The 72089-nt window shown below is 38.6% G+C and overlaps 2 protein-coding genes across 2 annotated transcripts; both read right to left on the bottom strand.

Annotated features, from left to right (window-relative positions):
- Nucleotides 1-47927: 47927 nt before the first annotated feature.
- Nucleotides 47928-49210, bottom strand: LOC147618548 (protein LOW PHOTOSYNTHETIC EFFICIENCY 1, chloroplastic-like). Its single transcript, XM_086775266.1, has one exon. It carries the CDS (start codon nucleotides 49208-49210, stop codon nucleotides 47954-47956), a length of 1257 nt encoding a protein of 418 aa, XP_086631392.1. The 3' UTR covers nucleotides 47928-47953.
- Nucleotides 49211-54495: 5285 nt separating this feature from the next.
- LOC147618547 (uncharacterized) lies at nucleotides 54496-56607 on the bottom strand. Its single transcript, XM_086775004.1, has 2 exons — nucleotides 55452-56607; nucleotides 54496-55248 (listed from the first exon to the last, which is right to left on the bottom strand). The coding sequence occupies exon 1, from the start codon at nucleotides 56600-56602 to the stop codon at nucleotides 55856-55858; it is 747 nt and encodes a 248-aa protein (XP_086631130.1). The 5' UTR covers nucleotides 56603-56607; the 3' UTR covers nucleotides 54496-55248; nucleotides 55452-55855.
- Between the last annotated feature and the right edge of the window lie 15482 nt (nucleotides 56608-72089).

Here is a 72089-nt window from a genome sequence, read left to right as displayed (position 1 = left end):
AAAATCCCCTTTATTTTTTGACTTTTAACTGACCTATGGTTGAAACAAGGTGTAGAAATGTTGTTTCTAGGTTTCCCAAAAAATTCCAAAGTTTTGGTGAGAAATCGGACCCTAAAGTGTCCTCAGGACACTTTAGTGTCCAATTACAGAATATGAATGAATTTTTTTTTGGTAATGACTGTATATTCTTCTTCTAGAAGGGACCTTTATCCCAGGATCCTGTGGGGGACTAACCAAACTATAAAGAACCCCATAATCAGTTGGATCTAAAGTCGGATTTGAATTATGAATAAAGTGGTCTTTTCACTTGAGCGTCTTGGGGTTAATTTGAAAAAAAAGGGACTTAACAAGAATTTTCATATTGATAGGACCATGGATTGAGGTCGTTGTGGTGGGAATGTTAACCCCCAGATGGATGAGAAAGAGCTCGACCCGGATGTTCGTAAAACTCTTCATAGATCATAACCTGGACATTGCAAGGGTGAAGTGGAAAACTTCGGTGAATCTGTGGAGAAGTGGATCGAAGCAATGGAAGAATACTTCGATGTCATCGGGTATAACAAGAAAAGTAAAATGGCTCTTGCAAGGCTGAAGATAGTAGAAACAGCCAGAGTGGCATGGAGAAACCACTGCGAGACAAACCGTCTAGATCGCAATACCCAGACATGGAATGATCTCCAGATTTACCTAAGGAAGAGATTCTGTCCTCCAGGCTTTTTGGAAACCAAGATGAATAAATTCTTAGAGTTAACCCAGGGGATCATAACTATTGAAGTGTATCACCAAGCGTTCGCTCTTCTCCTCAAGTACTCGTCGCCACCACTCGATGAAGAACAGCTGATGGCCAAGTTCATTCGAGGACTGAACAAACCCTTGAATATCCCAGTGAAGAATGCCAAGCCAGTTTCCATGGCCGAAGCAGTGCGGATGGCGAAGGATTTCACTAAGGCCTTTGATGTAAAGATCCTGTCATCGAAGCCAGCACCATCATCTTTCAAAAGATTTCTAGCTCCAGAAGGTGATTACAACTTTCCACCACCTAAGAGACAATAAGGTTAAATTCAAGATATGGGAAGTTCCAGAATGGAAGAAATATCATTAGGGAAAAACGGAGCTCATTTTGGGGCCTTGTAAGAAATTCACTATTTTTCGATTTATTTCTCTCCTAAAAGATCTCAAAAATAATAAAATATGAAAACGTGGCTCAGAACTGTCAGTAAGGACCACTGAACTGTCAGTTCAGAAAAGAATAAGATAATCTTTTGTCTAACTAACACGATTTTGCATTAAATATCTCCTTAATTTTTTTTGTTTCTCGAAGATTTCGCATCTCTTTTGACGACGTGTGCAGGCCTCTCACTGAACTTAATGATTGTATGGATACCGCCACACTTCCACAATTCATGTTACAAAAAGACTATGAGATTGACAAGCCAACTTTGCAACCTCAGAAGCACAAAAATGGCCGATACTAGTGAGTTACAATCTCAGAAGAAGCGATTATACCATCTTCACATCAACTTAGAAGAACAATATGCTCGAGCACAAAAAAGACGAAAGGATACGGTGCTAAATGCTCAACAACGGGAAAATATGAGAAGAGAAGGGCTCCAACATATTGACTTATGGTGTGATGGAAGTATATATCCAAAATGTCTAGTAAAAAACTCTACACCTCCATTTGTCAATCCAACCACACTACTGAGGTTTGCGGGCGATGGACAAAATGGACTTCTTGGTTATATTTCAGCACAGTCTGCATTTGCAGAAACATATAAAACAATGTACCTATAAGAAAAGGGAGCCAGGATTCAAGAGAAAGCTATTCATGCAAAATTGGAGCAGCAGTTTGCAGAATGAAATTGAGGAGCATTCAAAGAGTAAAAAAGAGTTAACAAGATCAAGAAGGAAGAGAACCATGATTGGAGACAGACAACGAAGCAGAAAGATTAAAAACATTGCAAATTTGAAGGCTGGGACTGGTGGATGCAAGCGAAGAATTCAGGAAGCAAGGTTAGTTTGTAATTTTTTATTTTTTAAACTCAAAAATGCTCTCAAATGACTATACCTATTTTGTCCATTAATGCAAAACAGGATTGGAAGTGTTGAATAATATAGGCATATTGTGTTGTTACTATATTGTTACTATAGGAAATTATTGGAGCCTGCAAAAGAAAATATGGATCCCAACCTTCTTCCAGTTAAACAAATGAAAGGATTGCTTTCTTGTGGTGTAGCAAAAGGTTTGATTGAAGAAAAAAAATACAAAACAATCAAACGCAATGTTGTAGAGGACTTTATATCCAATAATCAAGTTGATGGTACTACAATCCAAGAGGCTCTTAATGTTAGTGGAGTTAGCAGGAAGGGATATAGTTCGATTTTCCATGCGATATCCTCAACTTTGAGAGATCGAAGGATTAAACGAGTTTTACTGCCAAATCCAGCAACAGTGTGGAAGATAAGAGGTCATTTGAATGAAAGTATAGATGAGTTTATTGGACCATATATCCATATTGAAGAAATATTTCATGGTGCTAAAGGAACCACTGTGTATGACCCTTGGAACAATATATTTGTAGATCTACAACAACTTCAAAGAAGAATGGTCGAGTTTTATGGAATAACATTTGAAGAGTGCAAAGGCATTTTGAAATTTGTTATCAAACTGGATGAGTGTGAGGTTATAAAGGAAAAGAAAATGGAAAGGATTACTATCACATTGATGAATGGAGCACTTGATACATCATTGAATGAAGCGAGTTCGAAGTATTTTAATGTGCAGTCGGAGAAACACATATAGTGGTTGGGCTCATTCTAGGTATGATCATTTTTTATTTCATACTTGATTTTAGTCAATGTTTTCAAATCTTTTATAGTAAGACTTTTGCTTTGTATAATCACAGGTAAAGACAGAAGACCATGAAACACTAGATTGGGTGTTTCACCACACGGAAATACCAAGAATAATTAAAAGACAAGTGCAAGGAGAGAATCTCCATGTTGCAGGAAAAGGTGATTTTCAAGTAGAGTGGCATATGGCGGGGGATCTTAAAACACTTAAGTGCATGTATAACGTTAGTAAAGGAGGTAACTCAAAGTCTCCTTGTCTTTACTGCAAAGAATCAGCTCAAGTAATGGATTCCAAATGGTGGAAGAGAGCACCTAATAGAGATAAAGTTGACCCTGACTTCAAGGCCATTCTTGACATTCCACTATGTAATGTTCACATATACACATTGCATGCTCTATGTCGAATTATTGAGAAATTGGTATTTTTGTATATTGGATTTGCTTGGAAACTCCGCCCCGAAAGAAATAGAAAGGATGCTCTTCATGCATTGGAAAAAGTGTTATCCGATATAGGTCTGCATGGAGGTGATGTTCATATCACAAAGGATTTTAAAAAGTCTACCAATGGCAAGGAGGTACCAATCAAGCCCTCTATTGGTGGTGTTAAGGCAAGAAGATTCTTGTCTCGACCCAAACACAATAGTAAGCAAGTAAGGCAAGGTAGAACAGTTTCAAGGATTAGTTATGGATTGTGGAAGCAAGTCCATAATGCCGTGAAAGATCATGAGGCAGATGGGGAAGCATGAAATGTGAAGGCAGAGGTGTGGAGGTCTCTTGATCAACTCTTCATGTTCTGTGACAATGTAACATGGACAAAGAGTGATTACAAGAACTTTGAAGAGGCAATTAAACATTTTGGGAAGTCAATAAAAGATGCATGGACAGCCTGCAATATAACTCACTACATGGTAAAGTGATGTCTTCTTCTTTTACTTAAGTGTGATCCTCTTTTCTTTTATAACTTACTATGCATTCTTATGTCTTGGTGAAAACAGCATATCATCTACAACCACCTTCCCTATTTTGTCAAAAAGTATGGATGCCCAGCAATTTGGTCTACCCAAGGCATGGAGAAGTCTCACTACATGGCACGTAATGCATTTTTCAGACACACACAACACTATGGAGGGAGTCAAAAGGCAAATAGTCTGAAGGAAGTCTTCCAATGGTTTTACCGAGGCATTCTACAAAGGCTGCATGCTAAAAGAAAAGTTGCTAGTTCCAAAGTCAAGCTTGCTTTTATTCTAGCCCAAAAGCAAAGACGAAGACAAACTTTGGACAATTCAATGGTAGCAGAGAGACATAGACAGTGGAGGGATTCAAAGATATCTAGAAACCATAAATGGACAAGTAAACATGAATAGCAGTTTGTAACTTATTGGTGTTATGTCCACATGTTTTCAAACTCAATCAATAGATTTTTATTTTGTGGAACAAGTGACTCTTGGTGTTATGCCTATATGTTTTGAGACTCCATCAAAAGTATTTCTTTTGTGAAACATGTGATCTATATTAACAAGCATCAATACATCCATATATTAACACACAAAAAATTCAATCAATACTACGTAATTATGCTAGACATACTGTTGATCCTTACCAATAAAGTACTAAGTGTCAAACGCTCTTAGAAGCTTTTGAGTGTGGAAAGAGTACTGAAGTGTCATACGGTGATGGGACAAATGCAAAAGGGTACTGATCGTCCGTACGGACAAGGAACTGATGAGGATCAAAGACTTTGTACAAATCAGTTCAACTTCAACATAATGTTTGTGCTATATTTGATGACTAAATCCTATTACTCCCAAGGCTTGCGAGTTGGAACTCTCTTTTTGAACTTGATTGGACTCTTTTTCTTCCTTATTGGCTTGATATTGACTTTCTGTTTATCAATGCTTGCCTCTGTTGCTTGTCTGAGAGGGGTATCCTTGTCTTCAGCTATCTCCACGTGTTCTTCTTCTTGGATTGTGTGGCCTGATGCAATCATGGGTGGCTCTCGAAACCTTATGAGCTTGTGTTTTCCATAGCCCTCTAGACATTTGGGCTCCTTAACACCACATGCTAATGCATAAGAAGTGTAAGACAAAAAGTAAGACACCCTAGAGGCCTACTTATTCACATAATCCCCAAATATATCTATGGCAGACAACCTCTCTATTAAAATGATCTTTTCCTTTTGCCATGGAAGATCATGTCCACCTAAAACCCTAGACAAACATTTAAAGAAGTAAACAATGGCTTCTCCATTGTTGCTCAACTGCCTATGGTAAATCAAGATCTTGGCACTGCCTAGATCATGAATATAATGAGCTAGGCTTGACATTTTGCCAAACCCAGCCGGCCTGCTTCCACTTGATCTCTGGAGGAATGTGTCATCCTCAATTTGTAGCTGCCATGTATCAAAAGATTGTAGTGAGACAATGATACATAACTACAAAACATTTAAACACAAGATAAAGTATTTGATTTGAAGTAATAATATCATACCCTCTCATTTTCATCAGCAACAAGAAGTTCATCTTTCCAAAGATTTATTCCTCTCCCTTCCAGTCCAGCCTCTTCTTTAAGTTTTTCCTTATGAAGTGCTGAGAGATTCATAGCTTCCTGGGTGAGCTGGAAGGCAGCTTCATCTGGCTCTTGGAAATTTTCAGCCTCTTTGAAACAAATAGTAAGGGCCTCTGCAGGATCAAAAGTTGTTTCCAAAGCTAGCAGTGAATGGTCATCCTCTATGCCAACCTCCTTGTCAAGCCTTGAAGCCTGGGCAATAAGGGAAATGGCATAGTCCTCCCTCAAATTGAACATACACTCTATATCATGGAGGAAAACATAATCTTTACCACCAATCAAGACACCTGGAAGCATGGGCACAGCATAGTTGCTGCTCTGAACATCAAAATCTTCAACTGGCTGTGCTGCCCTAAGAGTTTCAGTCCTCAGTTGAACAAGGTCAAGAGCAGCCACTTGCAGCCCCTCATCCTTGAGGTTGATATCTTCTTCCTGCTCTGCCAAATCTGTTGCCATAGGAATATCCTCTTTTACCTCCGCTACTACAGATATATCTTCTTCTTCAGTCTCCTGCCCTTGCTCTTCTAGAGATTGCTATTGAAAGACAATGTACATAAGGAATGCCATGTTTTCCTCAAGCACTCTACACTTTCTGGTGTGCAAGTTACAGCTGAATTTATATTCCTCAGGCAGGCTGTCAAACCTTCTATTCACATGGTACCTCAGCCTGTCAATGGAGACAATATGATTTAAATGCACAAAAACCTTTTCACCTTCCACAATCCTTCCTACCTCTGTCAGTTGTTTGAAGGTATCCCAATGGTCTGAAAGGAAATCTCTGTGATGGTCCAAAAGAGAGCTCATAGTGAACTCCCTGTTGAAAATACTGTGGTATATGTGGAAGTTCCTCTGAGCCTTGCACTTGTGAAGAAAGTCAAATAGGAGCAAATCTGGAGATTTGTCCTCTTCTGGTTCCCTTTGTTTTGAAAGGGAAGACTCACCTTTCTGCTCTAGTCTCTTGCTTTTGCTTGAACCAAAATTTATATAACATGAATTCTATATGCTCACATATGCAATCAGATAATGTATAGGATATCACCAAACAACTCTCTTCATAAGCACACATGAATCACCTGGTGATTGCTGTGGTCTGAGTATAGTAGCAGAAAAGTCCAGCTTCCTCTTGAAAGGAGGGGCCTGAGAATCAACTGTTCCAAAGCAAAAACCTTTCTCATCATCAAGAAAGACATCCCCATGGACATAGAAAGCAGAACAATGAGGAAACAGTAAAAACCAAAACAGACACAAGAATTTGCAACAAAACGCGATGCAGATCCATTTGAAAAATGTCAAGTGCTCTCCTCGCATTTTGTTGCAAATTCTAAATTTCTATTGGCATCCATCTCCAATCAAATGCTAGGGATATCTCACAATGTTCAGGACAGTAAATGATACCAGGAGGAATTCCCCAGGGCAAAAGAGAGCAAAAGAAAGAGGAAAAAATAAAAACTAAAACAAATAGCAGAATTTGCAAGAAAACGCGATTTGGAGCATTTGGAAAATGTAAAGCACTATAATCGCATTTTGTTGCAAATTTCTAAATCCTATTCATATCCATCTCTAATCAAATCCTAGGGTGATCTACTAGATTTCTAGGCACTGAGATTCAAGAATTCTACAGATGGAAGAAATATATATCAGAAAACATTGGAAAGGGTATAGATCTCTGACCTTTCTTTTCCTCTTCCATACTGTTGGAGTAGCCCTGGAGATTCTCCTGCTCTCTTCCAAACTTGAGCTGTAGCACTGGTAACCTGGAGATCTGGTAATGGTAGTAGTCTTCAGACAGGTTGCAGAGTGGATGGAGTGTGTTGGGTAGGAAGTGATCAGAGTGGGAAAGAAAAGGATGATGGGAGGGTGCTGGCAGGGATGGAAGACGGGGAGGGAAAAGTGTTAATGGATCTAATTATGAAATCATGATTGGCACAATTTCCAAGGCAAAAAGTGACCCACAAATTTCAAATTCCAAAAGATCTGGGTGGGACCCACATGTGTTAAAAAACGACTATATTTCACACGTGTGGTATTTAATAACTCCTTTATTTGTATTTTGCAATAATCTACTCTCCTAACTCAGTTCTCTTGCATCTCTACCTCCCTACTCTACACCATCAGCATCCAGACCAGCAGCAGAGGTTCATCCCCAGCACAGGATACTCATCATCAGCACAGCACACTTGCAGATAGCTTCCAGGTTAGTAAGACAATCTATTTCCTTCTCTTCTTGTTTAATAGTATATTAGGGTAAGGAACTGATTGATGTGATGTAGGTTAGATATTATGATAAATATTATATGCATTTTTTAGATTTTCTCCACTGCATGTAGAAGCAGGAAGACTTTTTATTTGGGCCTGTTGAGTGAGAGCTTGATCACTTCTTGATGTCTATAGGCTTAATCCATGTTGCACCAAGCTGCATACACAGTGAAATGACTAAAGGCATGTTGAAGTATGCTGTCTCTAGAATTTGCAGCAAAACGCGAGGAGAGGGCTTTAGAAATCTCAAACAGTCCAAATCGCATTTTGTTGCAAATTTGAAAATGCTTCTTCATCCACCCATTTCATTGTGATTTTGTAACTTTCTAGGCTATTCAAGGCTGCATAGTTCTTGCATAAACTCAATACATATTGTTTATAGTTGAAAAGATAGAGAATTCATTGTAGGGATGCAATAGCATGTTGTTTCAAGTATTTGCAGAAAAACGCGATTGTGAGCTGTTAGAAATTTCAAATCATCATAATCGCGTTTTGTTACAAATTGTTCAATTTTGCTTTATCCAATTTGTCATCACCTTCTTTTATCATTCCATGTTCTCCATGGTTGTAATCTTTTTCTATTGCTTTGTATGGACCTTTTCAGAGTGATGGCAAGAACCAAGGCAACTGCAAGGAGGTCTGGCAAGGGGCCAGGGCTTGCAGCACAGCAGCAGCTGGGGCTGATGTCAAGGAATCTAGTGTGCCTCCAAAAGGAAGAGTTGCACATGGCAGGAAGGGGAAGCCAATGAGCATGCTGCAGCAAAAGTCCAAGAGGTTAAAACATTCTGCAGGTGTGCTAAAGGAGATCATGAAACAACAAAAAGCTATAGGCTTTGCAATCCCCAAGGCACCTTTTCAGAGGCTAGTGAGAGAAATTTGTGATAGCTGGCACCTTGGTTTCAGGTGGAACAGGACTGCCATTCTTTCCTTACAGGAAATGGCAGAGGATTACTTGGAGAAGTACTTTGAAGATGCAATGCTTGTAGCAGCCCATGCTCACAGGGTAACTCTGATGGCCAAGGACTTCAACACATTGTCCAGAGTGAGGTGGAGGTATGACAAGCTGGTCCATCCTGTGGAATGGCAGGACATAAAAATGAGAGACATATTATTAATTCCACCTACAAGGAAATTGAAGGCAGACAAGGTGAAGGTTGTTGAAGTGACCCACTCAATGAGCACCAGCAGAGGGAAAGCTGCTTATGAGGAGTCACTGAAGCAGCAAATAGAAGAATCCAAATCTGCTATAGATGTGGAGACTGTACAGATGGAGCTACAGATACAGAGAAGGTTGCAGGAGCTGGGCCCTAACATAGTTGTCCATATTGAAGATGATTTTTCAGAGAATAATTTTGACTTGACAAAAGCATGCTTGGCAGCATTGGCTCATAAGAATGAGTATTGCTCAGATACTATCATTCTTGCAATGCTCTAGTAAGTGTCTTTTATTTTACATTTGTTTGCAAAACAATCCTTATTGTACCTCCTCCCTTACACCTTACCTTAATTATTGTTTTGTCCAATGTAGCATGATGAGAAGCTGGCTGAACCATGCTGTACAGCATACAGTTTATATTATTGATCCTGTAATTTCCTTCAAGTTAAGAGATCCAAAGGAAACTCCCATGGATATTTCCAATTGGTTCAGACACTGTGATTTTGATCATGTTGATATTTTGCTACTTCCATACCATAACAAGTATGTGTGTGGCTGCTTCTTTTGGGATTTTCCTTCAAGATTGAGTACTCTTGTAGCCTTTGATTTCTTAATGCTTTTTTCCTTATGCAGTGACCACTGGAGCTTTGCTTATATTGACATCCAGCAGAAGCAATGCTTTTTATTCAACTCTCTTAGAAACACACACAGAGAGGTGAAATTGTAAGTGGTTTGTGTGCTATTTTTAACTTTAAACTTCATTATTTGGATTTAATGCACACTAACTGAATTATATGTATTGCAGTTGTATTAGAAGACTTCTAGATGCATTGGATCAGTGTCCTCCTAATGTCAATCTTTTGGATTCAATAGAGCCAATAGATTTAGAGGTAGAAAGTTGTTCCCTCTACTGATGTCTATTTCATGCTATGCCTTTGAACTTATTGAATAATTTTATTTTGTTCAGACATTAACAGTTTCTAACATATCTTTCCAACTATCCAGACACCACAACAAGATGATTCAAGTAGCTGTGGGCTGGAGAGTGCTGATTAGTCCCAAATATATACTTTCAAGCTATTTTGAGATAGGACAGCCAGAGCTTGTAAGAAAAAATAATTTTCATTTAGCTTCAAAAAATTTGATATTGGTACAAAGTGTTCTAAATCATCATATCTCATTGCAGATGAGAGAAGATAGCTTCAACTCGAGCTATGTGTATAGTTTCAGAGCTGATATAATTTGGAAGTTTTTGAAGTATGCCTTCCCCAAACCTATTGTACCAGCTACTGTCGAGTTGGGTGAGAGCTCTAAAGTCCGAGAAGGTGTCATACACCTTGATGACACAGATGATGCAGATGTGGTGCCACAAGAACAAGGACCTAGTGCTGATGAGGAGAAGCCACAAGAACAAGGACCTGCTGCTGCTGCTGATGTTATTGAGGAAATGATGGAGCAGCAGCAAACAGATGCTCCAGGGGCAGTAGAGGAGACAATGGAGCAGCACCAAGAGACTGTACACGACAGGATGGAGCAGCAGAAAGTAGATTCTCCAAATAAAGATGATACAGTGAGCTTGGACCATGTAGAGCAGCCTCTAGATCAGCCTGTAGATAAATAGAAAATTATTGTCAAGAATATATTCTACATATATAATTAAACACTTCTGTACAGAATTTTACATTTCTGAATATAATACCTTTGTTTATGGAGTCTGTGTTATCTCAATTTTCAAATTTTCAATGTCTTTGCATTTTATTGATCTCTCTCTTCTTTTGAGCACCTGCAAAAAAGCAATATGAAACAATAGGGTAAAGTAAACTAATAGCAGTGCTTAATGAGACTAGGATAAGTCACATGGTATACCTTCTTATTGTTGTAGATAAATAAAAAGTCCTTTGAAATAGAACCTTCTGTCTCAAATAGAATGTCATTGCGCAATTGAGCTAGGGAGCAACATTGTCTTAATGTGATATTGACTAGCACATCACCATTCTCAACAACATCAATATTAAGAAGTTTATTTTCTGCACCAAAAGAATCTTCATCTTGATCCATTGGGACTAGTTTTGTACCTAACATTCGACTGCGCTTATAATAAAAAGAAAAAATAAAATTTTGTGATGCAACCATGTACTTCAGTTGCATAGAAGGTTGGACAACCTCACAAAACAGTGAACTACATGTCTTCTTATCCCAACCTTTATCCAAAAATTGTGGCATGCATGCCAGACTTGTTGCTTTAATTGTGAACATTGTTTTTGAAACCTTCACTAGAAAGGTATTAAACAAGTCTACAAAAACTGTGAGAGGCATGCATAAAGAAATTTTTATTATCCTTGTGGCAATATTGGGCCTCAGAGATTTCTGTACTTCTTTGAAAAGCTTGGCTCTATATGCCTCTGTAACACTAAAATGTGGGAGAGGCCAATCCACTGAATTCCATGCTGGAAGGTCTTGTTTTCTTAACACACCATGTGTGTTTGCATTATCCAGCAACTGATAAAAATGATCAGTAAAAAATATACCAGATTGAGCTAGCTCTGTTGCACATCGACCTTGGTATTGTTGTTCTCCTATCGATCCATGCAAAACATCTATAAATCCCAGAATACAATCGATGTTTTGCCATGTCTCATACGATGAAGGGTATAAATCTGAAATAAAATAACACAAGAATATCAATAAGCAAAGAAAGAAAGCTTTGTCTTAAAAATCCATGCACCTCATAAAGAACAAAACCACAATAGAAAAATATACAATTAGGCCTGTGTTGCGGAAGATCATTTGGATAGTCTCGCAAGACAAGTTCTTTATGCATGTACACATGCTGAATCAAAACTTCTTTCACCGATATCTTTCCTCTGGTGATTTTAAAATCTCGTACTCTTCCCTTCCATGATGCCAAGAAAATGTTTTTTGTCTGGGGTCTCTTTCTTTTACTAGGTTGCATGAGCACCCATGCTCCTTTCGAAACAGTAAACCTTTCCCAAGTTCCTTCTGTTTTGACTGTACTTGAATTCTCTATCGAAGAAATAGAAGAAGCAGGTCGACGGGGTAAGGATGTGTGGTATAATTCTGCCTTCATAGCATTATCATCCACAAATCGTCTTCCACAAGAACGACCATAGTTTTTATTCACCATGGATACCTTGTGAATCTGTAACCACAGCAAAGTAATGTAAACAAGATAACAAAGTGAAGTTTCAAGAAAGAGAAAGTGGGCAGACAGATAGTTGACAAGAAACATCTTACTCTAAGCCAAACAGGATCAAGGGAGCAGTTTTGGAAAAGAAGAGGTTGCTGCACAATGAGGCAGTGGTGTAGAATGGTAGACCTTTCGAAGGAAAGGCAGCACAACAATTCAAAGTTCAAAGGGAGGTGGAAGCGGGAAGGCCCTTGTCAGAGAAAATGTCAGACTAGATTCTATCTTCATGTCCAAAGATCTTGTGAGAATAAAAAACCAATCTCCACATTAATGTAGCACGCTTGTACCTACATAAAATATTGTTTCTTTTATCTATTTTCTTTTATTTTTGTGAATTTCCAACGTTACGTTGGCCCTCTGTTCATTGGTTGAGAGCTTATTTTTCCAAACCGTAAAAGGTCCCAAAATGAGCTCCCTTTTTCCCTAATGCTTTTTCCCGAAACACAATCCCCTAGAATTCAACTTCAGAAGTTCCACCCTTGAACAAAGAAATGCCATAACTGTCAAGGATTTGGACATCGCAGTATGGATTGCCCAACTCCTTTTGGATCAAGCTTTTTGGAGTAGGGAAGTCAGGGGCCAAGATTCCAGACTCCAGCTCTTTCCTTCCAGAGTAAGCAGATTCCTTTCCGTCACAAAATCAGGGAAATCTTAGAGGTAGAACCTCTAACCAACCCTCTGTTTCAATCCAAAGTAATGCAATACCTCCACCTCTCAGAATAGGGGAAGTCAAAGAGAGATGTTCCCAAATCCGCCATCTACTTCCAAGGCAGCGATGCTGGAAGTAATAGAAGAAGAAAGAGAACTAAGAGATTATCCTCCAGCTGCGACCTCCAGCTGCGAGATGAGACATCTCGCATTTTTTAAAGTGGGGTAGGATGTAAGATTCCTCCCTCCAACTTTTGAGGTGTAAAAAGGGTAGAAACCTCCCCTTATGTTCTTGTAATTATTCCCCTCTCGAAAATAGAAGAAAGATCGTATTTTACCCTATTTTGGCCTAGAGAGAGAAAATGTCTAGAGAGAGGTAATATAAAATTGAGATATCTTTGGATATAAAAAATCTCATGGTGTCTAAAATGGATTCCCCTGAATCAGAAGTTCAAAATGAACTTTCCAATGTACATTAGGAATTAATTGAAAATGGTATAAGGGACCTTAGCTTAAGAGGGTCTACATTTTCAGAAATTTTTGGATTATGGTACAATTAAGATTTCAATGGGCCAATTGGATTAATCCAAGTGTTGGGATGAGATAAATCCAAAGAATAAAAGAAAATACCCAAAAATGAGTAAATGCTCACATAAGATGAAGAGTTGACTAAGGACAAGGTTTATTAGTTAAAAATTAAGAGATATTACTAAAAAAATGAGATATTTTGAAGAAATGATGCATTTTTGACACCTTGGTAAGGAGAGGGGGACCTTTGAGGTAGGAGCCTTTTTCACATGTGTGGAAGGGTTTTTAAATTCAAAAACATTGTGACATTTTAATCTCTCCTCTCTCCTGGATCAAACCAAATAAAAAAGGGAGCCAAACTGGTCCAAATCTTTTCCGAATTGAGTCAAACTAAACCTAGAAAATTCTAGAACCTAGTTGGACTTGGTTAGTGGTCTCCTTCACCTAGAAATAGACCCTCATTTCTTTGTATTTTCATATTGGAGCTATAGCATGCCAGTGTTATATTAAAATAATTATATTTTCTATTATCCCTTAAATTTTTCTCTCTCTTGGGAGCTTGGCACTTCTCTCTCTCTACAACAACTCTTGGAGTTGCTCTTCTCCTCTTGGTGGACCAATTGATTGGTCAAGGGCTTCACTCTTCTAATAGAGAATCAAGCTAAACTTGGAGGTATGCATTCTCTACGTGCACTGTCTCATTCAAAAAACTCAGAGTCAGCAGATCTCCTCTCTCTTCCTCTCCCCAACTAATAGCTGCCTGGGAAAATGTTTGCATCTTTGGTGATGTGGCTAACTCGAAGGACAGCGGCAAAGATACAAAGGGGACCCTTCTCTCTCTCTCTCTCTCTCTCTCTCTCTCTCTCTCTCTCTCTCTCAAATCTCTCCTTAACCTGCTAATCGAGCTCCATAGATTTTGGTGGTCTTGAGCTCAATATATGAGAGACAAGGAGAGTGTGTTTTCTTGTCTTACCAATGTTTTCTACATGCCAAAAGTGGGCACCTACCAAGTTTCACCACCCAAAGATAGAGACAGAGCCATTGAAAGAATTTTGTAGGACTTTAGAGGATTTTTCTAGTGTATGGTCTCAATCTTTAGGGGGAGGATGTAAGGCATCACACTCCCAATGAGGTGCCACCAAAGCATTGGCTAAGAGTGTTTTCAAACCTCCCCGAGAAAGACAAGAAGGTGATGTTGCGAATGACAAAGCATGAGCACTACTTACCCTTGTATACATTATATAAACAGCTTTACCAAACTACACCCTCAAACTATTCTGTGGGCCTTCAATTTTCCCAAGGCTACGTCTATTAGGTTTGCTCCAGTCTTGTGAAGTGGTCCATATTTGCTGAGCAGGTTGTTAAGAAGACAAGTGTTTATGGTAATTGCACAAAAAAAAGAGCTCAGTGGATGTGGGCAGGTGTATAGTCAATGTCGCCTATGAGCTGTGGTGTAACACTATCTTAGGAGGCATGAATTTCATTGGCACAAGGTAGCCTATATGAGGTAGAGATGAAGGTCTCGGGTCAGGTGCAGACATTAATAGTGGATGATATTCTACTGAATATAGAGTGCATCAAAGGAGCTGCATTGCTAGCTCTTTGTACATCAAGAAACGAAGGTAGAGGAGGCAAAGTGCATCTTGCATCACATTGAAGGTGCAATTCAATACCACACAATGATGTGTCCACCATCAAATAACATTCCTCTTGATGCACAAGAACAAGCAGAGTGACAGATTCAAGATAAACTTTGCATCACTAGAGAAGCTCTTGAAAAAGAAAAGATATGTATATGTGTTTTCTACATATGAAGAAACTCCATGCCATGTTCATTGCCTCTTTGTCTATGTTTGTAGGCTGACTTAGACCATATTAATGAGGCTATGGAGAAAGCAAGTGCTAGTAGAGCTTTCATGATGGGCATGAAGTTAGAGAACTCTCTAGCACGATGATCATTCCACAACCACCAAACATTCATCTACATGAGGATAGTATGTTGATTGTGACGGAAAGTTTCCTAGGGTGTGGCCTTGGATTTGAAGCTGACCAATCTGTTGTTGGTCTGTTTATATTACCTTGCAAGCATGTGTACCATGTATTTTGCTACTCTTATCTATGTGTCAAAGGCAAGTTGGTTGTAGGCCATACCCACAAAAGCAAACAAAAGTTGGTTGTAGGCCATACCCACAGAAGCAAAGAAAATGGTGGTAAGGAAACCACTTGGTCATGACGTGCTTTGTTGAGATGTCAAGCTCAACATGAGCTGACATTAACAAAGCGCCTGTGTAACCGTTCGACATTTACATCACTGGTGGGTTTGGTAGCTCTAGCACCGACATATCTTCGCCAGAGATTCTACAGCTAGTCTACACTATCTAGTCCACACCTGCCCACTCCACTTAGCGTGTTCACATTATGGACCACATGTATATAGTTTATTAGAATCCTTTTTGTTGTGAAGAAGAAGAAGAAGAATTTTCAGCCTCTCATCTTGTGTGTTCTCTTCTAGGGTTTCTGAGAGTGTGTGTGTGCTTGCAAGAGCTCAAGCTTCCTTCTCCCCTACATCTTTTCAGGGTATCAGATCCTGGTTCATGCTAAGGAGCTGAGTAGCAAGCAAGAGAAGCATAGGGAGCAGTACGAGGGTAAGAGATTCGGCTACTACACCCTTGTCAGGAGCTCTTCGGGAGGCACTAGCAAACGAACTTCAATTGAGGAGCTATCTTTGCAGGATCTGAGCTGCACGGCAACTATAATGTCCTTTGGACAAATTAATTTTGTGTCGAAAATGCATTTCGGGCACGTCTTGACCTCCATTTTTGAGTTCGTAGGCATTCACATGCATTGCACGGGTAAGTTTCAATTCTTTGTAGATTTCTATTTTTGGAACTATAGGAAGGGAAATTGGTTGTTTAGACAATGTGTGTATTGCAAAGAGGTCTTAAAGTTACCATTGGGTGTATGTATGCAAATTTGAGTCACTGGTTGTGATAGTTTGGGTGCAGTATAGTACCACTGTACAGAATACAACAGTTTGTGCAAGTCAAACAAGAGAGTTGTTTTTCGTGAGTTTGTGTTGTAGGCAAGATTTTAAATTATGGAATTAACCAGATTGTTGTAGAGAAGCTTGACAAGAACAACTTCCATAATTGGAGGTTTAGATTGACAAATTTTCTGATGGGAATAAAAGGCTATTAGTACTACATTGAAGGTGAACATGAGGAGGCACTAGAGATACCAGAGATTAATCCAACTACTGCAGATGTAAAAGAATACAAGGATTAGAATCAAGGAGCAAGGAAATTCATGTATTGGCTTTCTATTAGCATACATGATACCATGATTAGGCATTCAAGATGCCAAGTCACCCAAGGAGGCATGTGACACCTTGGTAAAGCTATATGAAACTAACACCAAGGTATGAAAGATTCAGTTAAAGAATGAGCTTCATATTGTGGAGAAGGAAAACATGTGAGTGAATGATTATGCCTTGAAGATCAAGGGTATGGTGGAATCCCTTGCATCTATTAGTGTTTTTGTTGATGATGATGATAAGGTGAAAGTATGTCTACGTGGTCTCGGGCCCCAATACAAGGCATTCAAGATGTCTATTTAGACTTGGGAGAACTTTACAGATTTAGTGTGAATGTTGATCATTGAGGAAAAGGGTTTGGGTGAAGACTAGTCTTCACAAAAAAAAAGCCAGTTTGGAGCAATAGGCCTTCTACGACACAAGTGTAGGTAGAGGACGAGGTAGAGGTTGAGGCCGTAACCAAGGTGGTGGGCTGAACATGTAATAACAATTATGTAGGCAGTAACAGTTGTAGGATTCACAACAATAACACACCAGTGGAAGAGGCGAATTTAGAGGTAGGGGGAGTCAAAGAGGTCGTGGTAATTAGCAAAGGCAGCATAATGATATATGAGGCTGTTTTTATCATGGTAAGCCTAGATATGTGCAGGAAGATTTCTATAAGAAGCAGAATGACATGTGAAATGGAAAAGTGCAGCAAAATAACTATGCATCCTCTAGCAAAAATAATGAGGATAATGAGAGGTTGTTTGTTATGCAACATGTAGTTTTAATGCTACATCTGGAAATGATAAAGCAACATGTAAGCAGGATGATGTATGGTATGTGGATTTAGGTGCTTTGAACCACATGACAAGTCATGGTGAGTGGTTCAAGGAAATGAAGAGTGTTGACCAGGTTTTGTTGAAACAGGGGATGACACTACTGATTCAATTACCCATGTTGGAGATGTGTCATTGTCTATGGAGGATGGTAACGTGAAGTACCTTCTTGCAGATGTACTTTATGTTCCAAACATTACAAAGAATTTGCTTTGTGTTGGGTAGATTATTGAGTAGGATTTGTAGGTGTGGTTTAACCCTGATGGTTGTTACGTAGAATACTTTACGGATAAATGTAGGTTGGTTGCAACAAAGGTAACAAAGTGGGCAGAATGTTTACAATGAATGTAAATATGCCTAAAGTGAGTGCTGCAATGTTTGCAAATAAATCAAGAACTATGGTTGTGGATATAGACATTCTGCATACGAGAATTGGGCATGTAAATGTGCAAAGAACGAATTCTATGCAAACTACAGAAATTGTGGCAGGGCTGCCTAAGTTTTAAGGTTGATGGTGTGCATAAAGTATGTGAAGCATGTGAATTTGAAAAGCAAACAAAGCATGTATTTCCACATGATAGAAATGTGAGCAGGAATGAACTAGATGTTGTGCATTCAGATGTATGGGGTCCTACAAAAACTATGTCCATGGGTGGTTGTAGGTATTATGTATCATTCATTGATGGATAACACGAGGAAAGTGTGGGTGTATTTCATGAAGGAGAAGAGTGAAATTTTTACTCATTTTCAAGATTTCATAGTGATGGCTGGAAAGCAAACAAGGAAGTATGTGAAGTTCCTAAGGTCAGATGGATTGGGAGAGTACTTCTCCAATGAGTTCTTTGATTTCTTCAAACGAATGGCATTCAGAGATAGTTTACATGTAGATACACTCCGTAGCAAAATGGATTTGTTGAGTGGAAAAAAAGGCACATTGCAGAGATAACACGAGTATTGATGAGAGAGAAGAATATGCCACATAGCTATTGGGATGAAGTTGTTTCTATAGCAATTTATATCATGAAAAGGACTCCTACTACAACCATACATGATGTAATGCGAGAGGAGAAGTTTATTGGCAAGCAGCTTGATTGTCTCGTTTGAAAGTTTTTTGATGTATTGCATATGTGCATGTGCCAAATGAGTTACGTACTAAGATGGATCCAAAGGTAGAAAAATGTGTGTTTATTGGGTATTATCTTGAGGAAAAGAAATATAGCTGCTATAACCCTACTACAGGTGAGTTGAGGGTAACTAGAGCTGTTGTGTTTGATGAAATGAGTAGCTGGTATGCTGTTGAAAAAGATGATATTGGGGTTGATGTAATCGGAAATGTGATTTCACAGAATGCAAGTCAGCAATCACAGTCATTGAGTGGACCTGAAGAGTCCTCTTGTGTTTGGTCTATTGATAGACCATGGAGTGGATGGCTGTGTCAATATACCAGTCCCTAAAAATGCAATTGGTACATCACAGAAAGGCAAAGAGAAGGTTGGTGAGCCTCTTGGTATGCCCGACATTTCTGCAGGGCATTCTTATCTTGATGGAGATTTTAGTGGATCGGAGCGTAGCCTTCATGATGAGCTTGGGATTCCAGCTATTAGAACACCTGGTGTAAGAAAGGCAAGAGAAGCTACAAAAATGCCAAGTACTGATCATGGACAATGCAAATCTGGGAGATTCAAAAAACCTGTTGATAGGTTGACATATGATGGTTATGTTTCTCATCATTATGCATATATGGATAAAGTTGTACAAGATGTTGAACCCACATATTTAAAGAAGCCGTTGGGAATTTAGATTGGGAGAAAGCCATGGATGAAGAAATAGCTACATTGTATGGAAATGAGACTTGGGATTTGGTGCCATTGCTTGAAGGCAAGAAAGCTATTGGATGTAAGTGGGTGTATAAGGTGAAACATAATAGTGATGGTAGCATAAGCAAGTACAAGGCTAGATTGATAGCCAAAGGATATGTGTAGACACATGGGATTGATTATGAGAAGACGTTTATCCGAATTGTAAAGATGGCAACTGTGAGAGCTATGATTGCAGTGGCTACAACTAAAGGTTGGTTTTACATCAGATGGATGTAAAAAATGTATTCTTGCATGGTGAATTGCAAGAAGAAGTGTATATGGATCAGCCACCTAGTTTTGAGGATACAAGTCACCCAAAGTATGTATGTAAGCTTTATAAGGCCTTGCATGGGCTCAAGCAAGCTCCACAAGCATGGCATGACAAGATTATTGAGTATCTTGTCACTATTGGTTTTCATATAGCAGACTCTTTGTATGTGCGCGAGAGTGATAAGCGTATTGTGATCATCAACATATATGTAGATAATCTTATTGTTGGGGGTGACAACTTTGAAGAGATTGAGCATGTGAAAAGTCTTCTCAAAAGGAAGTTTGACATGAAGGATTTAGGAGATCTGTGCTACTTTTTGTCCATTGAGTTCATTCGCACACTTGATGGTATATTTGGTTGTCACAAAGACAGTATGTATTAGACATGTTGTCCAAGTATGGGATCGCTGTTTTTAAGCAAATCTCAGTGCCATTAGATCAAAATGGCAAGCTCAGTGCCGATGCAAGGTTATGTGTTGGAAGCCCCACTATTGTTATGTGCATGTCATATTATTTGCATATACTAGGAGGCTAATCCACCCTAGGCATGTGAGCATAGGATCATGGGAACATGCTCTAGTAGGACAAGGGTTAGACCTAACAAGGGTTGGGGTTAGGGTCAGGCAACCAAGGGTCACACATGAAAATGGAGGATCAAGAGTCACTTGAGAGATATCCTATATAATAGGAGCATGGGGCACTCTCAAGGGATGTTCTTTTGTGTAGATCATAGTATCTACTCTCTTGCCATTTCATACTAGAGCTATGTGCTTCTGAATTGAAGACATACCTCTTGGTGATATGGGACACCAAGGATAGGTATGTGGTTCTTCATTACTATGATGTGTGCACCCCTCGGGGGGGGGGGGGGGGGGGGGGGGGGTCACTCCTCATAAATATGTAAGCGTAGCACGTGGAATCAACAGAAGGGGTTTTCTAAATCCCTTTTTTACACATTTGTTACATACAAAAGGGTACTTTTTAGAGGGGGTATTTATAGATTGAATAGAAAAAGGATGTGTTTTAATCATGAAAAATTTACAGATAAGGGGTTTTTAAATTAGGCCTTGAATGCATGTGATATAGAGAGTTTACTAATAGTGAACCCCCCCGAGGTGCACCCTTGGGCTTGGAGGTGGTTGGGTAGATGAGTGTACGCATGGATTATGTGTGTTTATGCATAGTGATTAGCTAGAGAGATCTTTGAGGTTTTAATAGTGGTATCAGAGCGGTCTCTAGTTAATTTTTGGTGTTTTTTCTCCTCATAATTCTCTCATTATTCCAAAATTTTAGCATTTTTTAGTAAATTTTAATGTTTACTAAGTAAAAAATGTAAATATTTTAGTTTGTTTTGGTGTCTTATGCATTGGAAGGTCAACATGGCAATTGGAACGCGGTGCTTCTCGACTTGGATGAATGTATCGACAATGCGGGGGAATTCCGTGAGTGAAAATGCTATTTTTCTCTATTTTATGGTTAAAATAAGCATTTTATGAGGTTTTTTACCAAAATACCGCACATGTTATTGCAGGTATTTTTTGGTAGAAAGGATTCCCTACATCTCTATAATTTTTAGGAATTTTTCGTAATTATTTAGGACTTTTTTAGAGCATTTATATGGTAAAATAGAAAATTTTATCGGGTTCCCTCGCGTGTTGCAGTGGTACTCCTTTTTGCTTTTGTTTCACAATTTAGGGGGTGGAAAATTAATCCATGATTAAGAAAATTAATCATTCTTTTGTTTACATGGTGGTGAGACGGAGATGAGGAAGAAGAAGAAGGAGAAGAAGCTGGTGGAGGGGAGTTGGAGGAGAAGAAGCTGGTGGTGGGGAGTTGGAGGAGAGGCTTGGGTCCTCCCAAAGCTCCTCATCGATCGTGCGCAAGAGGGGGGGATTTTGCAAGCGCGCAGGAAAAATGAGCCTCCCCTATGTTGATTTGATTTTTAAAAAATAGCTTTATTTAATACAAAAGCTTTAAATCACTTCATTTAAAAAGATGGCTGTTTGGATTCAGAAATTTATGTCTGTTTGTATTTTTGTGCATTCAGAGTACAATTAAATTTTAAAAAATTCCCAAAAATTCATGAAAAATTTAGACAAAGTATTTTTTCAATTTTTGGAATATCTGGGTTTGTCATCTAGCATGCGGAGTGTCGTTCAAGTGCCCGTGACCATTCATTTTCTTGTAAAAATCTATTTTTAATCAAAAAATTTAGAAATTCCATTAAAATTAGAGATTTTATTTGGATTTGAGGATTTTGGGGGGGGGTTTTTAGAAAAAATCTTGATTGATGGGATTTTCAGGGTAAATTTTTCATAATTACAGACTTAGGAAAGTTTCTAAAAATTGGTATTTTTTGTATGCCAATTGTATTTTGGCAAATTTTATCGCTACAATTTTCTGGGAAAAAATTAGGGGAAAATCATATTAATTCTTTTTTCTTGAGAATTTAATATTTTCAGAGGTTATTTAGTATTGAAGTATGTTTTCATGTGCTAACATTTGATAGATACGAGTAATTTGTATATAATTAATGTGTGTGTGCCTCGTATTAGTAGTTATTTCCGTTTGGATTAATTCTAGATGGTGTTTTCATGTTTTTTTACTGTTGTTTAGCCACCAAATGCTAATTAAAGCATTTTTTCTTATGTGTAGTCAATTCTAGTGAATTAATTCACTAGATCATTTTAGTCAAGGGTGGTCAAGTGAAGCTGGCTCCCAGTGATTTGTGATTTTCGGAGAACCTGATTACCATGGCTCACATTGACTTCTCGATCAATGATAATGTCGACGAGATGTGTGATCATCCCGACTTAGGAAGGGAAGAGATTAAATTCCAAGTTGTTGAAGAAGAGGAGGATGTTGGAAAGAGTGAATTTATGGAAGTGACAGAGCATTTGAAAGCAACTATTGCCAAATGCCATGACGAGAAGGAGTCACTGAAGGTGCAAATCTTGACTCTGCAAAGGCTCTTTTGGTGGCGCCTCTTGCTTCTATCAAAGTAATTGCTCCATTATTTGCACCAAAGGTGTACGGCGATGAGAAAAGGAGAAGAGTCAAGAATGTGTAGATGCTTGGCTCAATAGGTGGACTATACACTTTGCCTTTCATCAATTTATCGATGTGCAAACGCCGCAGATGGTGTAGGGATTATTGAAAGGGAAGGCATTGACTTGGTGTGGAAGGATCTCAAAGAAGATTTCATTCCTACCACTTGGCAAAATTTTGAAGAAGCTTTCAAAAAAGAGTTCATCCAACCAGAGGATGAATTCAAGATAATTGCCAAGCTTGTTAAAAATAGCATGGGGAATTAGTCATTTCACAATTATGTGCAAAAGGTTAGACAATTTCCAAAATCTGATGATCATACCCTATCTGGGATTTTCATCAATGATCTAGCTCGTGACTATTAGTATGAGGTTAAAAAATGCAAAGTCAAAACGACTAAGGATGCTATTCAGATAGCTCAAGTTTTTCATAAGATAATGGTCGGCACTAACACTTTAAAACCATCATCTAATGAAAATAAATCCACGTTCAAGAGTGGACAAAAAAGGAAGATGGTTTTTACACCAAAACCAAAAAATTATGACAATGCCAGCAAGAAGCCAAAATTTGTGAGTAGGGATAATCTCACATGTTTCAAATGTAAAGAAAAGGGACACACGAAGAAATTTTTTCCTTTGAATGGAGCTACAACACCTTTGGTGCCTGGGCAAAAGGTGGGACCGAAGAAGTTTATACCAAAGAAATCTATGCATATTAAAGAACTTCAAGGTAAATTTTTTGAAGTCAATATTATGCATCTTGAAGGAAGCCAATGTCTAGATTGTCCATTCAGTAAGGACATTTTTGGCCTAAATTAATTATTTCGCATTTATGGAGCAATAAATGGACATCAGGTTCATATATTGTTTGATCCCGGTAGTACTCACAATTTTATTGACAACAATATGGTACAAAGGATGAAGCTGGAAACCACTCAGAATCATCATATGTACAAGGTTGGGATGGCTGGAGGAAAAGTCCAATTCTGGGACAAGAAGGTGTCAAAGGTACCACTAGACATCCAGTTGTACTCAGAAATACTTGATTTTCATGTCCTGAGCTTGGCTCATGTAGACATCATTTTTTAGAACTTATAAACTGGTTTTAACCAATGCATTGTAAATCCTTACAACCTATTATATGGTTATCAAACCAATTGGAAACCTGTGGTATAAAACCCTTAGAGCTGCTCCAACTTATAAGGTGGTTTTCAACTAGTTCAACCGGTTGTAAAACTCTTTGTTGAAATCACATGTGTGAGATCCCACTGCCCCCTCTCCGCACTGGATTCCTGGATGGTAGCAGCGGAAGTAGCTCCCTCATGCATGGGCAGGGTTTCCCACTTGGGGCCTCGCCCTCGAATGTCTGGGCGCACGAGACTAAGCTGGTGGTCATTCTTCTGAAAACCGAAACTGGAAAAATTTCCCATGCGCGAAAAACGGGGACGATTCCACCATTTTGAATTTCTTAATCTTCAGGTTATTATTTAACTATTCGAGTTCTAAGCGTATTCCTATTAAGGAAATTTATTATTAAAACTCTACTGATTCCAGCCTATCGAGCCCATGGGTTAGCCACTGGAATTGGTAGAACCAGACAAGTACTCACCCACCCATAATTGAATGCCTTTCTTAACTTTTGCTTTAGAATACAGATACGCACACACTCCTCTTTAAACTTTAACTTATAAAACAATCCATTGACAAACAATTCTTGGTTACTGATATCATAACTCAAAATTTCCATCCAATTCTTTGTTTCTCAAAAACAGGTATCACTCTGGACTCTTCGTCGTTGAGACCAGCTGGTCAGCAAACGAGATCCAATAACAGATTACAATAACTTTCTCGTCATCATACATATATATATCTTCCACGACATACGCATGGGTGTCCTAAGCATCGCGAGCCCATGCATCGCCTGGTTAGAACCCTCCAGGATCCTCCTTAGGTGTCCTGGCACTTCACTCAGGGACCGCTTCTTCGGCCCTTGCCCATCGTACCGGAAGCACACCATTTTTCACCATACCTAGGCTGGTCAAGACCTGGGTAGGTTTTTGCCGCGTGAGCCGTCGTTTGAACACTCCCCGCCGCCGCCAGCTGTTGCAACCGAACTTCCCTTAGAAAAAACACATATACCAATGCTCCCTCCAGCATTCTGGCGTAAGACAGTCCTTTAAGAAAAGAAGGTTTCTATGCAAGTTTTCAGTTTTGATTTTCTTTTGAATATAATGGGTATATCTTAAATCCGTATCCCAATACTTCTAGATCACAGGTCTAAAATTCCAACAAAATTTTCTGAATTCTGTAACCTTGATCCTCAGGTCAGAATCAAGGGTCTTAACTTGATTTCAAATTCAGTGGGTGATTTGAGTAAAACTTTTCTGAATTGGTCACATCTTATTTTTTTGAAACTGACGAAGGAGATTAAGTCTTGGTCATAGTCTGATTCAGGGTTTGAGTCTAGAAAGGTTCTCCTTGAACTAACTTTCTCAAAGGGTAATATTTCAATTACTGAATTTCATTCATTGAGTATTTTGCTTAACTGAATTTAAAACTAATCATGAATTCCTATGATGAAGAATAAATTAATCATTTATCTAAAATTCCGACTTTGATAGTTTTTTCAAATTTTCTTATTTACTATCCTAGAGAATATGAAACAGTAGAATTTTCTCACAGAGTATTTACTTATTCATTTACCAATATTCATGGGATTTAAACATAGGATTAAAGAGAACTCTTATTTTGATATAAAAATTTTTTATGCATCTATTTATGCATAAAATCCAACTTCTATGAAAATAACACTTTTATATAAAAGAAAATCCTTTTATGCATCTATTTATGTAAAAAAATCAATTTTGATGAAAGTAACACTTTAATAAGAAAAAAATTCTTTTATGCATCATTTTATGCATGAAAATCAATATTGATGAAAGTAACACTCTTATATTTAAAAAAAATCTTTTATGCATAAAAATCAATATTGATGAAAGTAACACTTTTATAATAAAAAAAATTCTTTTATGCATCTATTTATGCAAAAAATCAATTTTGATGAAAGTAACACTTTTATAATTAAAAATTTTTCTTTTATGCATAAAAATCAATATTGGTGAAAGTAACACTTTTATAAAAACATATATATATATATATATATATATATCTTTTATGCATCATTTTATGCATAAGAATCAATATTGGTGAAAGTAACACTTTTATCATAAAAAAAAATTCTTTTATGCATAAGAATCAATATTGATGAAAGTAACACTTTTATTAAAAAAAACCTTTTATGCATAAGAATCATAATTGGTGAAAGTAACACTTTTATAATAAAAAAATTTATTTCCAATATGCATCTTTCTATGCATAGAATTTAATTCTAATGAAAATCACACTTATAATAAAAATATCCAATATACATCTTTCTATGCATAGAATTTAAATCTAATGAAAATCACTTTATAACAAAAACATAACCAATATGCATGTTTCTATGCATAGAATTTAAATTTAATGGAAATAACACTTTTATAATAAAAATATCTCTACTATGCATTTTTCTATGCCTAGAATGATAATAGCACTTTTAGAATACACAAATGGTGGGGATTACTCTTTTTGAATAATAAAAGATAAAACTTATTTCACAAAATTTAAGAAAATTTTGCCATAACCTTCTTTGTACGGCTGACCATTTTTTTAATTTTACTATCCTCAAGTTACTTAAAAATTATCCCAAATGCTTTAAAGCATTCTAAACTAATCAAATTCCACTTTTAAAAGAGAAACAATATGAAAAGTTTAGTTCTAATAATTTGATTACTTATCTAGGATAAAGAAAGGCTGAATTTAAGAATGAAGAGAGGGAGAAAGCCTTTCCAACAAGGCATAATATCATTTTTTTATTTTAAAGAAAATAAAAATTAGTAAACCATTAAAAGGAATAAAGAAAAAGTAGGATTTCTAGCTTACTTGAATTTCTGTGAGCTTTCCTTTGGCTTGATGGTTTGAGGGATCTACTCTTGTTTGCAACAAGAGTGGCCACCAATTCTTTTGAAGAGGAAAAGGTCAAAAACTAATGAATTATCAATAAATTCACTGTTTTTGGCTCTGGGGTGGAGTAGAGTAACAATGCATAAAACACTATTAAGCTTCTACAAAGGGAGAGGCTTCTATTTATAGAAAAAAGTGAGCTTCTAACCGAGCAAACCGAGCAAATTGATTCTAGAATATTCCAGATCAGTTTGGTCAATTTTTGACCATTTTTGGGTCAGTTTAGCTTACTTTTTGGAACTAGAGTTGAATTAGGAGAGAGGAGAGATGAAATATCTCAATATTTGAGAATTTAAAACTCCACCACACATGTGAAATAGGTGCCTCCTTCATGAGGGGGAATCCCCACTCTTGAGGTGTCAAAAATTCATTTTTTTAGTTTTTCCTTTGGTCCTTAGTCCACTCTTCATCTTATGTGAGTATTTACTCATTTTTGGGGAGATTTTTATTTTTTCTTCAATTTATCTCCTCCATACATTTGGATGAATCTGATTGGCCCCTCAGAACCTTAATTTAAAATTTTTAAAAAATCTGGACCCTTAGGATAAGGCCTTTTGAACAGATTATAATTTGTTTCTAATGCACCTTCTGTTTGAACTTCTGTTTCGGGGGAATTTATTTTAATAAGAAGAGATATTTTTCCATCCAAAAATATCTAAAATCTGAATAATCTCTCTCTAAAATATTTTCTCTCTCTAAGCCAAAATAGGTAGAAACAAGATCTTTTATTATTTTGAAGAGGGAAGTGATTACAGGGGGAAGATACTGGACATCTTGAGCGGCTGGGGAAGAAATCTTACATTCTCTCCCACTTGAAAAATACAAGATGTGCTCATCTCGCAAACTGGGGGTAATCCCGCAACAGTTCGGCTTCTTTCCTCCCAAGTGGCATCTTCAAAAAGATAGAACTTCCATTTAACCAATAATTCTCTTAGAATTCTATTCCTAAGAACCTTTTCTCAAACATCAAGGATTTCTTTAGGTTGCAGTTCCATCTTCCCTTGGGTTGAAGAAGTTAAGATTTCATCTCATCAAGCACATGATTCGGGCTTGGTATATACTTTTTAAGAAGGCTGACATGAAATACATTATGTACTTTGAGATGAGGAGGCAGAAGAAGATCGTAGGCTAAGTCACCTACTTTCTTTGTAATCAGATATGGCCCACAATATCTGGGGGATAACTTCTTGTACTTCCCAAGATATAGAGAACTTCTTTTGGGGCGTACTCGAATGAAGACCATATCTGCTTCTTTGAATTTTCTGTCTGACCTCTTCGTATCTGCATACTACTTCTAACTATCCTGGGCAGCTTTTATATCTTTGCGAATTGACTACATCTGCTGCTCCATGTCGTCAAGCATTTGTCTGGACATCTCAACCATAATCAATGGGTTGGACCAAGTTAATGGAGTTAAACAATCTTGTCCATACTACAGAGCTTTGAAAGGGCTCATCCCAATACTTCGCTGCTGCTGCTGATAAGAAGCATTGTAGAGACGAACTCGACTAGGTGAAGATAACTTAGCTACTTCTTGGGTTCCCTGCTAACAGCATGACCGAAATATATCTTGGATTACTTGCTTTACCCTTTTTGAATTACCATCGGTCTCGGGGTCGTAAGTTGTGCTGAGATCCAAGAAAATTCCTACTGCTTCAAAAAATGCAGTCCAGAATCTTGACGTGAACTTGGGATCTCGATCACTTACTATTCTCCTAGGGGTAGGCCATGCAATTTGAAGATTTCCCTGAGGAACACTCTGGCCACATCCACTGCAGTGTAGGTTTCTTTTACTAGAATCAAAAGGGCAACTATGGTAAGTCTTTCAACTACCACGAAGATGGAGTTGTAACCTAATTGCACTGAAGGTAATCTAGTAATAAAATTCATACTGATACATTCCCACTTCATCTGGGGATGTCTAATGGATGTAACTTCCCAGGCATTTCTACTCTCTCGGCCTTGACTTTCTGAACAGATTAGACATTGACGTACATGATTAATCACATCGTTTTTTAGACCAGGCCAAAAGAAGCTTTTCTTCACAAACATGTAGGTTTTGATGAAACCTAGATGTCTTGCAATAAGGCTGTCGTGGGTTTCATTCACAATTTGACCCTTAGTTCCCTCATCATTGGGAATGCATAGCCTGCGATTATAATACATAATTCCATCATCCAGGTTGTACCCTTGAACTAGGTTCAACTCCTATGGAGTTTTCCTTTCTTGGATAAGTAGGGTAGCAATAGTGTGAAAATTAGAGCAATGTGATGAGCTATGGTGGATCAAATACTAGAATCAACATCATTAACAAAGTGATTAGATGATAATTAAGATGTGATTAGTGAGAAATTAACAAATAGCTTAATGTAGGCATGGATAATCAAAAAGCAGCAAATTCCCATTAGGCCAATGCCTCAATTTATAGAGTTTACATCCAAGCATCTAATCCCACTGATTTCTCCTTGATTCACTCCACCTCTTTTGCTTGATTCTCTCCACCTCTTCACTTTTCCCAGAATATCTCCACACTTCCTAAATCTTCTCATGCTACCCTTTATTCTCGCCCAGTAGATTCTTCTCACCTTTTCACAGGCTCTCTCACATTCACACATTCTCTTTTACAGCCTCTTGCCAAGGGCTTGTTCCCGCACACACCCTATTCACTTGTATATTTCAACACCTCCCCTCAAGTGAATACTCCTAGCACACCTAGACCCTATACCAAGTTTCCCTCTTACTTGATAGTCCGCGACCAGTGTCTAGCACACCTCCCCTCAAGTTAACTTAGCACACCTGGACCCTGTACCAAGTTTCTCTCTTACTTGATAGTCCGCGACCAGTCCCTCAAGTCCCTAAACTCATAGTCCTTGACACTCTCTCTCTCTCTCTCTATGTGTCCAAGGCTACTAAAAGTGCCCGCGACCTTGACTAAAGTGGTCACACATACATCTACCATGTGGCCTACATCATCGGTGGCTCAGAGGTGGTTTTACTTTGTTGGGGCAGGTTACATTGGGTTGTGGGGTCTCTCTCTCTCTCTCTCTCTATCTCTCAGAGATTTTCACATGGCTCCTCACTCTTTGGAGCCTCACATCTTCTCTTTTCTTCAGTCTTCTTGTCATGGCAGCTTCTCTTCTCGCATCCATATCTTCCTCTTCTTTCAGTCTTCTTGTGGCAGCTTCTCTTCTTGTGTCCATGTCTTCCTTCAATGCTTCCTTTAGATCTTCTTGGTGTGGATCCTCTTCTTGGAAAGAGATGTTCTTCTTCTGTCATGTGGCTGGGGCCATGAGCTTGTCCGTTAGGTCTTCTTGCTCCATGATGTGAGCAACATGTTTAAATATTTTGCTGACAATTCCTTTGGGTTTTTGATGTTTATCTTGTATCATTATGCAATGCAAACCCAAATCTATGCAGGAGGGCTTACCTCTTGCCTTATTCTGGATAAGGGCAGTGTCTGATCCCATATTTACACTCCTATAATGTGCCCAATACATAATGCGTATAGCATTCATTCTTATGCACATTCCCAAATGCAACTCTGGCTGTGAATAATCTTGAATTTGAGTGAGATTTAAAGGCATTAACCAAGGGTTAAATGTAAAATGATGATTATCACAATTTTATTAGCATAATTTTACCAGAAATTACATTAAATCAAGGGTAAACAATTTGTACGGAATGGTTGGAGTATCAAACCAACTCCGAATTGCAATCTGAAGTTATAGGGATCTGTATCAGATACCTAATGGTTAATTTGAATCCTCAATTGCACCAAAATATAGTGATTAGCATTGATTAATCATTGATTAGCAAATTAATTCTCTGTTTTGTGTGCAAAAAACAGAGAATGCGGGGAGTCTAGATCTGGGACCTTAGACTTCAAATGAGCTTAAATGCTTTCAAGGCCATCAATAACAATGAGTCTAGTAGAGGATTAAGCTAATAAACATAAGATTTGACCAAATATTGAATGCTTAATCTCTGTTTTACCAAAGTCACCTATAGATTTGATGAAGAGCTTGGATCTCATTGTAGACTTGATCAAATTGAATTCTCACTTCACCAGCTTGTAGAGCATGCTTGAAAACACTTGGGGATAAGAGGAATTAGACCCATTTTAACTGATGAAGAAGAGATCTGAGTTTTTCTCCAAAAAATAGGCACCTGCTAAATTCACGATTTCTCGTGAACTCGTCGGCGGTTTGCTGCGCTGATTTGATGAGCTTGAGTAGCAATGAGATAGCTATGTTGGGCTAGAAGGGTTTGGGCTAATTTGATGTGTGCAAGGAGAGGGAGCTCCTCCACTGGCTGGGGGTACAGAGGTGAGTTGAAAAATAACTAAAAATTTAATTAATTTTTAATTATCTACTAATCTTAATTAATTAGATAATAGGCTCATAAACCTGATGGATTCTAGGCATTGCTCTGATACCATGTTGAAATTAGAGCAATGTGATGAGCTATGGTGGATCAAATACTAGAATCAACATCGTAACAAAGTGAGTAGATGATAATTAACAAAGTGAGTAGATGATAATTAAGACGTGATTAATGAGAAATTAACAAATAGCTTAATGTAGGCATGGATAATCAAAAACCAACAACATTAGGCCAATGCCTCAATTTATAGAGTTTACATCCTAGCATCTAATCCTACTGATTTCTCCTTGATTCACTTCACCTCTTTTGCTTGATTCTCTCCACCTCTTCACTTTTCCCAGAATATCTCCCAGAATATCTCCACACTTCCTAAATCTTCTCATGCTACCCTTTATTCTCTCCCAATAGATTCTTCTCACCTTTTCACAGGTTCTCACCTATTTACACATTCTCTTTTACAGCCTCTTGCCAAGGGCTTGTTCTCGCACACACCCTATTCACAGGTTCTCACCTATTTACACATTCTCTTTTACAGCCTCTTGCCAAGGGCTTGTTCCCGCACACACCCTATTCACTTGTCTATTTCAACAAATAGGGCCAAAGAATCTATCCTACATGATCTTCTCTCTTGCTTCAATAATCAAATAATTTGACACTATAGTATATGCAAGCAAGGAGGCTTTTCTGCTGAGGGAATCTGCTACCACATTTTCTTTGCCTGGGCGGTACTTGATTTCAAAATCGAATTCCTGCAGGGTCTACATCCACCTTCTTTAGCGCATGTTGAGATCCTTCTGAGTGAAGATCCACTTTAAGCTCTGATGATCTGTCATCAAAGTAAATCTTTAACCCAGTAGGTAATGTCTCCACAACTTCAGGGCATATACTACTGAAAGTAGTTCCAGGTCGTGGACAGCATAATTTCTCTCATGCGTTCAGAGTTCTCGGGATTCATAGGCCACTGCATGACCTTCCTGCATGAGTGCACCTCCTAGGGCAAAACCATTGGCATCAGTTTTACTACCTCAAAGGGTAGAGAGAAATCCGACAGCTTCATAATGGGATTGGTTACCAAGGTGGCACTCTAGCACCTGGCAGACCATTGAAACGGAATATTCTTCTTGAGAAGATTAGTCAGGGGGAATCTATGAGAGCATACTTTGGTATAAAAATTCTATACCAGCCAGTCAATCCCAAGAATCCCCTAACTTCTTTCACTGTTTTTGGTTCAGGCCAATCTATGACTGCTTGGACTTTAGCAAAATCTAGAGAAATTCTATCTTTGGATACTAGAAAGCCCAAGTATTCAACATGGTCAGCAGAGAAAGTGCATTTGCTCTTTTTTGCAAAGAGTTGGTGCTTCCTTAGAATCTCAAGAACTTTTCTCACATGAGCTTCATGGTCAGCTGCATTCTTTGAGTAAATCAGAATATCATCAAAGAAAACAAGAACAAAATCATCCAAGTATTCTCTGAGAATGTCCTGCATTAGGCGATTGAATGTAGCTGGGGAATTTGTCAATCCAAACGGCATGACAGTGAATTCATAATTCCCATACCGAGTATTGATGGTTGTCCTCATCGGGATATCTTATTCATTAATCCTGATCTAATAATACCCTGATTTGAGATCTATCTTTGTGAAGATCTAGGATCCACTTAGCCTATCCAAAAGCTCATCAATTCTAGGGATAGGATACTTATTCTTAACTGTTAGCTGATTGAGGCCTCTGTAGTCCACACAGAGTCTTAGTGTTCCATCTTTCTTTTTCTGAAAGAGAACTGGCGCACCCCAAGGTGAAACACTGGGTCTTACAAACCCTTGTTCTAACAACTGTCTAAGCTGTTCCTTGAGTTTGATGGCCTTAGGAACTGGTATTTGTACGTGCACAGGGCTACTGGGTTGGCTAAGCTCCGGGGGTCAATTCTATCACATGATCTACTTCCCGAATTGGAGGCATCTCTGTTAATTCTGCTGGGAATAAATCATCATAATCACTTAACCATTCAGGTTCTTTAGCTTTTAACTTTGAGTCTACTGGATTCATTTTGACAACGTAAATGAGCTGCTTCTTTTAGTAACTTAGAAGCCTTTACTAAAACGTGGGGATCCTGAAATTCCGGTTCCTTGAACTTTATTTCTGTGAAGGTCACAGAAGGAAATGGTTCCATTATGACAGTGAATGTCAGCTTGATTTTTATGGAGCCAATCCATTCCAAGGATCCCGTCGAAAACTCCCAAAGGTATAACTCTGAAAACTGACAGAGTCAGTTAAATTCCCATCTAGATTGAACTGAATACGATCTGTCTCAAGGTGAGTGAAAAGAATCTTCCCACTGACCAATTCAACTTGCATAGGTTTCCCTGATTTCTGTTCTAAGACTAGCTTACGCAAGCATCCTGGGGAAATGAAAGAATGAGTACTACCTAATTCAATCAAAAGCTTAAAAGGCTTACCCTGCTTCTCAGCTGGAGTATGAATGACAGAGAATTGGCGATTTGGCCCTTGGTTTTCAATTACTGCATAAATTTGTCCTCTTTCCTCTTCCACTACTTTTGCTATTGTGACTGCTCTGGTTGCTTCAATCTAAGAGGCGGAACTCTTTCTCTTTGGTTGCCCCAATTCTAGGAAGGAGTTTTGAGGCTACTCTGGACAGAGGCAGATGTGGCTGAGCTAGAGTTCTCCTGGGATTGCCCTGATTTTCACGAGATGGGAACCCTGATTTGACTGATAGGAAGGGGCTGGTCTCTGCACTCTCGGTCCTTGACTTTCCTATCCCCTTGACATGGCAGGAGAGAGTCGGGTAGTCTTTCAGCTGGTGACCAAAACCATGACATCCAAAACATCGGTTCTCACTTCTGAGCTCATCCCTCTGAATCTTTGAAAGAGGTGGGACTCATGAGAAAGTGTTATGTGGGGAAGGGTCTTCGTTCACTTCTGAATCTCCCAGTATCCTAATTCTGATTTGGGCCTTGCTGCCTCTTTGGGGGAGGAAAGTTTGAAATACTTCTCAGGGTTTGGAATCTTTTAAAGTTAGAGGGTGCAGGCTTTGGTACCTTAACAACAAAGGCTTTGGCAAAGTCCTTTGCCATTCTTACAGCTTCCGCCATTGAGACAGGTTTGGCATTCTTCACTGAGGTGTCCAATGGCTCGTTCATTCCTCTAATGAATCTGGCCATCAGCTGCTCTTCATCCAATTGCAGGAATATTTGAGGAGAAGGGTAAAAGCTTGATGGTAATCTTCAATTGTCCGGCTATCCTGCTTTAGTTCCAAGAACTCATTCATTTTAGTTTCAAGGAAGCCCGAAGGACAAAACCTCTTTTTAAGGTAAGCTTTAAGATCAGTCCAGGTTTGGGTATTACGGTCGAGACGATTAGTCTTGTAGTGATTCCTCCAAGCGACCCTGGCCGTTTCCACAATCTTTAACCTGGCGAGAGCCATCTTGCTTCTCTCATTATAGCTAGTTACATCAAAGTATTCTTCCATAGCCTCAATCCACTTCACCTAACTGCTCCCCTTCACCCTTGAAGGGACCAGGTTGGGATGTGTACAGGGCTTTTTGACAATCCGGATCTAACTCTTCGTCATCGCGGTTAGTACTGACATTAATACATTGTCCTCCAAAGAACCACATATACCGACGTTGCTCAGGAAAGTAAAGACTTTCAAAATGACGTGCGAGTCTCACTCTGCTTACTCGGGTTGTAGCAGAGTTGATGAGGTGCTCGAATGCAAAGGCTATCATATCCTGACTCTGGGAGAGTTCAAGAATGTCAGATAGATTCGGGGTATCCATCTATAAATTTTCAATTCAATTTATGAGTTTTCAATTTTTGAAGTTCATTCAACATAATATTAACAAGTGAAAACATTATTTTCCATATTTACTTTAAAATTTTAAGCAATTTCTGTTGCTGTTACGTGAATTTACAACAGTGCTCTGATACCAATTGTGAGATCCCACTACCCCCTCTATGTACCGGCGGATTCCCGGATGGTAGCAGCGGAAGCAGCTCCCTCATGCGCGGGCATGGTTTCCCACTCGCGGCCTTGCCCTTGAATGTTTGGGCATGAGACTAAGCTGGTGGTCATTCCGAAAACCGAAACCAAAAAAATCTCCCATGCCCGAAAAACGGGGACGATTTCACCATTTTGAATTTCTTAACGAATTTTTCTAACGAGGTCAAGATACTGAACTAACCTTCATCTGATTAAACTAGATAGAAGGAAAACTATTACAGACTTATCTTGAAGGAATCAAAACTGTTTTCCTAATTGAATCACGCACAGCCATTGATCTATTCATTTGAGAAGTCTTCAGGTTATTATTTAACTATTCGAGTTCTAAGCGTATTCCTATTAATCAATTTTATTATTAAAACTCTACTGATTCCAGCATCCGGCCCATGGGTTAGCCACCACCCAACCACTGGAATTGGTAGAACTAGACAAGTACTCACCCACCCATAATTGAATGCCTTTCTTAACTTTTGCTTTAGAATACAGATACGCACACACTCCTCCTTAAACTTTAACTTATAAAACAATCCATTGACAAACAATTCTTGGTTACTGATATCATAACTCAAAATTTCCATCCAGTTCTTTGTTCTCTCCGTCGAGACCAGCTGGTCACGAGATCCAGTAAGAGATTACAATAATTTTCTCGTCATCATACATATATATATCTTCCTCTCCACGACATACGCATGGGTGTCCTAAGCACCGCGAGCCCATGCATCGCCTGGTCAGAACCCTCCAGGATCCTCCTTAGGTGTCCTGGCACTTCACTGAGGGACCGCTTCTTCGGCCCTCGCCCATCGTACCGGAAGCATACCATTTCTCACCATACCAAGGTTGGTCAAGAGTTGGGCAGGTTTTTGCCGTGTGAGCCATCCTTTGAACACTCCCCACTAGCTGTTGCAACTGAACTTCCCTTAGAAAATCACATATACCAATGCTCCCTCCCAGTATTCTGGCGTAAGAGAAAACAGGGTTTTTATGCAAGTTTTCAGTTTTGATTTTCTTTTAAATACAATGGGTATATCTTAAATCCGTATCCGAATACTTCTAGATCATAGGTCTAAAATTCCAACATAATTTCCTGAATTCTGTAACCTTGATCCTCAAATCAGAATCAAGGGTGTTAACTTGATTTCAGATTTGGTGGGTGATTTGAGTGAAACTTTCTTGAATTGGTCACATCATCTTTTCTTGAAAAACTGACGAAGGAGATTAAGTCTTGGTCATAGTCTGATTCAGGGTTTGAATCTGGAAAGGTTCTCCCTGAACTAACTTTCTCAAAGGGTAATATTTCAATTACTACTTTACTGAATTTCATTCATTGAGTATTTTGCTTAACTAAATTTAAAACTAATCGCGTGAATTCCTATGAGGAATAAATTAATCATTTATCTAAAATTCTGACTTCAAGAGTTTTTCTGAATTTTCTCATTACTATCTTAGAGAATATGAAATGGTAGAATTTTCTCTCACAGAGTATTTACTTATTTATTTACCAATATTCATGGGATTTAAACATAGGATTAAAGAGAACTCTTATTTTGAAATAAAAATTCTATATGCACCTATTTATGCATAAAATCCAACTTCTATGAAAATAACACTTTTATATAAAAGAAAATCCTTTTATGCATCTATTTATCTAAAATTTTGACTTCAATAGTTTTTTTGAATTTTCTCATTACTATCTTAGAGAATATGAAACGGTAGAATTTTCTCTCATTTACCAATATTCATGGGATTTAAACATAGGATTAAAGAGAACTCTTATTTTGAAATAAAAATTCTGTATGCATCTATTTATACATAAAATCCAACTTCTATGGAAATAACACTTTTATATAAAAGAAAATCCTTTTATGCATCTATTTACGTAAAAAAATCAATTTTGATGAAAGTAACACTTTTATAATAAAAAATTTTCTTTTCTGCATCATTTTATGCATGAAAATAAATATTGATGAAAGTAACATTTTTATTAAAAAAAACCTTTTATGCATAAAAATAAATATTGATGAAAGTAACATTTTTATAATTAAAAAAAATTCTTTTATGCATCTATTTATGCAAAAAATAAATTTTGATGAAAGTAACACTTTTATAATTAAAAAAATTCTTTTATGCATCATTTTATGCATAAAAATCAATATTGTGAAAGTAACACTTTTATTAAAAAAATTCTTTTATGCATTATTTTATGCATAAGAATCAATATTGGTGAAAGTAACACTTTTATAATAAAAAATTTCTTTTATGCATCATTTTATGCATAAGAATCAATATTGATGAAAGTAACACTTTTATAATTAAAAAATTTCTTTTATGCATCATTTTATGCATAAGAATCAATATTGATAAAAGTAACACTTTTAAAAAAAAATCTTTCATGCATCATTTTATGCATAAGAATCAATATTGGTGAAAGTAACACTTTTATAATTTAAAAAAATATTTCCAATATGCATCTGTCTATGCATAGAATTTAATTCTAATGAAAATCACACTTTTATAATAAAAATATTCAATATGCATCTTTCTATGCATAGAATTTAAATCTAATGAAAATCACTCTTTTATAATAAAAACATAACCAATATGCATCTTTCTATGCATAGAATTTAAATTTTAATGGAAATAACACTTTTATAATAAAAATATTTCTACTATGCAGTTTTCTATGTCTAGAATGAAAGTAGCACTTTTAGAATACACAAATGGTGGGGATTACTCTTTTTGAATAATAAAAGATAAAACTTATTTCACAAAGTTTAAGAAAATTTTACCATAACCTCCTTTGTATGGCTGACCATTTTTCAATTTTTTCTATCCTCAAGTTACTTAAAATGCCTTATATACATTTGGCCCTAATTCACACTCGGGTACCCAAAACTTACTTGGCCTTGGGTGGCCAATATCTCATAATATACAACTTTTATAGTGCCGTTTCATGATACTTATTATGGTTTAAAGCATTCTAAACTAATCAAATTCCACTTTTAAAAGAGAAACAATATGAAAAGTTTAATTCTAATAATTTGATTACTTATCTAGGATAAAGAAAGGTTGAATTTAAGAATGAAGAGAGGGAGAAAGCCTTTCCAATAAGGCATAACATCATTTTTTTATTTTAAAGAAAATAAAAATTAGTAAACCATTAAAAGGAATAAAGAAAAAGTAGGATTTCTAGCTTACTTGAATTTCTGTGAGCTTTCCTTTGGCTTGATGGTTTGATGGATCTACTCTTGTTTGCAACAAGAGTGGCCACCAATTCTTTTGAAGAGGAAAAGGTCAAAAACTAATGAATTATCAATAAATTCACTGTTTTTGGCTCTGGGATGGAGTAGAGTAACAATGCATAAAACACTATTAAGCTTCTACAAAGGGGGAGGCTTCTATTTATAGGAAAAAGTGAGCTTCTAAACAAGCAAACTGATTCTAGAATTTTTCAGATCAGTTTGGTCAATTTTTGACCATTTTTGGGTCAGTTTAGCTTACTTTTTTGAACTAGACTTGAATTAGGAGAGGAGAGATGATATATCTCAATATTTGAGAATTTAAAACTCCACCACACATGTGAAATAGGAGCCTCCATGAGGGGGAATCCCCACTCTTGAGGTGTCAAAAAATCATTTTTTTAGTATTTCCTTTGGTCCTTAGTCCACTCTTCATCTTATGTGAGTATTTACTCATTTTTGGGGGGATTTTCTTTATTTCTTCAATTTATATCCTCCATACATTTGGATGAATCTGATTGGCCCCTCAGAACCTTAATTTAAAATTTTTAAAAAATCTGGACCCTTAGGATAAGGCCTTTTGAACAGATTATAATTTATTTCTAATGCACCTTCTGAAAATCTTTTTGAACTTCTGTTTCGAGGGAATTTATTTTAATAAGAAGATATATTTTTCTATCCAAAAATATCTAAAATCTGAATAACCTCTCTCTAGAACGTTTTCTCTCTCTAAGCCAAAATATGTGAAAACAAGATCTTTTATTATTCTAAAGAGGGAATTGATTACAGGGGGGAGATACTGGACATCTTGAGGGGCTGGGAAGGAATCTTACAACATGCTTTTCTCCCAACCTCAAAATAGGGTAATTATTGGGTTCAAACCAGTGGTTGAAAATTGATGGATGAATGACCGTGTGTTGAAGCGATTTGTGTATGTCTTCTTCTAATCATTTGAAAGATATGCTACTACTAATGAATTTCAAAATGTGCACGCTACACTTCAACACCATCTTTTAGTAGGCAAAGAGGGACAGAAGTAAGACATGAATATGTTGATTTGAGTGAGGTTGTGGAGCATAGGCTTCATTTTCCAAATGCAGAGGAAATCCCACAGCAAATGTCTCATGTGGGAAGAATGCCTGGTGAGTGATTTTCGATCTCCATCATTATGCTTTCACATGATGATACCACACTATTGATTCAATTAGTGTTATAATTGTTGGCTTGGAAGAAGAGGAGGGTAACGTCAACAAGGAACCAAATGTTGAGATGTCAAGCTCAACATGAGCTGACACTCAGGAGGTGCATGCATGACTGTTCGACATTTATATCACTGGCAGGTTTGATAGCTAGCACCGACATATCTTCGCCAGAGATTCTAGAGTTTGACTACACCGACTAATCCATATCTACTCACTCCTCTTAGCGTGTTCACATTATGGACCGCTTGTATATACTCTATTATGTGTGTTAGTCACTTTATCTTCTTTGTAGACCTCTTTTGTTGTGTGAAGAAGAAGAAGAATTTTAAGCCTCTCACCTTGTGTGTTCTCTTCTAGGGTTTGTGTGAGTGTGTGTGTGCTTACAAGAGCTCAAGCTCTCTTCTCCCCTGCATCTTTTCATAGTTTTACATCATGGTTCATGCTAAGGGCTGAGTAGCAAGAAAGAGAAGCACAAGAAGTGGTACGAGGGTAAGAGCTTCATCTACTCTTCCCCCTTTGTGTTGGCTACTACACCCTTGTCGGAAGCTCTTCGGGAGGCACCGGCGAACGAACTCCAATTAAGGAGCTTTCTTCGTGCAAGGAAAGCTACAGGGCAACTATATTATCCTACTAGACACCATTTTTCAGGCGGAAAACATGTTTCGGGTACATCTGGACCTCCGTTTTTTAGATCACAGGCGTTCACAAGTATTGTGGGTAAGTTTCGATTCTCTACAGAACTCTATTTTTGGAATTGCAGAAAGGGCGATTGGTTGTGCAGATGTAGTGTGTGCTGCAAAGAGGTATCAAAGTTGCCATTGGGTGTATGTATGCAAAGTAAGGTCACTGGTTGTGACAGTTTGGGTGCAGTATAGTACCGCTACTATAGAGAATACATCAGTTTGTGCAGGTCAAGCAAGAGTGCTGTTGTTGGTAAATTTGTGTTGTAGAAAAATGTCAAATGATGGAATAAACCACATTGTTACAGAGAAGCTTAACAAGAACAACTTCTATGCTTGGAGGTTTAGATTGACCAATTTCCTGATGGGAAAAGGTTCTTGGGACTACATTGAAGGTGAACATGAGGAGGCACCGAAGATACCGGAGAATAATCCAACTTCTGCATATATAGAGTTCTAGGATTGGAATCAAGGAGCAAGGAAATTTGGATTTCTATTAGCATGCAGGACACTATGATTGGGCAGCATATATAGGATGCCAAGTCACCTAAGGAGGCTTGGGACACCTTGGTGAAGCTATATGAAACCAACACCAAGGCACGAAAAATTCAATTTAAGAATGAGCTTCATACTATGGAGAAGAAGAATATGTTCGTGAATGATTATGCTTTGAAGATCAAGGGCATTGTGGAATCCCTTACATCAATTGGTGTTTCTGTGGATGATGATGATAAGATGGAAGTGTGTCTGCATGGTCTCAAGCCACAATACAAGGCGTTTAAGACGTCTATTTAGACTTAGGAGAACATTCCCAACTTCAAAAATTTGGTGTCAATGTTGATCATTGAAGAGAAGAACTTGGGTGAAGATCAAGAGTCATCACAAAACAAAAACAGTTCAGAGCAACAGGCCTTCTACACAAGTTTAGGTGGAGGACGAGGTAGAGGTCGTGGACATGGCCAAGGTGGTGGTGGTCAAACAGGTAATCAGAATTATGGTCAGCACAGCACATGCAGTCCAAGGATTCACAACAACAGCATACAGGTGGAAGAGGCAAGTTTAGAGGCAAGGGGAGTCAACGAGGTCGTGATAATTGGCAAAGGTAGCATAATGATACACGAGGTTGTTTTTATTGTGGTAAGCCTAGGCATGCATAAGCAGTTTGCTATAAGAAGTAGAGTGATATGCAAAATGGAAAAGTGCAGCAAAACAACAATGTATCCTCCTTTAGCAAAAATAATGAGGATAATGAGAGGTTGTTTATTATGTAACATGTGGTTAATGCTATGTCTGAAAATGATATAGCAGCATGTAAGGATGATGTATGGTATGTTGATTCAGGTGCTTCAAACCACAAGACAAGTCATGGTGAGTGGTTAAAGGAAATGAAGAGTCTTGAAAGACCAGGTTTTGTTGAAAGAGAGGATGACACTGCTCATCCGATTGCCCATGTTGGAGATGTGCCATTGTCTATGCAGGATGGTAGCGTGAAGTACCTTGTAGATGGACTTCATATTCCAAACATTACAAAGAATTTGGTTTTTGTTAGCCAGATGATTGAGCAGGCTTTTTTACAGGTTCGGTTTAACCCCTGATGTTATCCAGAAGACTTCAAAGATAAGTGCAGGTTGGTTGGAAAAGGAAACACAGTGGGCATAATGTTTACATTGAATGTTCCTGAAGTGAGTGCTGAAATTTTTGCAAATGGTTTAGGAGTTGTTGTAGATACAGACATTTGGCTTAAGAGAATTGGGCATGTCAATGTGCAAAGAATGAAGTCTATGCAGACTAAAGAAATTGTGACAGGGTTGCCTAAGTTTAAAGTTGAAGGTATGCAAAAAGTTTGTGAAGCATATCAATTTGGAAAGCAAACAAAACATGTATTTCCACATTGTATAAATGTGAGTAGGAATGTGCTAGATGTTATGCATTCAGATGTATAGGGTCCTGCGAGACTATGTCTATGGGTGGTTGCATGTACTATGTAACATTCATTGATGACCACAAAAGGAAAGTGTGGGAGTACTTCATGAAGGAGAAGAGTGAAGTGTTTACTCATTTTTAGAATTTCAGAGTTATGGCTGAAAAACAGACAGGAAAGTATGTGAAGTGCCTAAGGTGAAATGAAGGGGGAGAATACTTCTCCAATGAGGTCTCTGAATTCTTGCGAAAGAATGGCATTCAGAGACAATTTACATATAGATACACTCCGAGGAAAATGGAGTTGCTGAGTGAAAAAATAGGCACATTGCAGAGATAAAAGCATTGATGGGCTGAGAAGAATATGCCACATAGCTATTGGGCTGAGACTGTGTCTATAGCAGTTTATATCATGAACATGACTCCTACTGCATCCATACATGATGTAACACTAGAGGAGAAGTTTACTGGTAAGAAAACCTGATTTGTCTCACTTGAAATTTTTTGGATGTATTGCATATATGTATGTGCCAGATGATTTACGTACCAAGATGAATCCAAAAGTAGAAAAATGTGTATTTATTAGGTATTCCCTTGAGCAAAAGGGATAGAGATGTTATAACCCTGCTACATGTGAATTGAGGGTAAGCAGGGATGTTGTATTTAATGAGATGAGTAGCTGGTATGCTGTTGAAAAGGATGTTGTTGGGGCTGATGTAAGTGGAAATTTGGTTGCACATAATGCAGGCCAGCAATCACAGTCATTGACTGGACCAAGACAGTCCTCATCCAATGGTTCTATTGATAGACCATCGAGTGGCAAGCTGCATCATACTACCCATCCTGAAAATGTAGTTGGTACATCACATAAAGGAAAAGAGAAAGTGGTTGAGCCTCTTGGTATGCCTGACATTTCTGCATGGCATTCTCTTGTTGATGGAGATTCTAGTGGCTCGGAGATGAGCCTTGATGAGGAGCCTAGAATTCTAGCAATGAGGACACCAGTCCAAAGAAGGCTATGGAGGCCGCCCGTGAATGCAAAGTTACTAAGATCTGGAAGAGTCAAAAATCCTGTGGTGGAGTGGTTGACTTATGATGGTTATGTGGCACATCACTATGCGTATATGGCAAAGGTTGTGCAAGTTGTAGAACCCACATGCTTTGATGAGGCTATTGGAAATGTGTGTTGGGAGAGAAAGCTATGGATGAGAAGATGGATGCATTGTATGGAAATGAGACTTGGGATTTGGTGCCATTTCTTGAAGGCAAGAAAGCTATTGGCTGTAAGTGGGGGAGAAAGCTATTGGCTGTAAGTGGGGGAGAAAGCTATGGATGAGAAGATGGATGCATTGTATGGAAATGAGACTTGGGATTTGGTGCCATTTCTTGAAGGCAAGAAAGTTATTGGCTGTAAGTGGGTGTATAAGGTGAAACATAGCAGTGATGCTAGAAAAAGCAGGTACAAGGCTAGATTGGTAATCAAAGGATATGCGTAGACATATGGGATTGATTATGAGGAGACATTTACCCCAGTTTCAAAGATGGCAACTGTGAGAGTTGTGATTGTGGTGGCTACAACTAAAGGCTGGTTTTTACATCAGTTGGATGTAAAAAATGCGTTCTTGCATGGTGACTTGCAAGAAGAGGTGTATATGGATCAGCCACCACTAGGTTTTGAGGATACAGGTCACCTAGAGTATATGTAAGCTTCATAAGGCCTTGTATGGGATGAAGAAAGCTCCACGAGCATGGCAGGACAAGATTACTGAGTATCTTGTCACTATTGATTTTTATATGGCAGATGCAGATCACTCTTTGTATATGTGCAAGAGTGATAAGGGTATTGTGATCATCACCATATATGTAGATGATCTTATTGTTGGGGGTGACAACTTGGAAGAGATTGAGCATGTGAAAAGTCTTCTCAAAAGGAAGTTTGAGATGAAGGATTTGGGAAATCTGCGCTACTTTTTGGGAGTTGAGGTCATTTGCACACTTGAGGGTATTTGGCTATCACAGAGACAGTATGCATTGGACATGTTGTCCAAGTATGGGATGGCTGATTGTAAGCCAATCTCGGTGCCATTAGATCAAATTGGCAAGCCTAGTGCGGATGCACAGGTTATGTGTTGGAGGATCCCACTATGTACAGGAACATTGTGGGGAGTCTTATCTATGTCACGACGATCAGCAACCCAGATTTGAGCTACACTATTGGCTTAGAGAGCCAATTTATGCAGGTTCCGTGCAAACCACATCTTGACAGTGTGCAATGAGCACTTCAATATTTGAGGGCCACTGTTGACTATGCATTGTTTTATGCAGCAAGTGTACCAATGGAGCTATATGGGTACACAGATGTAGATTGGGCAGGTAGCATCTCAGATAGGAGATCTACTAGTGGATTTATGTTTTCATTGGGGAGTGTTATTATGACATGGAGCAGCAAGAAGCAACCCACAATTTTGTTGTCAAGCACAGAGGCAGAGTATAGAAGAGCTACGTGGCACCATGTGAGGTAGCTTGGTTACGCAAGCTACTTGTTGATTTGGGGTTACATGTGGAGAGAAAGGTTGTCATATATTGTGACAATCTTAGCACTATACAATTGGCCAAGAACCCAATTTTCCATGTGCGGATGAAACACATTGAGGTGCATTACCACTTCATCAGAGAGAGAGTCTTGGCAGGCAACATCGACTTGGCCTACATCAGGACACAGACAGAGGCACAGTACACAGAGGAGCTACAGTGGCAGCATGTGAGGTAGCTTGGTTACGCAAGCTACTTTGTTGATTTGGGGTTGCATGTGGAGAGAAAGGTTATCATCTATTGTGACAATCTTAGCAGTATACAGTTGGCAAGGAACCCAGTTCTCCATGTGCAGACAAAACACATTGAGGTACATTAGCACTTCATCAGGGAGAGAGTCTTGGCAGGCGACATCGACTTGGCCTACGGCAGCACACAGGATCAGGTCGCTGACATCTTCACGAAGGCCTTGGGAGCTGAGAAGCTCCGTAGATTTCAAGATATGCTTGGAGTTCATGAGCTGGAGTTGAGCTTGAGTGGGAGTGTTGAGATGTCAAGCTCAACATGAGCTGACACTCATGAGGCGCATGCATGATCGTTCGACATTTACATCACTGGCGAGTTTGGTATCTGGCACTGACATATCTTCGCTAAAGATTCTACAGCTAGACTACACCAACTAGTCCACACCTACCTACTCCTCTTAGCATGTTCACATTATGGACCGCTTATATATACTCTATTATGTGTGTTAGTCACTTTATCTTCTTTGTAGACCTCTATTGTTATGTGAAGAAGAAGAAGAAATTTCAGCCTCTCACCTTATGTGTTCTCTTCTAGGTTTTGTGTGAGTGTGTGTGTGCTTGCAATAGCTCAATCTCTATTCCCCCTTGCATCTTTTCACTTGAGTGTTACTACCCCTAAACCAAATCCCATTGCTTGAGTCAAAGTGGAAGTATTCTTTGTTTTGACTTTTTTTTAAAAGTCAACTATGTGTGTTGACCAAGCATCCGATACCCAATTCCAAATTAGGTCTTAGGGAGTCCTATAAGCATATCCAATCACTTTTTTGAACCTCCAAAAGTCCTCAGACTGAATAAGGGTTTTATGAATCTGGTGAAACCCTAAATTAGGCCCACTTCCACTATACGATTTGTGCAACCAATAGCTTGTTTCAAATCTCTAGAAAAGCACTTTGCAATGATGTAGAGACCTTGTCACTTGTCCAAAAACTTGCTGACTGAATTAGGGTTTTTGTTACGGCCACACATGAATTTCTAAGTAAAATCGGACAACATCTCCTTTGAAATCAGGGTAAAATCTCAATGTAACCAAGTGTTACAACACGCATGCACTCATTAACAAATTGCCTAATGTCCAATGAAATCCAATTGCATGTGCATTTGACCATTACAAGTGGCTTTTTGCATGCCAAAATCAATGCATAAGTGTCCCAATACCTCACCCATGCATCATTTTGCCACAAGATTTGTCTTGATGTTTTGCCTTGATGATGTTGTCTTGAGAATGTATGTCGATGGAGCACATTGAAGCTTGCCGATCTCCCGACCAAGCTCTTCCAACCCCTTTACCCAAGTTTAATCCAAGGGCAAAGGTTTTTCACCACCATGTACCTAATCCCTCACCTTACCGCTTTCCCACGACACTCATGGCATGGTGAGCTCAAGACATGCTCCATCGGTCTCTCTTCCATATACCGGGATACCCTCACACATCACTAGTATACTAGAAATAGAAGGTGTAATTCAAAGTGATGTGGAGAGTGAATAAACTCAAATAGGTGGTGTGATCACTTACAAATTGATTTTAAGCATGACTCATGCTTTTACAATTGTTTATACATTCAAGTATGTGCTCAGGCTCCATCAATCATCACCAACGATTGGATCCTCCCAGACTACGCTCATATAAGTAGCATGATCTCTTTGACTATATAAGATATGAAAGAGGGATCCATGTGCTAGAGTGTAGACTCCACCTGAGAGGAAGCCAACCACACCATCAATAGGGTTGACATTAGCTTGATCAAGGGTTACCTCGAGAAGAAGTTCAAGTCTTGGGAGTAGGCCTACAAGTCCAAGGATCATGGTGTCCACAGGACACCCCATGCCAGTACTCACCAAAATGATTACTCTCTTATTGGAATTTCTAGAGTGGCATAGGTTTGACAAGGGCCCTTTTTTGACATCAACAAAGACCCAACACTCAAGCAGACACTCGGCTATTACATGCGAGTACAGTGGCTCCAAGGCTATTTGGGATGACTCACCTTCGAAGACATGTTTGAGACAACTTTTTGGATATTCTACAAGACCTTCCATTGGATGACCTACCAGAATTTGTGCTATGATATCTATTGCCATTATTCTATCTACTTCTACTAACTCTCTACTACACCTCGATGCTATTCCGAGGAGACCGAACTACGATTAGGAGGGGTTATGTTGACCACATGGTTAACAACCATGGGGGTTCACCTTAAAATATGTAGGGTTCACCTAAAAATATGTGAGTATTTTTAGGTGAACCCCTACATATTTTTAAGTGAACCCCTACATATGTAGGGTTCACCTAAAAATATGGGAGTTCACCTAAAAATATGTAGGGCTCACCTAAAAATATCTCAGTATACAATCCGGGTTCAAATAAATGGTTTTTGTTCATTCAAAAATTTAAAGTAAATTCATAAAAATATATTTATATAAGGGGTTTCTTTATTGAATTTTATTTTTTAAGCAAAGGTGAGAACTCTTCATTTGGGTAGAAGAAAAAACAATAGCAACAAAGGTGTAATCAAAATTATAACTCTAGAGAAAGAGGAAATTTAAGACCATCCCCAACAAAAGTGCAATGTAAAGCCAAGGCCCGTGCTATTACTATGGAAAAAATGGGCATGTTGAGAGGATTTTCACATTAAGCAATGCGAAGCACAAGAAGTTAATGGAGCAAGACAATCATCAAACTTGCTAAATCGAGCAAGACAATCATCAAAGAGAGCACAAGGATAAATTCTTATTATATTCAAGCTATTAATACCAAAACTAAGAAGAATTTGATAATGAGTCAAGGTAGGTTAGATTCACCAAACCTCACCTCACCTCCCAAATGCTCCAAAACATACATATAAAGATATCGATATATATGTACATATACTAATGTTCTAATATAAAAAAATTTATTTTATTACAATCAATTTACATTAAAAATATTATAAATGTTTATTTTATTACAATCAATTATATTATTTTAATACTCTATTAAAAAATACTAGTATGTGGTATCTCTTGATTGTGGTAAAAAAGAGCATGAGTAAATTTTCATGAATAAAAAAACGCAACACCTCTCAAAATCTATAAAATCGCTCCCCCCTCTCACCTACTTGTGTAGAAGAATTGGACAACTCTTACTCTCCTAAGCAGTGAGTTGAAGTGTGATCTTATGATGGTATATGAGTCCTTACCTGGATAAGGTCCCTCATCTAGCATTTGCTCGAAAACCTCCAATGCTGCCCTCCATTTCCTTGCTTTTCCAAGCAACATCATAACATGGTTGCAGAGGGGCACTGACACTGGATAGCTGTTCAATCTCCTGCGGGCTAGAATGCTTCTAGCCACAATATGATCTTCAGGTCCAGACCCACAAGACCATATTATTCCTTGATAGTCCCCAGGGCAAAGCTCTGATATTGTATCCTCAATCTTTTGAACAAGAGCAAGTATGTGGTACGAGCTTTTGTGGGCAAGCAGCAAACTGCGTATGGACCTGTAAGCAATGCTGGACACTCTCTCTTTGAATTCAGCAATGATGTTATCATCGGGGCTCAATTTCATTGCAGCAAAATACAAGCTCAGAGCCCCATGTATGTCAATTGACTTCTCTGAGCCCTTCAGGAGGGCGCGGAGAGTGCTGATATTGAGGATCAAGCCCTTCTGTTCAAGCTCCCTGAAAGCAGTCATGGCTCCATGATGAAGACCCACATGCTCATAGGAGGAGATGACGATTTTGTATGCAACAAGGTCAGGTTCTACCCCATTGGTCTTCATCTCTTCAACCACTTTGCTCAAAAATTCGAATTTCCCACTCTTACTGACCACTCCGAGCATGCTGCAGTATATGAACACATCCGGCCTCTCATCTGGGAGGTCCCTCTGCTGGAGCCATTCATACACAGAGAAGGCAGCCTGGACCTTTTGGGAGCTTCCGAGCTTGCGGATGACAGAACAGAAGACAGGCAACGGGAAATGCAAGCCGTGGAGAAGAGAATCTACCTGGGTGACATCTTGTACAGAGGCGAGGGAGCTTGAGAGGACACGGATGGAAGGTCTAAAGAGCTTATGGTCCTTGTCCTTCTCGAGCTCTGCAGAGAGCTGGTCCAGAAGCAACTGTTGCTGCGGACTGCGAGGTCTGGCTCCCTTCGTAAACTGAGAGATGCTGTCTGGAGAGCAGCAGTGAATGGTGGTGACCAAAGGGTAATAAGAGTATCTTGCTGTGGTGGTGGCGGTGGGCAGGCTGAGGGCATGTGGGATAAACATGGGCGAGGAGAAGCTCACCGATACCATCTGTGCATCGCCCGTCTTCAAAGGATACCCCTTAACCTTGACAATTGCTGCATGTATTGGCACCTTCATGACTATAGCTCATTTCTCACAAATCAACAAATATCTTTGGGTCTTTCCAAACCCTCCGGACGTTTGCTTTTGGTCTTTCAAACAAACCAGAAAATATCTTTGGGCTTTTCCACACGCGCCCATACATTTGCTTTTGGTCCTGACCAACATAAGAGCCCCACCCCATATGCTGCTAGAAAAAGCAGGTACAAGGCTAGATTGGTAATCAAAGGATATGCGTAGACATATGGGATTGATTATGAGGAGACATTTACCCCAGTTTCAAAGATGGCAACTGTGAGAGTTGTGATTGTGGTGGCTACAACTAAAAGCTGGTTTTTACATCAGTTGGATGTAAAAAATGTGTTCTTGCATGGTGACTTGCAAGAAGAGGTGTATATGGATCAGCCACCACTAGGTTTTGAGGATACAGGTCAGTTAGAGTATATGTAAGCTTCATAAGGCCTTGTATGGGATGAAGAAAGCTCCACGAGCATGGCAGGACAAGATTACTGAGTATCTTGTCACTATTGATTTTTATATGGCAGATGCAGATCACTCTTTGTATATGTGCAAGAGTGATAAGGGTATTGTGATCATCACCATATATGTAGATGATCTTATTGTTGGGGGTGACAACTTGGAAGAGATTGAGCATGTGAAAAGTCTTCTCAAAAGGAAGTTTGAGATGAAGGATTTGAAAAATCTGCGCTACTTTTTGGGAGTTGAGGTCATTTGCACACTTGAGGGTATTTGGCTATCAGAGAGACAGTATGCATTGAACATGTTGTCCAGGTATGGGATGGCTGATTGTAAGCCAATCTCGGTGCCATTAGATCAAATTGGCAAGCCTAGTGCGGATGCACAGGTTATGTGTTGGAGGATCCCACTATGTACAGGAAGATTGTGGGGAGTCTTATCTATGTCATGACGATCAGCAAGCCAGATTTGAGCTACACTATTGGCTTAGAGAGCCAGTTTATGCAGGTTCCGTGCAAACCACATCTTGACAGTGTGCAATGAGCACTTCAATATTTGAGGGCCACTGTTGACTATGCATTGTTTTATGCAGCAGGTGTACCAATGGAGCTATATGGGTACACAGATGTAGATTGGGCAGGTAGCATCTCAGATAGGAGATCTACTAGTGGATTTATGTTTTCATTGGGGAGTGTTATTGTGACATGGAGCAGTAAGAAGCAACCCACAATTTTGTTGTCAAGCACAGAGGCAGAGTATAGAAGAGCTACGTGGCACCATGTGAGGTAGCTTGGTTACGCAAGCTACTTGTTGATTTGGGGTTACATGTGGAGAGAAAGGTTGTCATATATTGTGACAATCTTAGCACTATACAATTGGCCAAGAACCCAATTTTCCATGTGCGGATGAAACACATTGAGGTGCATTACCACTTCATCAGAGAGAGAGTCTTGGCAGGCAACATCGACTTGGCCTACGTCAGGACACAGACAGAGGCACAGTACACAGAGGAGCTACAGTGGCAGCATGTGAGGTAGCTTGGTTACGCAAGCTACTTTGTTGATTTGGGGTTGCATGTGGAGAGAAAGGTTATCATCTATTGTGACAATCTTAGCAGTATACAGTTGGCAAGGAACCCAGTTCTCCATGCGCAGACAAAACACATTGAGGTACATTAGCACTTCATCAGGGAGAGAGTCTTGGCAAGCGACATCGACTTGGCCTACGGCAGCACACAGGATCAGGTCGCTGACATCTTCACGAAGGCCTTGGGAGCTGAGAAGCTCCGTAGATTTCAAGATATGCTTGGAGTTCATGAGCTGGAGTTGAGCTTGAGTGGGAGTGTTGAGATGTCAAGCTCAACATGAGCTGACACTCATGAGGCGCATGCATGACCGTTCGACATTTACATCACTGGCGAGTTTGGTATCTGGCACTGACATATCTTCGCTAAAGATTCTACAGCTGGACTACACCAACTAGTCCACACCTACCTACTCCTCTTAGCATGTTCACATTATGGACCACTTATATATACTCTATTATGTGTGTTAGTCACTTTATCTTCTTTGTAGACCTCTATTGTTATGTGAAGAAGAAGAAGAAATTTCAGCCTCTCACCTTATGTGTTCTCTTCTAGGTTTTGTGTGAGTGTGTGTGTGCTTGCAATAGCTCAATCTCTATTCCCCCTTGCATCTTTTCACTTGAGTGTTACTACCCCTAAACCAAATCCCATTGCTTAAGTCAAAGTGGAAGTATTCTTTGTTTTGACTTTTTTTTAAAAGTCAACTATATGTGTTGACCAAGCATCCGATACCCAATTCCAAATTAGGTCTTAGGGAGTACTATAAGCATATCCAATCACTTTTTTGAACCTCCAAAAGTCCTCAGACTGAATAAGGGTTTTATGAATCTGGTGAAACCCTAAATTAGGCCCACTTCCACTATACGATTTGTGCAACCAATAGCTTGTTTCAAATCTCTAGAAAAGCACTTTGCAATGATGTAGAGACCTTGTCACTTGTCCAACAACTTGCTGACTGAATTAGGGTTTTTGTTACGGCCACACATGAATTTCTAAGTAAAATCGGACAGCATCTCCTTTGAAATCAGGGTAAAATCTCAATGTAACCAAGTGTTACAACACGCATGCACTCATTAACAAATTGCCTAATGTCCAATGAAATCCAATTGCATGTGCATTTGACCATTACAAGTGGCTTTTTGCATGCCAAAATCAATGCAGAAGTGTCCCAATACCTCACCCATGCATCATTTCACCACAAGATTTGTCTTGATGTTTTGCCTTGATGATGTTGTCTTGAGAATGTATGTCGATGGAGCACATTGAAGCTTGCCGATCTCCCGACCAAGCTCTTCCAACCCCTTTACCCAAGTTTAATCCAAGGGCAAAGGTTTGTGCCATTTTTTCACCACCATGTACCTAATCCCTCACCATACCGCTTTCCCACGGCACTCATGGCATGGTGAGCTCAAGACATGCTCCATCGGTCTCTCTTCCATATACCGGGATACCCTCACACATCACTAGTATACTAGAAATAGAAGGTGTAATTCAAAGTGATGTGGAGAGTGAATAAACTCAAATAGGTGGTGTGATCACTTACAAATTGATTTTAAGCATGACTCATGCTTTTACAATTGTTTATACATTCAAGTATGTGCTCAAGCTCCATCAATCATCACCAACGATTGGATCCTCCCAGACTACGCTCATATAAGTAGCATGATCTCTTTGACTATATAAGATATGAAAGAGGGATCCATGTGCTAGAGTGTAGACTCCACCTGAGAGGAAGCCAACCACATCATCGATAGGGTTGACATTAGCTTGATCAAGGGTTACCTCGAGAAGAAGTTCAAGTCTTGGGAGTAGGCCTACAAGTCCAAGGATCATGGTGTCCACAGGACACCCCATGCCAATACTCACCAAAATGATTACTCTCTTATTGGAATTTCTAGAGTGGCATAGGTTTGACAAGGGCCCTTTTTTGACATCAACAAAGACCCAACACTCAAGCAGACACTCGGCTATTACATGCGAGTATAGTGGCCGAAGACATGTTTGAGACAACTTTTTGGACATTCTACAAGACCCTCCATTGGATGACCTACCAGAATTTGTGCTATGATATCTATTGCCATTATTCTATCTACTTCTACTAACTCTCTACTACACCTCGATGCTATTCCGAGGAGACCGAACTACGATTAGGAGGGGTTATATTAACCACATGGTTAACAACCATGGGGGTTCACCTTAAAATATGTAGGGTTCACCTAAAAATATGTGAGTATTTTTAGGTGAACCCCTACATATTTTTAAGTGAACCCCTACATATGTAGGGTTCACCTAAAAATATGGGAGTTCACCTAAAAATATGTAGGGTTCACCTAAAAATATCTCAGTATACAATCCGGGTTCAAATAAATGGTTTTTGTTCATTCAAAAATTTAAAGTAAATTCATAAAAATATATTTATATAAGGGGTTTCTTTATTGAATTTTATTTTTTAAGCAAAGGTGAGAACTCTTCATTTGGGTAGAAGAAAAAACAATAGCAACAAAGGTGTAATCAAAATTAAATGCAAAGCCAAGGCCCGTGCTATTACTATGGAAAAAATGGGCATGTTGAGAGGATTTTCACATTAAGCAATGCCAAGCACAAGAAGTTAATGGAGCAAGACAATCATCAAACTTGCTAAATCGAGCAAGACAATCATCAAAGAGAGCACAAGGATAAATTCTTATTATATTCAAGCTATTAATACCAAAACTAAGAAGAATTTGATAATGAGTCAAGGTAGGTTAGATTCACCAAACCTCATCGCACCTCACAAATGCTCCAAAACATACATATAAAGATATCGATATATATGTACATATACTAATGTTTTAATATAAAAAAATTTATTTTATTACAATCAATTACATTAAAAATATTATAAATGTTTATTTTATTACAATCAATTATATTATTTTAATACTCTATTAAAAAATACTAGTATGTGGTATCTCTTGATTGTGGTAAAAAAGAGCATGAGTAAATTTTCATGAATAAAAAAACGCAACCCCTCTCAAAATCTATAAATCAACAAGGTGACATGTCCCTTGAGGAGAGCTAGAGGCTAGAGCAAAACAAAGAGCTCTATCAATCAAGAAGTTGTCACTCAAGCCTTCATCTTTGTCATGGTCAATTGTGATCAAGTTATACAAACAATGAGTTTGTTGGTATAAGTCCATCTACTGTGTGCTCAAGATGCATTCGAGTGGCAATGTAATTTTCATTCAAGGAAAATAGAGTCACTCAATATCTGCTGACACATCACAAATGTCAAACCAATAATCCTCGTGGGCATCTCACCCGCCCTATGACCGACACATATAAAGCCGTGATCCCCCAAATCATGTCTGATATCCTCACAGTCAAAATTCCTTGTTGGACAATCCATTGATTTCATGGAGTGAGTTCACAAACGAAGAATTTGCTTGGTTTCCAAGTTGCAAATGTCCTTGGATGAATTAGTGAAAATAACCTTGTTGTCCAAAGGTACAAAACACTGGCTGACTGTCCCCATAAAGAGATTAGCCATCTGCTTGTTGACCCCTGAGACTGTAGCATCGGTATTGAAGACCCGTTGAGAGGATACACCATTTCAGATTATGTCAATAGCAAACTCACAGGGAGTCCAGCTTTACTGGATAAGTGAAGAAATTATTTCTCTAAATTAAAGAGGAAGACAAATGAGAAAAAACACGTTAGCTTAGTACCAACCTAAAGCCAAATAAAGGTATCAAAAAGTACATAATGAAGGACTGTGGTATTAAAAGAGAGAAAGGAGGAGAGAACTCCCATGTCCATGTATCACTTCATTGATGACTTGCTGATTACTCAGCATTGTAAGTGCTCTTCATGTACAGAAGAAAATATGATTGCAGATGGCACAGCCCATATGGCATGACCCTTATCTTATATTTCCTGGCTTAATTACAGTATATTGGAGTCATCAATCAGACTGCATGTTGCAAGAGGCTAACCCCAATGCATCAAAATCAAAGGCTATACCATGCATGTTACAAGCTTCAATTGCAGCATTATAAGCAGACTGGGATAAAACCAGTTGTAGTCCCTTTGCCTCGATACACATATCTCTAGCTAGCTCTGCCTCCCCACCTTGAGACAAAGCTTTCACAAGCTGGTCATATGTTGTGGTATCTGGATCCAAGCCATCATCAATAAGTTGCTTCATCCAGTTGAGTGCACCTTTTCCATGACCAAACTTGGCACATGTTGTGAGGAGAGCATTGTATGTGATAAGGTTGAATTCAACCTCAGAAGCGCGCATCTCTTCCACAAGTCTCATCAACTCCTCCTGCTTCGAGGAGCTTGAATACACAGAAATCATAATGGTGTAAGCCTCGATGTTGGGCTTTATGCCGAGCCTCTTCATGTGTTGCCACACTTGCTCTGCTCTCTCTAAGAAGCCACACTTCTCAAGAGACGTGAGCAGAGATCCATATGCAAGAAGGCTCGGGTTCTGTCCCCTCTCCACCATTTTCTGGAAAACAAGCACAGCAGCCACGGGATCAGGTTTCTTAGCACAAGTTACTAGGGTGGTATCCCATGCAAATCTATCTGGCATAATGCCATGGGCTTCCATCTTCTCAAGGAGCTGTACACTCCAATTGCTATTGCTCGCCTCTCGTGAAGAACTAAGCAGTGAGTTGAAGTGTGATCTTATGATGGTATATGAGTCCTTACCTGGATAAGGTCCCTCATCTAGCATTTGCTCGAAAACCTCCAATGCTGCCCTCCATTTCCTTGCTTTTCCAAGCAACATCATAACATGGTTGCAGAGGGGCACTGACACTGGATAGCTGTTCAATCTCCTGCGGGCTAGAATGCTTCTAGCCACAATATGATCTTCAGGTCCAGACCCACAAGACCATATTATTCCTTGATAGTCCCCAGGGCAAAGCTCTGATATTGTATCCTCAATCTTTTGAACAAGAGCAAGTATGTGGTACGAGCTTTTGTGGGCAAGCAGCAAACTGCGTATGGACCTGTAAGCAATGCTGGACACTCTCTCTTTGAATTCAGCAATGATGTTATCATCGGGGCTCGATTTCATTGCAGCAAAATACAAGCTCAGAGCCCCATGTATGTCAACTGACTTCTCCGAGCCCTTCAGGAGGGCACGGAGAGTGCTGATAGCCCTTCTGTTCAAGCTCCCTGAAAGCAGTCATGGCTTCATGATGAAGACCCACATGCTCATAGGAGGAGATGACGATTTTGTATGCAACAAGGTCAGGTTCTACCCCATTGGTCTTCATCTCTTCAACCACTTTGCTCAAAAATTCGAATTTCCCACTCTTACTGACCACTCCGAGCATGCTGCAGTATATGAACACATCCGGCCTCTCATCTGGGAGGTCCCTCTGCTGGAGCCATTCATACACAGAGAAGGCAGCCTGGACCTTTTGGGAGCTTCCGAGCTTGCGGATGACAGAACAGAAGACAGGCAACGGGAAATGCAAGCCGTGGAGAAGAGAATCTACCTGGGTGACATCTTGTACAGAGGCGAGGGAGCTTGAGAGGACACGGATGGAAGGTCTAAAGAGCTTATGGTCCTTGTCCTTCTCGAGCTCTGCAGAGAGCTGGTCCAGAAGCAACTGTTGCTGCGGACTGCGAGGTCTGGCTCCCTTCGTAAACTGAGAGATGCTGTCTGGAGAGCAGCAGTGAATGGTGGTGACCAAAGGGTAATAAGAGTATCTTGCTGTGGTGGTGGCGGTGGGCAGGCTGAGGGCATGTGGGATAAACAGGGGCGAGGAGAAGCTCACCGATAGCATCTGTGCATCGCCCGTCTTCAAAGGACACCCAAGCCTTCTCCTTAACCTTGACAATTGCTGCATGTATTCATTTCTCACAAATCAACAAATATCTTTGGGTCTTTCCAAACCCTCCGGACGTTTGCTTTTGGTCTTTCCCCCACAAACCAGAAAATATCTTTGGGCTTTTCCATACGCACCCATACATTTGATTTTGGTCCTTCCCCTTGACCAGCATAAGAGCCCCACATATGCTGCTACATCGCCTTGAGCACGAGCGTGTGAAGCAGCACCTGTTCCAATATAGTTGAACTTGCAGCAATGTGATAAGCTATGGTGGATCAAATGCAAGGATCAACATGATTAGCAAGTAATTAGAAGGTGATTAAGATGAGACTAGTGCACAACTAATCTAGTAGCTTAATGTAGGCATGGATACTCAAAAACCAGTAATTTCTCATTAGGCCAATACCTCAATTTATAGGTTTTACATCCACAAGATGCCAAGCATCTAATCCCACTGATTTCTCCTTAATTTGTGCCACCTTCCCTACATCTGGGGACACCTTTTCCAAGAATCTTTTCACACCCCTATATTCAATCATGCTACCCTTGATTCTCTCATCCAGTAGATTCTTCTCACCTTTTTACTGCTACCCACTCAATTACTGACTCCCTTTTACGATCTCTAGCTAAGGGCTTGTTCCCGCACACACCCATTCACTTGCATATTTCAACGCATCCCTTCAAGTGAATAATTCTAGCACACCTGGAGGCTATACCAAGTTTCCCTCTTACTTGGTAGCCCGCGACCAGTGCCTCAAGTCCCTAACTCATAGTCCTTGACACTCTCTCTCTATGTGTCCAAGGCTACTACAAGTGCCCGTGACCTTGACTAAAGTGCTCACACATACATCTACCACATGGCCTACATCATCGGTGGCTCAGAGGTGGTTTTACTCTATTGGGGCAGGTTACATTGGCTTGTGGGGTTTCTCTCTCTTTCTCTCTCAAAAAAGATGTCCTGACTGCTCTACCTTAGGAGCCTCCATGAAGTTTGCCAATGTTGATCCCTTTTCATTTGGTTTGCTGTAGCAGTCTCTAGCCATATGTCCTGGCTTCCCACAGTTGTCGTAAGTGAAGGTCCTTCCTCCTCCCCTGCCTCTTTCTCGTCCTCGTGTGAGGCCTCCTCAGGTGTAAAATGCTTTCTCCTCTCTAGTTGGTTCCAATCCTTTCTTCTCTTTGACCTTATTCTCTTGCTCTAGTAGAGCTCCTTCTATCTCATGCAGCTTCAAATCTGGTACATTCTGTAAGGTTGCCACAATGTTCTCATACTCTCCCTTGTTCACACTTTTTAGAAGCACTGCTAGTGCCTTGTCATCTTCTACTTTCTTCCCAATGGCTGCAAGTTGTTGCTTAATGCTTTTGTATTTGTTCAAGTGTGTAGTTAGAGGTTCACTTTCCTTCATGTCAACTTTGTAGAATTGCATTAACAGATTTATCTTTGAATTCTTTGCTTGAGTGCCAAATAATTTGTTAAGTTCATCCCATGCATCTTTAGCTTGTTGTATCTCTGCAATGTGGTGAATGATTTCATCATTTAAGCTAAGTGCAATGAATTCTAATGCTTTATCATTTCTGTTATTCCACTCATTCTTACCACTCTCCACTGGAGATTCATCTCTTCCCTCAATTAGCCCCCATAGATTCTTCCTCATAAGCAAATACATGGTCTTTGTTTGCCATGTATGGAACTGCTCCCCATTGAACTTAGCTATTTCTTGTGCACTGCTCATGATGATGTGAAGGGGGTCTTACCTCTTGATCCAACTCAAGATTCAAGGGTAGTGTCTACCCTTTTACAACTCCATTTTAGTGTTAAATGATGATTACAACAGATTTACAAGCATGAATACACCAAAAAATTCATAAAGCCAAGGATCTAGTTGGTTTGTACTAGATGGTTGGGACATCAAACCATCTTCAAATTGCAATCTAAAGTGATAGAGATCTATATCAGATACCCAATGGTAAGTTTGAATCATCAATTGTACCAAAATATAGTGATTAGTACTAATTAATCACTGATTAGTAAATTTAATCTCCTATTTTGTGTGCAAAAAATAGAGTGTACGGGGAGGCTAGATTTGGTGCCTTAGAGTTCAAATGAGCTCAAATCCTTTCATGGGCATCAATAGCAATTAGTCTAGCAGAGGATCAAGCCCAAAAATAAAAGATTTGACTAAACATCAAATGCTTAATCTTTGTTTTACCAAAGTCAGTTGTAGATTTGATGCAGAGCTTGATGCCACTTCTCCTTGAAGAATTTTTGTTGAAATCTGAGATAGCCAGCATGTTCAGCACACCCAAAAACCCCTTGCGCTAGCTCCAATTCGAAGTAGTGATGATGAATTTGACGTTTTTCTCAGAAAAAGAAACGTTGGCAAAATCGCGATTTTTTATAGCTTCTCCTAGCGGTTTGACGTGTTGACTTGATAGGCTGATGCGTGGGGAGGATAGCTAGATGTGGCTAAGAGCTTTTGATCCAATTTGATGGCTAGAGGGAGATCAAGCCCCTCCACCAACTGGGGGTGTAGAAGTTTAGTTAAAAAAGGATTAATTCTAATCATGATTAGTAAGGTGATTAGACAGAAGTTTAGACTAAAAAAGGATTAATTCCTAATCATGATTAGCAAGGTGATTAGGCATAAAAATTAGCTAAATCGGGGCATTAAGAGGTTTGGCACCCAAGAGCTTCCTCTACACCACCTTCTCTTCGGAGGCGATCAAGCAACATCATTGGGGTTCCCATTGAGCTATGGGGCAAAGTGTATTGTTGCTACATGCACCACAGTTTCTTGCAAAGAGGCTCTCTAGGGTCTGACTCTAAAGCCCCTCTATCACACCTCCTGGAGAGAAGTGTGTAAAGCGCATTTGACCCCTCTTTACACATCTCCTCCCTTGTTCAGGGAAAGGGAAAAAACCATGTTGTAGCATGCATTCAAAAACATGGACTAGACATGCCTCAAGGAGGTGAGGTAGCAAACCATGCACATTGTTCAAATACTTGTCTGCTAGAAAAGTCTTCCCACCACATAAGCCCAATAAGGATAATGAGGCCTCCATGTAACATTGACTAGTTGTGTGTGAAAGGAGGAAAATGGAACAAGTTGCCAATAGGAGGAGGCCTACCATAGTATCAAATCAATTTTCTATTTAAAATAGATGTGGGATTTTAAGAATGTTTTACCATGATGAGACTATTTATAATAATTATGAGACTTTAAAAATGTTTTACTATGATGTAAGCTTCTAGAATTCATTGTAGCCTTATGGAGAAATCAACCATGTATATCACTTCGCATTCAACAAATGCATCTTGTTTTACCATGATGTAACTTTCTAAAGACAAATTTGATTCAACTTATGATGCATCATGTGTTGATATTACAAAAGTTCCTCATGCATGTGACAAATGTGTACAATAAATATATTACAAAAGTTCCTTATAAAGTTTGTTAGGCATGTAACAAATGTGTACACAATAAATAGAAAACTTTATTGTGATTCATATGACAAAAATTTGAATGAGACATGAACCTAAGGGATCAATATACTCATGATCACCTACTTTATTAAATTTTTTCACATGTTGAGGCCATGCCATTTTCCTAGGCGCCCAAAGTTTATAGGGCATTTGGACCAATAAAAAATGGCAGCAATCAAAAAGCCCTTGGCCTCTCAAAATGATAAAAAAGTTGTCCACGTCAAAAAGATGAGTTCTAATTTGACATGTTATAATGTGGTGGTTTTAAAGTACCTTGAGAGAGTGTCGGAGTTGGAGTGCTGCCATTGGGGACACATGGGTTTCTTAGGCACAAGCACGCACAAATGAAGCCATGTCATCTCTACTGGCTTCAAGAAACCCTACAGATTAAGGTCATTGTTAATTAGGAAATCCCCTTATTCTTATTTAAAAGAGGGGGTTTGGGGAGGATCCTTTGTTGAGCACACAAAAGGACCATTGATAATAAGAAGATACACATGTAGAGGGAAGGTGGTAAAGGGTCTTGGCTCAATAAGTAATGCATCCACCATGAAATGGAACATCAAGATTTCTCATTTCATCATAAGTAATTTTAAGTGTAACTTCCACGAATGTTTGTTGCAAGGGACACTAGGAGTACATCAATTTCTAGCATTAGCTCTAGCCAAACGTGGCTTTGTAGGACCCCACGATATTCAAAATGAACCTGATAGATCCAGAGCCAAGCTGATGGAATTGCCAAAAATCTCGAGCAAGGTGGCAACCTTGAAGTAGATTAGGCAGCCTTGAGGTAGGAAGTTGAAGCTCTCAAAGAGGATTCTGAGCAGGCTAATGCTTTTAAAGCCCGGATGTAGGATGAGATCCTAAACTTCCTAGTGGAAGTTTACGAGCTTAAACCTAAAATGTCAAAATCTAATGTGCTATAGGATAGGATGAGGCTACGGGACAACGTTGATCGAGCCAGACTCCAGATCCTACAGAGCAGGATAGTTGTAGTGGATGTAGCCAAAGATCTGAAAGTTCATGAGCTCACAATAGTTACATTGATTCATATGAGGACATCATTAAACAACTCATGGAGGATCTTTACGCTCATTATATTGATGAGTAATTTAAGTTTTAGATTGAATCCAAATTTTAGATTGAATCCAAATGCAGACAGGATTAAACAACTCATGGAGGATTTTTACACTCGTTATATTGATGATGAGTAATTTAAGTTTTAGATTGAATCCAAATGCAGACAGGATTAAACAACTCATGGAGGATTTTTACACTCGTTATATTAATGAGTAATTTAAGTTTTAGATTGAATCCAAATGCAGACGGGATTAAACAACTCATGGAGGATTTTTACACTCGTTATATTAATGAGTATTTCAAGTTTTAGATTGAATCCAAATGCAAACTTGAAGCCCTTGTTCTTAGAAAGCCTGATGATTCATCTGAAGCATGTGGATCCTATAACTTCCCTCTTACCCTATATTTTATTAATGCAAAAAAAATCACTAAAATCTATGTGGTGTTGTAGAGAGAGAAAATGGGAATTGTTGTATCTGTTTGTAATTGAGGTGCAAATTCTTCTCAATAAACTTAGGTGTCATGTATACCTCTATTAGTTCACTTTAGAAAAAGGGGGCTCATGCATATCTCAAGCCTTAGTCTAGCCCACAATTAACTCAAGCCTAGCCCACAAGATCTTGAGTTAAACTCAACTGTGAGGATGAGCCCACAATTCACTCTAGTGCACATAATTAATTTTAGTTACCTGGTTGGCTAGAGCACCCACTTATCTAGAGTGGTTATGCATACATCTAGGCTTGGCTTGGACTATAAAATGGGGCCACCCTCCATCTTTCCCATGCCTCCTTCATGAGGACCTAGAAGCTATTTTATCATTTTTATTTCCCCTTACAACAGTACTCCAAGCCCTTACAATGTCATAGTACCCTCTAGTCTAGTCACTTTAGCTAGTAGACATCATAATTGGGCATATTTGGCCATTGACTTGAAGGCAAAAAAAAATCATAGTTCTCTTGAGTAAGTGGGAGCGCTTCATCTACTCTCAATAACACTTCTGTACATCAACTTCAATGCCATATACATGTAAGTTGGCATACCTCAATTCAAATTTAAAATTTTGAAGTACAAATTATACCAATTCAAAAGTTCATTAATTAGTGAGAGAAATGAATTTTTATTTATTATTTAAATCTTTATAAATAACCAAAGAAGAGGAAATGGTTAATTAATTGTGATCTATGCCCATTTGACTAGTAGACCTTAAGAAGCTCAATTGAATGGTCCAAGAAGGACAAACCTTAGCTATTCTATCAAATTGCCTTGAATTTGATAATTTTCTTATATTGTGAAAATTATTCAAGGCTGCCTTATGATAAAAACTAAAGAGAAGAATTTTGACATATTTTTAATGTCATTAGACCCCTAGTTTTACCAAATTAAGTTTGGAGAGTTTTTGGGGTATAAATCCCTTAAGTTTATCTAAATTTAATAAAAGAAAATTTATTAGGCTAGCATTATTAACCTAAATTTGAATGTGCAACCCCCCTCCCCCTTTTTTGGGGTATAAATCCCTTAAGTTTATCTAAATTTAATAAAAGAAAATTCATTAGGCTATCATTATTAACCTAAATTTGAATGTGCAACCCCCCTCCCCCTTTTTTCATATACATCCAGTGTGTATGTGCATAGACGTCCATTTCACATAAGGGTAAATTTCATTAATTCAAATAGAGATTTTGTTTACATAATTATGTTAAATTGTTGTAGTAGACCCAATGACCTTAGTAGCTATAGGAAAAAATTACATAATTTTAGAGAGAGAATATTTTTCCTGGAGTCTTTTTATCTCTCTAGAATATAGGTTATAAATAGATTCTTGTCCTAGGGTTAAACCTTGACCTACTAGTAGGAGGAATAAAGGGTTGAATATATGTTGTACCTTAGAATATTTCTAGAGACAAAAGACTTCTCTAGAATTCATGTATCTTTCTATAATGGGATTATGTTTAGAAGGTTAATTTTTTATGCTAATTCTAGAGGATTCTTTGAGTCTAAACATTGGTTGGGTAACAACAAGGACCAAAAGTTTTTACCCCCACGAAAAAGAACCAATAATGTAGTTGAGACTTTTGCAAGTCCTTAAAAGACCCCTAAGTACACTCAATTGTGTATATAGTAAGATACATGGATGTGAAAACTGGGACGATCTCTAAACATGCTTTTGACAAAAGGTCTCAAAGGACCAAAGTCCTAAGACATTGAATAAGTTAGAAGACTAGAGTCCCCTATGGAGATCTAACAAAAGATATGACCTTAAAAGTAAGGGACACAAAGCCACTATAAGGTTTTACTCCTAGTCTCAACCTTTAGTGATTTTAGAAAGGCTATAAGGATTCTCAATGGATTAAAGTAATCTCGAGAAACTAGCTATTATTCATGGAATGGCAGATATCTTGCCTAGACTACGTAGCTGGAGGATCTACAATTGCAGTGACTCGAGGACTATGGAAGTCTCATGTGAGACTTGCGATGGTTTACCAAGAGTTTAGATGCATGAGTGATGCATGAATGATTGATCATGCTTTACTTGTTTGCCTTTGTATCATTGTGAATTTTTTTGCTCTAGACCCTTGTGAAGTAATGCACAGGTACATGTTTTTCTATGTAAATGTTGCATCTTGGCACAGTCAATGTGATGGCTTTAGTTGTACTAGGCAAGGTAGGTCTGGGGATTCGATGTGCATGCTAGTTTCATGTGGCTCATGTGGTTGGTTGGAGCATTCTCACCTTGGGAGTGGTATGGTTGTCAAAAGTGAATCTCTAGATTTTGGCATGACTATTGGACCTATTTCCACCTTCTCCAAATGTGTAGACTTATGGTTGTATATACATAAATCATCGATGAAAACCCTTGGTTTCGGCTTAGTGGCCTGGGAGTGTTTGGGCTCATTAATGCATACCTTCCTGGTCTGAGGAAGGTTTCGGCTTAGTAGCCTGATTGTGTTCGAGCTCAAAAATTGTTATGAGAATATATTTTAAGTCCTCTTTAAAATATTATTTTTTCCTCTTGAGTAATTTGGGGACGCCTAGGTTACTCTTGCGTCATGCCGGCTAGGTTAATATCGTGGGTGACACCATTATAAATATTAATACGTGCGGTATATGACGTATGCTTGGGGCCGTCTATGATTATTTCAGTTAGGTTTGTATTGGCAGGGTGATCCCTGGAAGTACTTACACCTGGTAGTCATGAGTTGGTTATGATTTGTGCCTGTTTAATATTTGTGGGATTAATTTAATTATTAATTGGGCTTATATTTTCAGGTGATGAAGACTATGGGAATTGAAGAGTTTACTTTGGAAGAAATGTCTTGGTTCATCACATTTCATTTTTGGCAAGCATAGTAGCTTGCAACCTTAGCAAATGATTTTTCCATTTTGAACTTTAGGAAAGATAAATTTATAATGTGGTATTTATTAAAGCCTATGGCTTTACCCTAGTCCCAATATTTGACACTCTATTTTTGTAAAAGAAGAGTGCCGTGCTCTCTAAAAAGCACATTTTGTATATTTTGGGGCTATGGCCTAATTTTGGTGGAAAGAAAGCTAATAAAGAAATACTCTTGTGTGGGGGAAGGCCACGCACGAGGGGGGAAGATTGCACCCAACATGGTCTATTGAGCTAAGTATTTTAATTTTGTTAAGTGTTTGAATTTCAATTGATTTGATTTAGTTGAAGCTTGCAAAGCATTGGTTTTTATGGTTGAATCAATTCTTGTGAATTCTCTACTCTTCCACAATCTATCCTAGAATAAGATTCCGGTTGCAGTGGTATCAGAGCTTGGGCTAGGAGATTTGTGGAGAAGGTAGGAAAGGGCTTCAACTTCTCAAAAATCAAGAAAGTGCTCCATTGGACAGAAGGGTGCTTTGTAGGTCTTTACCCAAAGGTCAAAAATTCAAAACTAGATCTACTCTCAAACCCACTCACCATCGTGCAAAACCACATTGCCTCTCTATCAAAAAGTGTTTTTTCTAAATACTCAGAGAAATCAAAATCTGACCGCATGGATGAAATCCCCATAGCCAAAAACCTCACATTATTCTCTCAGAAATCAGAAAGCTTCAAGCACTAGTTAATCTATAATGGACGGAGCATATTTATCTGTGTAAAAGCCATCAAAAAAATCAGAAAAAGAAATTCATGAAGAAGGCGCATGGCGGCAGCCTGCCGGCGCAAGTCGGCGCTTGGGTGTGATTAAAAAATCCCATAAGCTTAATCTCCATAAGCTTAATCACTCTTTACTCTAAACCTACTTTTCCTAAACCCCATGCAAGTCACATCACCTTTTTGAGCCTTTACTCCTCCTATTTTTCAAATTTGAAAAGAAATTCAAAAAGGTTTCCAATTCTGAAATTTCTGGGTGCAGAAAAGTGATTTACAAGTTTTAAAAGGCTTAAAAATTGCCTAGAAAAGGCCAGAAAATTCCAAAATCATTTCTGAAAATTTTTGAAAAAAATTCAGAAAATATTACAGAGATTGGGCAAGGTTTACAGGAATGTTTCAGCAGGTTTCAAAGTGCAAAAAAATTATTTCATCAACAATTCGACTAGCCCAAGTCTCGTGAATCACGCGGAATCGTTCGGGATTTGTTTAAAGCGACGAGAATTCAATTCAGCCATTGAACAACGTTTTTGTTCAGCTTCAACCAAGATCAAATTGCGGGAGAAAAACAAGATAAGTACTTACATTTGCTTTATTTATTTACATCAAATAAAATAAAATTTTATTTATCTACATCATTTGCACAAGCACTATGGCAGATTTTCCTATCTGGCCATCAATTCAAGAGCAACTCCTTTCTTTACAACATCAAATTGTAGAAGAGAGAGAGAAGCGTATTGAATTGGAGAGACAGCTCACGAGTCGACGCAAGCGTGTCTCTTCGCTATCTTTTGATGACGAAGATGACACTATCCAAAGGGTTGTAAATGCTACATTGCAAGCACAAAGGTTACAAAAAGAATCCAAGATTAGTCGGAAAGCTTTCACATTTCAAAATTATGACGGAAAGAAGGATGCTAGGGTCATTCTAGCTTGGCTTAGTCAACTAGATGACTATTTTTCAGGAGAAAAATTTTCAGAGAGTGATAAGATTAAATGTGCAGTCAATCATTTGGTAGACAGTGCAGCTTTATGGTGGAGTGTAATAAAGCAAGGTTGTGACAAGCCAGATTCTTGGAAAAGATTTCAACGACTGGTTAAAAAGCACTTTTTACCCTCACAATTCAAGTCTAAAGTTAGGCACCAATGGGACACTTTGCATCAACTTGAAAAGGAAACTATGTCACAGTATGTAGAAAAGTTATGGAATACTTTATTACAGGTGCAGGTTGTGGAGAGAGTTAGCGAGAAGGACCAAAAGAGGAAATTCATTTCGGGCCTTAGATCTACCATTAGGGCCGATGTGAATATGTTTCGACCTCATTCACTATCTTCTGTAATATCTTTGGCAACTAATTCCGAACGCAAAAATGGTTTTCCTAAAGAGATTAAAGCACATGAGGGTACTTCTTCTAAATCATTTACTAAATCTTTTTATGCTTCAAAGAAGATGTATAAACCAGGTTATGACAAAGGCAAGGACGAGGTTAAAGGCAACATGAGTACCAATAAGAAAGTCAATGGTGGAAAACCGAAGGCACCTCCTATCAAATGTTTCAAGTGCCACAAAGAATGACATATAGCCCCGAATTGTCCGGAGCGTACCAAGAATTTGACACCAGCAGAGCAGCAGTAGCTCAAGTCAATATGATTGAAGAAGACGACAATGAAGAAGAATCATTCAAGCAAGAGGGTAATTCCGATCCAGACTACTCAGAACAAGAAGGTAAACCTCATGTTCATTCTTTGCTTAAAATAAAAGGAACGATAAATGGACATGTTCTTATTTTGCATGATGATGGTAGTACACATGATTTCATTTCTGAAAAGGCACTTAGAGCAATAAATCTTCATTCTTCACCTACGCACTATAAAGTTAAAGCAGCATTTACTGGAATAAAGTATAATTGCATGCAAGAGGTGAAAGGTTTGGATTTATGCATCAAGCCTTTAACAGAAAAGAGGAATTTCTTAGTTGCACTTTTACAAGGGGTAGATATAGATTTGGGTATGCCTTGGAGACACATGTACAACCCTATTATAGACTATGACACTCATAGCATTTCTCTAAGGAAGGACAATGAAAATATTATCCTCCAGTGTCTAGTCAAAGGAGAAATAAGTCCTTTGTTGAGTCACACTCAAGCAAAGAGAGCTCTAAGAAAAAGAGACAAGACTTATATGGTATGTGTTAACCAGCTTGATGCTGAGTCTGCCACATCCAAAAGTCCAAAGTTTGATCTTTTTATCTCCAAATTTAGTGATTGTTTTATGGAAGATCTACCTCCAGGATTACCTAAGTTTAGGCCTGAGGATCATAGTATTGACTTATTGCTTGGAAATTCTCCGCCTTGTAAAGCTCCCTATAGAGTCAACAATTTAGAGCAAAAAGAAATCCAAAACCAAATCGAAGACTTGCTAGAGAGAGGCCTTATTCGACCTAGTAGTTCACCTTTTGGAGCTCCAGTACTTCTTGTTAAGAAGAAGAACGGAACTTACCAAATGTGTGTAGACTATCGTGCATTGAATAAGATTACTATCAAGAACAGATATCCTATTCCTAGGGTAGATGATCTTCTTGACAAACTTAGAGGATCAAAGATCTTTAGCAAGATTGACCTAAAGTCTGGGTATCATCAAGTTCGCATGACTGAATCTGACATATTCAAGACTGCATTTAGAACCCAAACTGGTCATTTTATGAGTTTTTGGTTATGCCATTTGGTTTGACCAATGCTCCAGCTACTTTCAGCCGTATGATGAATCGCATATTCCTTAAGTTTCAAAGTTTTGTTATAGTATTCTTTGATGACATTCTTGTTTTCAGCAAGGATCGACAAGAGCATGAAAAACACTTGGAACAAGTGTTCAACCTTTTGAGAGAAAATGAATTGTATGTCAATCCTGAAAGAGTTCTTTCTTTCAAGAAGAGATTGAATACTTAGGTCATATAGTGTCGGTTGAAGGGATTCGTGTAGATCCTAAGAAAATTGAGTGTATAGCTTCTTGGCCTACGCCTAGAAACATACATGATCTTAGATCTTTTCTTGGCCTATGTAGTTATTATAGGAAGTTCGTCAAGAATTTTGCTTATATTGCTCATCCTTTGACTGAACTCCTTAAGAAAGCTACAAATTTCAATTGGACTGAAAAGCAAGATAAATCTTTTACAACACTCAAGAATGCTTTAACACAAGCACCAGTTCTAACACTACCTGATTTTCAAAGACCATTCTTTATAGTAGTGACTGATGCTAGTGGCAAAGGATTTAGAGCTGTTCTTATGCAAGACAACCATCCTATTTCTTATCAGAGTAGAAAGCTTAAGCCTGCAGAGCAAAATTATAGCACATATGACAAGGAATTAGCAGCACTAGTGCATGCTTTGAAAATCTGGAAGCATTACCTAATGGGTTCTGAATTTCTTATCAAGACGGATCAACAAAGCATTAGACATTTGCTTACACAACCCCTTATTTCAGATAGGCACATCAAATGGGCATCTTTCATTCAAAGTTTCCAACCTATGATTCAATACCAACCTGGAAAAGAAAATGTTGTTGCCGATGCTTTGAGTCGAAGACCAAATATCAACAACATTTCCATTATTGAAAGTGAACCATTTGTACTTATGAAAGAAACTTATGAAGTTGATCCAGATTTTTCTGAAATATGGATCAAATTGCGTGAAAACAATTGGACACCTCAAGGAAGTTATTCTCATAATGATGGCTATCTTTTCTTTGAGAAAAGATTGTGTGTTACTCAACCTTATAGACAACTCATCTTGGAAGAGATGCACCAACCACCATTTGTGGGACATAAAGGAGTTTCCGCAACACTTCAAGTAGTTTCTCGAGAATTCTATTGGCCTCATTTAAAGAATGATGTAGCTAAATTTGTAGCTAAATGTAACATTTCCCAAACAATTAAAAGCTACAAAGACAAAGCTTTAGGATTGCTTATGCCTCTACCCATTCCTGATAGACCATGGGAACAAGTGTCTATGGACTTCATTACTGGCTTTCCTACTACTTCCAGTGATCATGACATGATTTGGACAATAGTGGACAGGTTTAGTAAGCAAGCCTATTTCATTCCATGTAAAAAGACACTAACTTTTCAGCAAGCCGCGAACATATTTGTCAAGCAAATCTTTGTTCATCATAGACTACCCAAAGTGATAGTTTCTGATAGAGATTCTAAATTTTGTAGTCACTTTTAGGTTGCTCTTTTCTCAAACTTAGGCACTAAGTTAGATTTTTCCACGGCTTTCCATCCGGAATCGAATGGACAGACTGAAGTCACAAATAGCACTATCTTAGATATGGTTAGAGCCTATGTTTCCTAGCAACCTAGTGCATGGGATAAGTACATACACCTACTCCAATTTTCTTATAATAATACTGCTCATTCTGCTACTGGTCAAGCACCATTTGAGATTATCTATGGTAGAGCTTTGCCTATTCCGGCTACTAGACTCTCCCATAAGATTGAAGCTACCGACCAATATATTAGAGACTTTGATCGCATTTTATCTGAAGTGCGTGATTGTATTGCAAGAGCTCAAGAGAAGTATACATCTCAAGCAAATAGGAAGCTTAAAGATTTTTCATTTCAAGAAGGTGATTATGTACTTTTGAGAATTGAAAAACGTCGATTAAAGTGTGGAAAAATTCCCTGCAGTTAAGCAAGCGCCTAGATATTATGGGCCATTTAAAATCCTTTAAAAGATTAATGATGTGGTCTATAGACTAGAGCTTCCATCTAATTGGAATATCCACAATTCTTTTCATATCCATCTCTTGAAACCCTTTCGAGGAACACTTCCTACTCACCCAACATATGAGGAACCACCTCTTATTGAAGGAGAGGAAGAAGTACTGATTCCTGATGCTATCATTGATCAAGAGATAACAAAAACAAGAACAGGTAATCAATACTTCAAGTATCTTTTGACTTTCAAGAATCATCCTCAAGAAGATGCTAAATGGATGCCTGAGAAATTTTTCCGAGTTTACCCTGAAATTCTTCATTCTTTTCAAACCCAACAAATCCGCAATTGAGGACAATTGCAAACTCAAGCAAGAGGGATGTTATGAGAGTATATTTTAAGTCCTCTTTAAGAATATTATTTTTCCCTCTTGAGTAATTTGGGAACGCCTCTAGAGGTTACTCTTGCGTCATGTCGGCTAGGTTAATATCGTGGGTGACACCACTATAAATATTAATACGTGCAGTATATGACGTATGCTTGGGGCCGTCTATGATTATTTTAGTTAGGTTTGTATTGGCAGGGTGATCCCTGGAAGTACTTACGCCTGGTAGTCATGAGTTGGTTATGATTTGTGCCTGTTTAATATTTGTGGGATTAATTTAATTATTAATTGGGCTTATATTTTTAGGTGATGAAGACTATGGGAATTGAAGAGTTTACTTTGGAAGAAATGTCTTGGTTCATCACATTTCATTTTTGGCAAGCATAGTAGCTTGCAACCTTAGCAAATGATTTTTTCATTTTGAACTTTAGGAAAGATACATTTATAATGTGGTATTTATTAAAGCCTATGGCTTTACCCTAGTCCCAATATTTGACACTCTATTTTTGTAAAAGAAGAGTGCCGTGCTCTCTAAAAAGCACATTTTGTATATTTTGGGGCTATGGCCTAATTTTGGTGGAAAGAAAGCTAATAAAGAAATACTCTTGTGTGGGGGAAGGCCACGCACAAGAGGGGGGAAGATTGCACCCAACATGGTCTATTGAGCTAAGTATTTTAATTTTGTTAAGTGTTTGAATTTCAATTGATTTGATTTAGTTGAAGCTTGCAAAGCATTGATTTTTATGGCTGAATCAATTCTTGTGAATTCTCTACTCTTCCACAATCTATCCTAGAATAAGATTCCGATTGCAAAAATGCATACCTTCCTGGTTTGAGAGGAACACGGTTGTGGTATGTGGAGATGATGATGGATATTTTGTGAAGTATTGTAGTATTTTATGATGATGTATTGGTCATATTTTTTGGTTTTAAGTTGCTTTTTTCGAACAATTTTTATCTTGAAAAGAATTGTTTGTCATGGAGTGTGTGTGTGAGAGATGTATTTTTCATTTGAGTATGTGTACAACATAATGAGAATTATGGGTGTGTGAGTTCACACTAGCTCCATAGGGCCAGTGGAGGGTGGCAGGCTACTAACCCATGGGATTGGATGGAGTTAGGTCGAGTCCATAGGCCTAGTGGAGGGTGACAGGCTAACTTATGGGATTAGATGGAGTTAGATCGAGTCTATGGAACTGATCAAAATTGATAAAGGATTAAAACACTAGTGGGGTGGGGTAGACCCGAATCGTGGGTACTTTCTTAACCTAGAGACCAAACCTAATTATAAACTTAAAAACTTGGAAAATATCTAGGAATCAGCTTTAGATTGTAGAATCCTTCATAATTTGTAGAAACTTGCAGAATTAAGGTAGAACTATTCCCTTCATAATCAAAAAAAGATGTCTACTGAGCCCAAAAAGAAGCTGCCGATGTCTCTTATTTATGAGAATTATGAAGTGGACATTTTACTTGGAGGAATCATAAGATCTATTCCAATCTAGATATGTTAAGAAAGCCATTGGAATTTTTGAGTGATAGGATATTGTCTCTTACTTGGAGGAATCATAATTCCTATTGTAAGGTCTATTCCAATCCAGCTATGTTAAGTAAGCCATTGGAATTACCAAGCGATATGATATTGATGTATGGAGACCTCGAGTGAGTTTTCTCTACCCTTAGCTTAGTCTTCTACTGTGGTTTCTCTTTTAGTAGGGGATAGGGGTCTCATAGATCCAG

This window comes from Cibotium barometz, chromosome 35 (genome assembly GCF_041138505.1).
Source record: "Cibotium barometz isolate CiBa-2024 chromosome 35, ASM4113850v1, whole genome shotgun sequence".
Lineage (NCBI taxonomy): Eukaryota > Viridiplantae > Streptophyta > Polypodiopsida > Cyatheales > Cibotiaceae > Cibotium > Cibotium barometz.
The sequence above is the reverse complement of the archived record's forward strand: the minus strand, read 5'-3'. Positions and strand labels throughout refer to the sequence as shown.

Bases quoted from the DNA above. Each gene is read 5' to 3' on its own strand.
- LOC147618548 (XM_086775266.1), bottom strand. From the start codon at position 49,210: ATGAAGGTGCCAATACATGCAGCAATTGTCAAGGTTAAGGGGTATCCT.
- LOC147618547 (XM_086775004.1), bottom strand. From the start codon at position 56,602: ATGCAGCAATTGTCAAGGTTAAGGAGAAGGCTTGGGTGTCCTTTGAAG.